The following is a 72,089-nucleotide window of genomic DNA, read 5'->3' on the forward strand; positions in this document are numbered from 1 at the left end:
AGTTTGAGACTAAAATTAATTAGGGTGTAATTAATTAGGAATAAATCTTGGGATTAAGCTATCCTAGGTGTAAGTTATGCATGGGTACGTGAGGATTTGGTGAAAATTCTAATTGTGATGATGTGGTAGGTTAGGTTTAAAGTCCTTACGTCTGGTACTGAAACAAAACCTTAAAGATTTCACTCATTGACCCTTTCAAGTACCTAATGAGTGTGTCAATTAAAGCCAACCAATACCTCATTTAGCTACCCTTATTTCTAGGATGATACCCAAGGGTTAGTCAAGCTTATATTCACCCTTATCTCTTAGATGGTGAAATTAGCAAACTAAACCCAATACTTATCTACTATTTCCTTTGTTCCCTCATACCTCTTTTAAGGATAATGAGGGTTCCTAAAGTTCACCCAAACCCCTTTTTTAAGGATGGTTTAGGCTTTCAAGAGCTTGGGGTTTTCATCCACAAACTAATTTTGCGTATTTAGAGCTTTCATCCATAAATGCCAATCAATTTTCTAAAGCAATAGTAGAACCCAACACCAAAACATTAGCATATACACAAATGAATCACAACCCACAATTAATTCACACTATTCTAACATAATCCCAAGAGGAAGAACTAGCCACTCATAATTATAATAAACCAAAATCTACCTTAAATTGATTCATCAAAAATAAAGAAAATGCAAACCACACTTTGAGTTTTAATGAATTCTCAATGGGTTTGCTAATTCTCCACTTAGAAGTCACTCTAATGCCTTCTTAGATCAATATTAGTACAAATTTAGCTCCAAGCTCTAAGAAATTACAAAAACCCTCAACTAAGGATGGGAGGTAGGGTTTTTATAATGATTATTCCCTAGAATGAATGGATATTAAGCCTTAAATGGAATTTGGGGTGCCCCAGGGTCTTTTTTCTCTCTCATACAATCATTGAGGCTTGATTATAATCGTACCTATTGTAATCATGAAGTATTGATAGCAATCGCCATTGGTTGACTAGCTTGACTCGTTGTAATCGCAGACCTCATCCCACGATTGCGGTAACTGATCGCTCCCTTTTTAAGCTTTTCTAGCTCATGCACTTCTATTCCTTTCTTGATCCTTTTTTAGCTTAAAGTTGCTTTTTTTCTTCTCAAAACATGTATACCCTCAAAATATAGGAATTAGTGCATTTAACCATATGTCTCACTTAGACATTCAAATGATAGTAATGTGTTGAATATATAGTGGAAATGAGTGATAAATTCACCACTCAACAGATGGTCGGTTTGGAAATAATCCTAAGTAATTTTTTATATTAATCAACATTTATTCTAAATGAACTTTGTTGAAACCATTGGGGGTTGCACCAAAAAGAGAGGGACCAGGTCCCTTAAAATCAAACACAAGCAAAGTACACAATAATTAACCAGAAAGTTAGAGACAGTGTAGGTAGAGTAAAAACACAAGGTTTTTATATGGAAACCCAGGAAGGGGAAAACTATGATTTTCCCTTACAAGTACCAAAGAAATCCACTATAATAAACCTCCTAATTAAAGTATATATTTTAGCCTACCTCTAGGGTTCTTTTACGTGTAGCCACTCTACTATAAGATCATCTTGGTAACTCTAATGAGGACACACTCGACTGATTAACTTTAGTCAGTCTTATACCTAGGTAACTCTACCAAAGCACCACTCTAAAAAAATCACTACTCTTATGCCATGAGTAGTTCATTTACAAATCAGCACTCAAGAACACTCACTCACTCATAAAGGATGCAACAAAGATAAGAAAATGAGTAGTGCTTAAGAAATCTTGAAATGGAGTTTTCCTTGCCTCTCTTCACTCTTTGATGTTTGCAAAAATATTTGATGAAGAGGTGCCACTTACTTTTTATAGAAAAGTGATGATTACGGCTGAAAGATCATTCGACCAGCTATCCATGTTAGTAGAAAATTGCACCTAAAAATTTGTTACACAAGCGGACAAAATTGTGTAGATATAGTATGCTAGTTATACTGTACTTTGCACATCCAGGGACCTGGTCCCTTGTACGTTAGCTGCTCGTCCTCAAAACTATATCTAGAAATTTTCCTTTTTTTTATGATGAAAAACAAAACCATACAATTTGAACATCAATGCATATTCATCACATTTAATCAGTTTGATTACCACCTGAAGATGAATGTTCCCCCTATAATAACGCTTTCTTCAGCACCATTATGCAACATAGGACCTGGTCCCTTGTTGTCGTTTTGTAGAAAAAATTCTTCTTCCCCTCCCCATTTTATTATACACCTTCATATGGTTCATTTGCCTACTTCCCCTATGGTTATACACCTTTATATGCATTTTAACACTTTTCTCTATCACTATGTTGCTATACTTCTAAACTATGTGAGCACACACATGCACTAGGTCATTACATATTAAGTTAGTATTCCCCCTTTTGGCATCATTAAAAAGTAAGAACTGTAAGCTAAGAGTAAATTAAGCACAAATTAGTTAACTCATGGTCATTGGAGCAACACTAACATGATGAATAACTTGGTAACTTAAAGAGAAAAAATGAAACATACAAAGAAAATATTCATTCATAAGTAGGATAGAATCATTGTAGTACGTAAATTAAATGTTCTTAAAGAAAAATCCATAGGAATTAAGAATGATTAACAAGTGAAGGACAGGGAAAAAGATTTTGGAAGAAAAGGGTCATGTTCTTGTTGAGGTGTCTATCTATGCATTTGACCTAAGGACATCATCATTTAAGATTGAATCCCTCTTATTTAGTTCATAATTCTCATCTCTAAGCATTTCTTTGCTATATGGGCTTTCATTTGAAAGATACAGAATGATCTCCTAAAGCTGTTGATTTCTTCATCCATGGTAGCTAGATTCAACTTCAGTTTCTTTATTTCCTTGCTGATCTCCCTTTGATAAATGCTACCTATTTTGATACATTTAGTCTTGACTAGTGTTTTTATATCATGCATTTGAACCACAGATCCTTGGGGTTCAGAATCATATACAATGCTATAATGATTAAGTACATTGTTCATCCAAAATCCTTATGGAAATCCATGCTTTCAATTCTTTCCAACAACCACTTTATGAATGTGTTCTATGATCAATGCATGTATATTAATGAATTCAAAGCTACTAAGGAATTCCATCACATATAAGATAGTGGCAGACACAATGTTTCTCTTTTGTGACTTGGGTAGGATTACCTTCTTCACAAAGTTAAATATCAATTGAAACTCACTCTTGAGTGAGTTCCTATTCACTGCAGCCACATATTTTCCTTTCACCTAGGATGAATTTGCTAAGAATTTTGCTGAAGGAAGCTGCTTGGACACAGCTCTCACCCTATATATAGGAACTTCCAAAATTATTTCCGGTGTTTCCTCATTAAGCTTTATTTCCTTACCTTGGACCTACGTAGTCAGAATTATCCCATCATCTAAGAATTACAAAGTGAAATAGAACTCCCTGATAATTTCATTAAAAATAGTATGAATAGGTCCTTTTATGAGATGCATCCACCCTTGATGCTTAACCAGTATAATAAGTTCCATCATTCTAGGTTCTGCTAGCACGTTTGAATTAAAAATTCTTCCAGTTAAAACATTTTTATTCTTTAAGTGTCTTTCTATCTTAGATACAACCTTATTTTTCTCTCCATTCTTTCTTCTAGTGTAAGTGATCACAGATTTTTTTCAACTACTTTTTTTCTTCTTAGGACCAGGTCCCTCAAGAGTTAGATCTTTCTCTATAAAACTTCTAGATAAGTTTCAAGAAATTTTTGGTATTTACTGATAGTTGTTTTCTTGTTATCAACTATGCTCTTTCATGGTCTTTTTCACAAAAAAATAAGACTTTTAGTAACCCAGGTTTCATCCACTACAACACTATTAGAACATGCTTGAAGATTTGAGAAAGATTCTTCATTAACAAGCTGATTGATGAAGGAGTTAAGATTTTGAATAGTAGGAGAAGGATATTTTTTAGGATGGTTTAAAGGATATGAAAATAGAAGAATTCCATCAATTAAAAAGTTCATTCTTTTAGAAGGGCTATTTGGAATTTTGGACTTTTTCTTTTTTGATATGAGAAGAAGTAGGTGCAGATATATTTAAGGAATAATAAGCATAAGTAAGGTGTTTCTGGGGGAACAATATATGATCAATATCAGATTTTAGGTGGCTCACCTTCCATTTTAGAATTAGACAACTTTATTTTGACATAAGGACTAAGAGGACACAGCTTTTTCTTAGCAGAACAAACAAAATTTGCACATAAAAGATACTAACCTAAGTATAGGTCTAGGTCTCTCTCTAGTTTGTGAGAATCTTCAACTTTGTGCCTGTCACATTTGTCCACCTCAAAAGTTGTCCTCATAGGTTTGTAATTGTAATGGTATGGTCTGATAGACCAACAAGTACTAATTTACCAAGGATGCATGCCTCTTGTACATTGCCAATTTTATAAGGAGACACTGATTTATTTAATAGTAGGTTAGGTTAGTCTAATCAATCCCAGCATCATCTTGATAGATTCATTACACCATATGATATCGCGACATGTTCTGGACTTAGGTCTAAGGATCTGGTCATAGAATTGGCATTCTTCAAATATCCAGTGTTCCTTTAACCTTGCTTTGAACATGCTAGCTTCTTTCACATATACGAGCTCATCCTTGGGATAGGAATACTAATCACATAATACACCTTTGCCTTAAAGTGTCTTAGGAAAGAGAATACAATCAGACCTTCCATTCATAGCCTTAAGCAATAACAAAAAGATTTTTCTGAATACAGACCCTTTATCCCTCTTGTACTTACAATCATTTTTTATAATTGGGGACCCATTTGAGTTTGAGTTCCTCATAAGAGAACAATGGTTTGATTAAATATTTCTTTGTCTAACTAGGTAGTGTGCAATTTTTTTTGACCATTTAAGAAACTTTCAATCCTTATAATGTTCATTTTTTTGGTGATTCTATTCAGTACTCTTAAATTTAGCCCTAATCCTGTACTAACATTTTTCCTTCAAATATCCATCTTTTCCAAAGTGAGTGCACAGAAGTTTGTGCCTTTTGCGTTTATCGTCATGAACAACCTTTCCTTTGGACTCACTAGGTTGGAATTTTCCTTGGTATCTTAGACCTCTACGATCATTAACACCTTGACTAGGCAAGTAAGATAGGATTAGTGAGTAAGTAGTCCACTTAAGAGACTTCTTCAATTCTTCTTTAATGCGGACCAAGTCCCTCTTTAATTCTTCATTCCTGTGAAGTGTTGACATATGGTGGTTTTGTGAAGATTTCAATTTATCCTAAATGTCAATCTCATAGCTTGAGGCTTCCTTCTTTGCCTTACCATCAACACTATTTACTTTTTTCAAATTATCCGTTAGACTCGAATTTTTAGAGTTTATCTTTGTTAACAACTCTTCAGTTTTAGAAATTTTAACAGTTAAAGTGAATGAAATCATGCTCTTTATTCTATAAATTATATTATATGGCATTCTTTCAAGTATTTAGTTCACATACAAAGTCAGTCAGCACACTTCCAAGCCTTTATATCTTCCTAGCATTGTAATTATATAGAATATCCTTAATGTTTAGAAGGCTTACCTCTTTTTATTTTTCATCTTCGATGTATGAGTTGAGGGCAAACAATGAATCATAGATAACTGAACCTCTTCCACTACTAGCATAGATATATCTCCCGTCTTCACATTATCACCTGAATCAGTGGATGAATTATCCCATGCTGTCAGAGCATGTTTTACTGCAGAATCAGCTGTAGCCTTCCTTCTTTAATTGTCAGGGACCTGGTCCCTGATCTTTCCTTTGTCACCAGTAGTCTTGAGATAATTTTGATAATCCATTTTTTACATGTCATAGTCCTTAGTGAAATTCTCAAGACTTCCATATTTGAGAAAAACTTCAACAATGCCTTCTCTTTTGATGTTTCTTCCTCTTCTTTGGAACTGGACTCTTCTTCATGGAACTAGCGATTCTTTTTGCCAAATAAGCAATCTCAGTGTCATCTTTAATTAGATTGTGTTTGGAAGTTTTCAATACTAGTTATTTCTCACTTTTTTCATCATTTTTCTCTATCCCTTTCTGCTTCTTGAGTTTATGGGTAAGTAAGTTTCAAATTAGTTCATCCATGATGAGGGTTTTTAGGTTTTTGGCTTTACTTATGGCATCCACCTTACTTTACCATAACTTGGGAAGAATACTAATAATTTTTCTCACTTTCTTGTTCAAGGGAATCGCTTCACCTAAGTAGTGAAGCTCATTCATGATAGAGGTAAACCTCGTATTCATTTCTTGAATTGTTTCTCCTTCCTTTGTGGTAAAGGTTTCATATTGAGTGGTCATCTTGTCTACTTTTGAATCTTTCACATCAGTGGTGCTTACATGAGCATTCTCAAGCAATCCCTGATCTCTTTGGCATATTCACAAGCTGAGATCCTATTATATTTATTAGACCCTATACCACAAACTAGCAAATTTTTGGCCTTGTAATTCTTCTTAATTTTCTTTGTATCTTCATCATCATAGTCTCTCCTACTTTTAATAACCATTCTAGTTACTTCTCATACTTTGACTTCTTTAAGAGGAACATGAGGTCCATAAAGGATTATGTCCATTAGTTCATTATCTTTAGCCATAATGAAGTAAATCTTGCTTTTCCACCACCCACTATATTGTCTATTAAATCTAGGTGGTCTAGTGGTAGATTACCCTTATTCCAGGTTTTGTGGAGTAGACATAATAACCAGAACACTCTAGGTGTGATCCTTTTAGAGTGACCTGGCTCTGATACCAATTATTGAAACCCTTAGGGGTTGTACCACACAGTTAGGGACCAGGTCCCTTAAAATAACCAGGAAGTAAGAGACAATGTAGGAAGAGTAAAAACACAAGGATTTTATGTGGAAACCCAGGAAGGTAAAAAACATGAATTGCACTCACAAGTACCAAGGAAATCCACTACAATTAACCTCCCAATTACAGTCTAGATTTTATCCTACCTCTAGGCTCCTTTCGCTTGTAGACATAGTTCTATAATCTAATCTTTGTAACTCTACCAAGGTCCTTATCTATTGAATAACTCTAATTAGTATTAGACTTAGGTAACTATACCTAAGCACCTCTCTCAACAAACAAAAGAACTACTCTTATGACATGAGTAGTTCATTTATAAATTAACACTCAAGAACACTCACTCATTCATTACGCATACTACAAAGATAAAACATAAGTAATGCTTGAGCAATCTTGAAATAGAGGTTTTGTTGCCTCTCTTCATACTTTGATTTTTGAAAAAACTATTTGATGAAGCAGTGTCTCTTCCCTTTTATAGTAGAGTGATGATTAGGGCTGAAAAATCATTGGACCAGCTATCCAAGTTAGAACAAAATAGTACATGCACGTTTGTTACACAAGAAGACAAAATTGTGTAGATATCATGTGCCAACTATAATGTACTTTAGAAATCCAGTGACCTAGTTCTTTGCTATTTAGTTTTTCATCATCACAATTACATATCACAACCTTCCATGTGTCAATAATTATTCCTTGATCTTGATTTTGAGCCTGTGTAGATTATTTTTCTTGTTACACATTTCACCTTCCCATTTGTGTTACAATAAACCTATTTTGATCTTGTTCATCCATGGAAATTAAGCACCTCAACTAAGGAAAATTGCCTAAGTGAAGGGTGACTATCATAGGGGTGCGTAATGTGAAGTGGGTATGAAGAAGGGTAAAATAAGAGAAAAAATAGTAGGGCCGGGTGTGATATAAAATAAAAAGGAAGGATAAAAACAAATAAAATAAAAAAAGTAAATAGAAAAAAAGAAACCACACCCAATGTGAATGTTCAATAGAAGAATAAAAAGGGAGCAATAAGAGTGGAATTAAAAGGAAATTGATTGATAAGTGGACCCTAAATTAAGTGTAGCTCCAAGGAGTCTTAATCAATATAATATATCCATATGTACCATACCATCCAAAAAGCCTACATTATAAGCCAAATAATGCCCTATAGTGATACTAACTTGATTGTATGAAAGCTAAGGTAAAGAAAATAAGGGCAACCATATGGTATATAAGGTGCATTGTTGGAACTTATCTTTTGAGTATGAGTGTCCCTTGACTATCCCTGCATTGATATGCTTTAGTTCATATGAGTGAGTGGGACTTCTTTGTTGTGAGGGCGCATGGGTTTTATTGCTTATTGCTTACTTGCTTGCTTAGTGTAACTTGTACATATCTATCGTTGTTTGTTTCTAATGTAATGTCATATCTTGATTCCCCTGTTTCACATTTTTTCTCTTCATATATACCTACAGTTGGTTTTGAAAGTTTTAAAATGGAAGGGATAATATTCTTGAGCTTAAAGTGTTGATTGACTTCTTTAGATAGGTTAAAGTTCTCCTAGTTAAGCGTCATTATTTATTTTGTGTTGTTGTGTTGCCTAAGGATATAAAAATGTTCTAAGTTAAGAATGTTGATGTAATATGAATGCATTGAACTTTAAGTGCTTAAAACGATGGAAGTACACAAGTAACTTAGGTTGTTTTGTAAGATATGATGCGTTTTGTGTTATGTTCTGTAGTAAATTAGGTTTTGGAAGTATTCTGGAAAATAAAGGAGTGAAAGTTAAAGTTTCAGACCACTGAAGTGGGCACCTACGACCCGTATGTACTACATACAGGCGTAGGTGCAAATGTATGTGACAAAAATGAGATCCAAAGACTCAGAAGTTCAAAAAAGAAGACCTTGTCGCATACAGAGGGCACCTACGGCCCGTAGGTGCTACCTATGATTTGTAGGTTCTACCATAGGTCTCAGAAAAGAAAAGTCCAAAAATTTTCAGGAGTTCTTGGGAGGTCAGGGCAACTACGTGGGACCTCGTATGATTCGTAAGTGCCACTTATGGCCCGTAGGTGTCCCACTATGTTGCCACTGACTTTGACTTTCCTTTTTTATTGGGAATATTTTCCTAGGTTTTTCTTATACTCTGTATATACCCTTTTGACATATTTTAGATAGTTTATGCACTTTTGATACTTAGAAACATATATTTATTTCCAAGATTCAATTTTTATCTTGGGATTGTTTTGTACTGGTTTTGGATAATTATTCAGTTGAAGACTTTGGGTTTTATTCATTAATTACTATGATACTATTTGAATGTTTTCAATTATGAAATTTGTTGATCGTATCACAACAATAAACAGGAAAAGTCCATACTTAGGGTTGTGGGAACCCTGGAGGATTGATAAAGTAGGGAAAGTGCTAGGTTGTCTTGAACCTTATTCTTTAAAGTATGTCGGTCATTTTAGGTTTAATAGATTTCTTAGTGGTTGCAAACATTAGTATCCCACCTAGTATATCACTACTTACTTCACAAGAGGAGTCGGGATTAGGAAAAGATAAGTACAACAATAATTTGAAAATAATTGTGGATCAAGGCTAATCAGCATTATCTACTTGACACAATTTTCTTTTATCTAATAGCTTGATACACGAATGGTAATAGTTAACTGGGATCTAGGATAAGGGTTAGTATTGTGAAATCTTGAGACTCAAGAAGTAAAGGATAAAATCTATCAGTGAGTCCACAAGACAGATGATGGTACATAACTTTTCAGATTCCATATCCAAGGTATCGTGTTTGTTCAACAAAGTAAAATAATCCTATTGAGTTGAGAATCTAGGGGGAACATAGTATTAGTACTCATTTTTGACTGATTACAAATGAATTTGAGTTTTGTTACTTGTTCAATATTGCAACTACAACCCCCCCCCAATTTACTTTCGGTACTTTTTGTTGATTCCAAAAAATGAGAGATATAATTCAACATATTCCCTTGGAATTTGGACCTAACCTGAGTTGGATTACTATATTTTCCTACTACCGTTTTAGTTTTCATTTGAGGCATAGCTTTGGGAAACATCAACTTCCTCCTACATTAATGAAACTCTAGGTATTCCATTAACAAATTACATTGCGTTAATTAGAATAGGATAAGTCTTAATTCCCTTTTTGGTTGCTCATTGTTTCTAGTTGTAGCCTTCATCAAATAAAAAAATAATATTATCGTTTACTACTTTATCATTACAATTCTCACTATTGCTTTCATATGCATATTTAGGTGAATTTTGGGTGAATTTTGATAGTATAGTAAGGGAAAATGTTACTGGGACACAATGGAGTAATTTTCTCTAGCCTTGTGGTTGCTGATCAATGGCCTCACTGGTTATAAAATTAGTTAACAGGCTAGGTTTAGGGTTTTCCAATGATTGTGGATAGAGAGCAGGCAATTGAGTATTATTTAGATCACTCTTCATTGAATCTATAATTGTTTCCCCTATAACTACACTCACTTGAAGATAATATAGTCTAGAATAAAGCTTACCCTTCATGAGTACAATGGAGCCTTTGCACACTTAAAGTATTCCATTCCAATAGTGAAACTTATAACCTTGATCATCCAAATTCAAAATAAAAATCAAATTCCTCTTCATTCAGTGAACTGCCAACACTCAATATTTATAATAATGTCATCAAACATTCTCAATTTTATGTTATTTATCTCCTCTACCGCTAATGAATTATCATCACCCAGGAAGACTATCCAACTCGAGTGTTTGTATGTTGCAAACCTATTCTTTAGTAGACACAGGTAGCACCAGAATCAAAAACCCAGGTATTGTGTCTATGATCAGAACACAAAATATAAACTTCCAATGCATTGTCACTATCATTATATTTACTACTAATGTCAATAATATTTTTTGTGAAATCAACTTTATTTCTTTTTTAGTGTAGGATAATTTCTTTTGTAGGGACCCTACTCCCTATGATCATAGAAGTTCTACATCCTTTATCAAGATTTCTATCTGGAGATAAGACTTTTTCTATTAAAGTCTTCATTTTGTGTTCTTCCCCTATTCACAAGTCCTTTACCCCTAAGTCTTCTATACTAAAACCTCTTTTATTAATCATTAGAATTTTGTGGATTTTGTCTTCAACAATTTATCGAAGAACTTTATCTACAATGCTCATGAAGATTGCAATCAAAACCATATCCTCTAGATCTGCTTTTTATGATTATTTTAAATATTTTGAAAAGTCCATTTCAATTGCCTTCCATAATCGATGTAAAACCAAGGAAGATCTCATTCTAATCTTCCACAGTTGAAGCAAAATCTTCCATCTAATTTCATTATTTCATACTTTATTATAGATAATAGAGACATTTTAACTCTTTATTATGTGTAGAAACCCTAATCTAGCTCTGATATTACTTATTGCTGAAATTTTATGGTTTCATTACAATGCAATCACAAATAAATAAAATAGATAAGAAAAATAATACAAATATTTCACAAGGTTGAAAAAAACTAATTTATCAAACTTTTTTTAAGTATTTTTACCATTTTTCATATACTCGAAGTTTTCATATGGGAATTATGAGGTATGAAGATGGTTGGCACGATCTCCAATGCATTGAGGAGTGATTTGAGAGAGTTTTATAATCATAGAGGCTTTAAAAGCCATTAGTTTGAACTTTGTCAATCTTTGTAGTTTGGGGACTTGGATGGTTATTTGGATAGTTCGATTAGATCCAAAATATAAATTTTAGGTTACTCGTGGGGTTGATTTGGGTTTTGTACCTTTATTTTACATCTTTACCTTCCATTTGAAAACTAGTGAAAATGCCTAAATAGGGACCTGGGCGCTAATTTATTGTAAACAACTTCTTTTAAAATACCTGACATTGCCATTGAGTCTTGGACATTAAAAGTAGCATAGTAGCATAGATGATTTATTTCTATGAGGTCCTAAACAAATCTTGAGGTTTCATCAAGAGTATTTGGAAACTTGTGATGCCCAATTATTGAACCAAGTCCACATTAACCCTCATAATTTTAAGGCTTAGGCTGCGATCGCGCAGTACTATTCACTGAATAATATAAATTATCTACTTCATAAAGTTTTTTTTATGATTTTTTAACTTTAATTCTTTGGTAAAGGTCGATTATAAGTGTTATCTTTATCGTTTATGCTTGGGAAAACTCCAAACTCCTATTTCTATTAAATTTCATCAATTTATTCATAAAAATAACTTCAAAACCTTGATTTTAAATTGATTTGGAGTATTTACCGGTAAATCATTAATTGATTTTTTCTTCAAATTAAGCCTTGGGTTTAACTCTTTTTCGCATGTATTTTCAACCATAGACTTCTACAATCTGGGAAAATGTTTATAAAATAAAATTCCTTTGTATCCTATTTTTTTTACTCGTTTTTCAAAAAATTTTGGGACCTATATAAAAAATAGCTAACATGGGTATCATTAGCTTCTTTCAACACGTTTTTGATATTTTTTATAGTTTTATCTTATGATAAGACCATTGAAGAATGATAGGGACCCTCCTAAATGATTCTATGCTTGGATTTTTACACTTCGAGGTAGGTTATGGCTTAACTTCCGACTGATTTGGTGTGGTAGTTAGTAATTTTATAAAGCATGCATGGGTTAGGGAATTAGACTTGGGGATTGTATTTTGAGATAATTATATTTTATTGCGTTGCCTGTATGCTCATGTGCATTTTATTATTAACTTGAGAAATGGTAAATGTTGTGATGCCCAAGTGGGGTCTTTATTTGATGATTTAGGCCTACCTATGAATCATTATTATTTTTGTACCACTTATTTGGGAGCTTGATTAGATATTATGAGATTATTTGCATTTAAATTCCTTTTCACCTAAATGAAGAATTTTAAATGATATTCATGATGTCTAAGTTGATTATTCATACAAGTGATACCCTATTAGGGCTTATAGCACGATTCATTGTCATATGGAGTAGCTTTTGATCTCATTCATATTTGTATTGAATAAATATTTATATTTATACTTATTGGTTGTGAGCGTTATATCATCATATAATTTATTAATGCTTATGATGACTTGATACCACAAGGACACTCTAATTTTGAAAGAAAAATGAGAATTCTCTTTATAAAACCCTTGGTTGAGGTCATTACTGGCAAGATAGATTGTATGATATTGGAAAACCTATGCGAAGGTTAGTTCCAAGAAAGGTTTGATGACATAATAAAATAATGTAGGTTTCTCACCCCTCATGGATCATGTCCAAAGCACTTAGACTTGGAAGGTATAGATGTAAGTTCTACCATACTACATCATTGCATTGCATTATATACAATTCATTTTTTTTATATTTCCTTCTTATACTTGTTAATGTGTACTTTATCTCCCATATATATACATATATACATATTTTTATGTGTGTTTAATGTTGCCCATTTTGATTCCTATGTCTTTGAACCTTTAGTAGAGACTCTATGACATGTCATTTAGGAACTTTTATAATTTTAGGTTACGTGATCATAGTATATTTTACTTGTATTATTTTTTACTTTTCTCATAGGCCTACAATATTTATTAAGTACAAGTGGTTCGTAGTCATCCCTATTATTCTCTTTTGGTACAAATCCTAGTTGGAGTATAACTCGTAGCAGTTGAGCTCCTTCTATCATAAGTAAATTGTAAGGTATCAATGAACTTCAGAGGTTGAGGATGACTTTCGGACTTCATCTTATCTTAGTTATCTTTATTTATCTTTCATAGATAAACTTATGTATTTCTATTATTATGTATTTGTTTCTCCTAACAGTGAGACATACATCTTGAAGAATTTATATGCATATTTGTTTAAAATTTTCATTTAGTATATGTTATAGCCTAACATCATTCAAGATGTCTCACACTCATGATTTATTTCCTTTCTATTTTCTATTCAAGATAGCGCTCCCCAGACTGGTGTTCCTTAGAGAGTATCAGGTATTTCTCAGTCTTCAAAAGGTATTATGCTACATGGATGGGTTCCCAGTTATGGTATTTTTACTATAAGGTACAACCATCTTTTGTGATTTTCCCACTTGTTGATTCACTACATACTAGGGTCATTGTTCTTCCTTTTCCTTTAGGCCTTATGAAGTCTCTGATGATTAGAAGAGTTTTGAGAGATTCATTTGCTTGGCTCTTCCAAAGTGTATAGTGCTATTGTAGAGGATGCCTAAGAGTTTTAGCATGACTATCAAGAGACCTTGCATAATTTTTTATCCTTTTAATTCTATGCAATTTTTTTACTACATATCAATTAATTGATATGGCTAGTCAATAATGAAGGCCAATTTCTTTTTGTAGACTACTGGGTTTTTTTTCTATGACATGGACTTAGTTTTCTCAAGCTTTTTTAGTGAACTTAGTTCCTTACTCTCTTAGATATGAGTTTGATAACAGGGAATAAGTCTTCTTGACAATTGTTTAGTATGAGGCATGTTTTCATGCATTTTAAATATATTTGGTAGCTAGTATATGCACCGAGTTTAAGAGGATTCAAAACTTTACTAAGGGTCTACAGGGTCAGTATTAGTTTGCTATAGACTAGATGTTAGTGTCTGGGGATTTTTCTCTAGTGTATTATGGAGTATGTCTAGTTGATTCAGTTTATTCATTTTGGTATTTAAAGTATTCACAATAATAAGATGATTCACCAATAGGGCGAGTTTAGTGAATATGCATCCCAAGGTAGGGATCTAACCAGTAGAGGTTCTCTTGATTATCATGGTAGACTAGTTCATCCAGGATTACATGGTTCAGATAGAAGATCTATAGTTTTTATAGCTCTGGGTGGCTAGGGTTTATGTCATGTAAGTGGGGCTCTAATTTTTGTTCTTCGAGGCATGGTCATTCTCGGTCTTCCACGCTTTCTTAATCTGATATGAGTTGAAAAATGTTTTTTATATGCTATGATATTTGAAGTTACGTAAGGAACATCCCTCATCGTGTATTGGGTCCTACCTAGTAATGTTCTCAGCTTCAGTTTTGAGTTACTCCTAATTTTGTTTTTATAGGTAGTTAATATAGTGGAAGTAATGGTACTAGAGGTGCTCCAGATAGAGATTAGAGAGATAATGGTGGACGTATGGTTTCTCAGTCAGGGATTAGGCATGGATATTTTTTTGCTATACTTCGGAGACTTAAGACGAAGGCCTCTGATGTAGTTATAACAACTATCTCCTTAATTTTTCATCATTCTACTTCTGTGTAACTTTACCCCTGGTCAATATTCTCTAATGTGTCTACCTACTTTGTTTCCTATTTAGATATTTTGTATGAAACCCTTGTTGTGCCTCATCATATTTCTACTCTAGTAAGGGAGTATTTTATAGTGGATCAGGTGTACTTATCTTGTGTAGTGACCTTCATAAGGTGTGAGACTTGGGTAGAGTTGATTGTCCAATATATGGTTAACTTTGATGTTATCTTGGGTATGGATTGTTTAGCTCCCTATAATGCTATTTATTATTATTTCCAAGACCTTGACCTTATCTCTACCATTTTCCTAAGGTTTTCATGGAAGGGTACTCTTAATTTAAGTAGGACGGAGTTATATTATTTTACATGCTCTTCATATGGTAGAAAAAAGGTATCTTTCTTATTTGACATATATTCATAATACTAATATTGCTTTATCACTTTTTTTAATTTTATCTGAGTTGTTAGAGAGTTTCAAGATGTATTCCTTACAAATTTGTCTGGTACACCATAAGATTGTTAGATTGACTATGCTATTGATGTTAATATAAGAAACAAGTCCATTTGCATTCTTCCTTATATGATGCCCAAATGAGCTAAAGGAATACCTATAGGACTTTTTGAGTAAAGGTTTCATTAAATCTAGTGTGTATCCTTGTTGTGCTCATCTTTTGTTTATGAAGATAAGGATGGTTCCATGTGTTTGTGAATTGACTATCACTATTTAAATAAGGTTATTTGTAAGAACTAGTATCCTCTTCATCACATTGATGATTTATTTCACCAACTACCGGGTGATTCAGTGTTTTCAATGAATGAATAGAGATACAGGTTCACCAGTTGATGATTAGAGTTTTGTATGTTTCAAAGATAGCTTTTCAGATGAGATGTGAGTTTTTAGTCATGTACTTTCTGTTATTCATGCCCCTGCAATGTTCATGTTGTTGATTAACTATGTATTTGGATCGTATTTCAAATCCTTTGTGATTCTATTTATATAATAAGGATAATCATGTAAGACACTTGAGACTATACTTCAGAGATTGTGTGATGAGAAGTTCTATGCTATGTTTTCCAAGTGTATGTTTTGTTTATATTATTTCTCCTTTTGGGGCATATAGTGACTAAGGATGGTATTATGGCCGATCCGGCCAAGATAGCGTGATTCATCACAGGGCTATAGCTACTTCTCCGATCGAGTTTCAAAGTTTCATTGGTTAGATTCTTGTGCGGAAAAATTTTAAAAGCTTAGGAATTATTGACTTCGTCACCTATCTGAACTTTTCCTATAGAGGGCATGGAATTTACGATTTTTTGTGATTCTTCTAGAATTTAATTTGATGTTACTTTGATGTAGGAGGGTAAGATGAATGATTACTTTAATCATCAATAGAAGACCGAATAAAAGAATTACCCTACCTATTATTTAGAGTTGGTAGCAGTTGTGTTTGTGATGAAATTATGGCAACATTACTTGTACGGAGTCCATTATGATAGTTTCTCTATTCATCATAGCCTTTAGTATTTCTTCACCTAGTGAGATATTAATATAAGGTAACAAAATTAGTTTGAGTTTATCAATGATTATGATATCAGTATTCTTTACTAATCGAGCAAGGCTAATATAGTTATGGATGCCTTGAGCTTAAAGGTGACAAGTATGGGAAGTATAGCTCATCTTCTGACCCATGAGCGACCTTTGGACTTGGAACCTCAGTCTTTAGATAACCTACTGGTTAGTCTTGATATTTTTATAGTTGAACATGTGTGAGCCTTTGTTGAGGCTAGATTTTCTTTTATGGGGTAAATTTATGCTCATTACTTTGATGATAGTAGATTGAGGGTGATTCATAATTAGGTGTTGAATGGAAAGGATAAGTCAACATCTCTTGATTCTAATGGTTTTTTAGGATTAGTGGCTGAATTTTTGTGTTGAGAGTTAGTAGATGGTTTAGAATGATTTTGGAGGATGCTCATTGTTCTTGATATTCCATTCAACAAGGGGAGGGAAAAATGTATCATGATCTGAAGAAACATAATTGTTAGGGTGGTATGAAGAAGGATATTGTAGATTTAATGGCTAGGTGTTTGAATTGAAAATACGTGAAACATGAGCATCATCGACTGGGTTGTACTATGTAGAGGATGCCTATTCCCTAATGGATGTGGGAATGGTATAACATAAATTTCATTTATGGACTTCCTCTAAATTCTGATAAGTTTTACTCTATTTGGGTAATTGGGGATCAAATAACTTAATCAACCTATTTGAAGCTTATGAAGGTGAATTATAATATGGAGAAGCCAGCCAAGATCTACATTAGAGAGATTGTTTGATTACATGGTGTCCATATATCTATTATATCTAATAGAGGTATGCGGTTTACCTTAGGTTTTTCAAGTACTATTAAGAGTGAGTTAGGTACTCAACTTAATTTGAGCATAAATTTTATCCTTTGATGGTTAGTCTGAGAGGACTATTCAAGTGCTATAATCATGATTCGAGCATGTGTCAAGGATTTTGGAGGTCATTAGTAGTAGTACTTGCCCCTGGTAGGTGTTCACTTACAACATATGGATGGCTCTTTCCAAGGCATTATATGGGTGGAAGTATAGACCCTCTATGGCATGGTTTGACTCATTTTAGGTGACACCTTGGGTTATAATTTATTAAAGGATTTGATAGATCATGTTCAACTGATTCAGCAAAGGATATTGGCTTCCCAAATTAGGGAGAAAAGTTATGCCGAAGTTGAGCCATTGATATATCATACATAATTGGAGATCAAGTTTTGTAGAAGGTCTCACCCATAAAGTTGTGATGAGATTCAAGAAGGAAGGAAAGTTAAGTCTAAAGTACAATTCCCTTTTGGAGATCATTAAGAAGTTTGGTGATATGTTGTATAGTCTAGTTTTTCCTCTAAAATCTATTGGTTGTTTATCTTGTTATTTATATCTCACCTTTTAGAAAAGGTACTGTATATATAATAATCATCTTATATGATTGGATTCCATTGTTTTGTACGATGATTTATCCTTTGAGGGGGAGCATATTGCTATCCTGGATAGTTAGAATAATAAATTGAGGTCTAAGTTTATCAATTTAGTGAATATCTAGTGGAGACATCATCCTAATAAGTAGGCAACATGGGAGGTCGAGTCTTATATAAGGAGTAGATAACTCAGCTTTTTAACATTTCAGGTACGTTATTTACTTTTTAGTTTGAGTATTGACTAGTGTTATTGTTGTGGCTAAAGTAACAAACGAATATATGATGCTTTCCTTTTAAATTTTTTTGACCACTTTTACCTTCTTCATAGTTATTACCTATGGATTAGGATGTATATGGGTGGTTGGCACAATTCCTGATACATTCCAGAGCAATTTGAGAGATTTTGAGGCTCTTAGAGGCTTTAAAAGCCATTAGTTTTACCTTGGAAAACATTTCTAGTTTTGGATGCCAGCTGGTGATTTGAGAGTTCCATCAAATCTAGAAAATCATTTTGGGTTAGTAGTTGAGTTGATTTGGGTTTCAAACCCTTATTTTGCATTTCCACCCTCCATCCAAAATTAAGTGAAAATGCCTAAATAGGGTTTTGGGGACTAATTCATTGTAAATGACTCATTTTTTAAAATCCAACACTACCATTGAGTTTGGATAATATCCTTGTAGCATATATTGGTTATTTTTGTGGGGTCTCAAACAAATCCCAAGGGTCTGCTCAAAGAATTTAGAAATATCAATTTTTTTCTGAGTTTATGTATCAGACACATAGCCAAAGCCTTCTTTGCATCACAAGACCCTGGTCGCTATTCTAATAAAGAAAAACACTTCTCATCACGAATATTATGGTGGGACTGCATTTGTAAACAATTATTTGTCAAAGTCGGATTTATTTCCCTTAGTTAGCAATATGACTGTATTGTCACAAAAATAACAGTACAGATTATCTGCCTTCACAGATGCAAGGCGCTGCCTGTGAATGCTATGTTTAATTATATGTCCAATTAAACATAGACCCTTGTGATTGTGAGGCTGGTGCTACGATCATAACGTATTGTTTACTAAACATTATACAAAGTCTATTTCTTGATTTTTCACTATTTTTAATCTTAAAGATATGGTAAAAGTCAATTTTAAGGATTTTCATCACCACTCGTGCTTGGATAAGCTCTAAAACTCTTACTCTCACTAATTTCCAATGATTTTATCTGGAAAATAGCTTCAAAACTTTTATTTCAAGATGAATTTTTTGGAAGTTTTTCCGGTAAAGCTTTTAATATTAATTTTTCTTTGATTTGAGGCTTGTCTTAAACTTATTTTCACCTGAATTTTTAATTATCGACCCCCATAATATTAGGGAACATGTTTCAAAAATAAAATTCCAATATTACCCCTTTCACTTTTGAATTCATTTTCAAACTAATTTTGGACCCATTTCAAAAATAACTAAGATGGGTACAATAGCTTTTTTTACGCATAGATGATGTTTTCGGTAGTTTTATCTTGTGTTGAGACCATTCGAGAGCGATACGGCTCCGCATTGAATGATTGTATTCTAGCATTTTGGCATTTAGAGGTAGGTTATTCTTAATTTCCTTCAAACTAGGTTTGGTAGTTAATAAAAGTTTAAGGCATGGTCTGTTTTATGGAATTAGACTTGGGGATCATATTCATAAATTATTATATTTTCTTATGTTGCCTTATGGGGACTTATGTGCATTTTATTGTTGACTTGTGATGTTGTAAATATTGTAATGCTTTTGCAGGGACATTATTATATGATACAGGCCTACTGATTCATTATTTGCCATATTATTCTATCACCCTAGTTGGTACTTGATTAGATAATATAGGCCTTATTTTTGTATTTAATTGTCTTTTTCACCTAATTATTACTTGAATAAGCGATTTTAAATGATATCCCCGATCTCTTACATGATTATTCATACCACTTGTACCCTATTATGGCTTATATCATGATTCATTATTAAATGGAGTAGATTCTAAGTTGATTCGTACCTGTATTGATTAATTTTTATCCTCTTACTTATTTTTTGGGAGAAATATATCCTCCTATAATTTATAAATGTTCATGACGACTTAATAGAACTGAGATGCTCCAATTTTAAAATTAAAAAAGGAATTCCCTTTATAAAACTCTTGGTCATGGTCATTGCCAGCAAGGTGATATGATATCAGAAAGCCTAGGTTGAGTTCATTTATTGGCAAGGTTTATTGAGATTTTTAATATATATGGGTTTCTAACCCCCCCCCCCCAATGGGTCCTATCTTCTGAATCTTGGAAGGTGTACACGTGAGTTCCACCATACTACATCATTGCATTGCATTTTCATCTTTTGGGTATCTTTTTTGTACATGTTGATGTGTAATTTATTTCATATATATATATATATATATATATATGTATATATATATATATGTATATATATATATATGTATGTGTATATATATGTATGTATGTATGTGTATATATATGTATGTATGTATATGTATATATATGTATATATATATATATATATGTATATATATATATATGTATGATGTATGTATGTTTATATATATAAAAATTATGTACAGTTGCCCTCTAAAGTAGTTTAGAACTATTAGTGGAGACGTAGTGAGTTACCTTTTAGGAACTTATCAATAGTGGGTGGCGTGATCATAGTGTATTTTACTTTTATTATTTTCTACTTTTAACAGTTGGACTATCTTACCTAATGAGTACAATTGGACCATATTTATCCCCACTATGCCCTTTCGTTTAGTATCCTAGATCGAGTACGACTCACGACAGTTCAGCTCATGCCATGCCATCAGCCAGGACATATAAGGGTACAAGTGAGCTTCAAAGTTTGAGACTGATTTTCGAACATGATCATATATTAGTTTTATTTATTGATCTTACGGAGAAAGACTTATGTATTCCTATTATTGTGAGTTGTATTAGATTCTCCTTAAATCTGTGACACTTAAATCTTGGGGATTTTATATATATATATATATATATATATATAAAAACACAAAATCCTCAAGATTTAAATGTCAACCATGTAAGAAGTATCTAATACAATTCACTATAATAGGAATACATAAATCTATCTTCGTAAGATAAATAAAAGAAAACTAATATAAGATGATGTTTGAAATCAGCCTCAAATTCATAACATGTACTACATGAAAATTGTGTGTGTGTTTGTGTGTGTGTTTATGTGTGTATATATATATATATATATATATATATATATGTTCAAATTTTCATCTAGTATATGTTATGGCTGGTCTTATTCTATAAGTCCACATTTGTGAGTTTATTTCCTTTTTATTGTGTTTCCTTACTTTAGTGGGATTTTGTCTTACCTACTAAAAAAAGTAGGTGGCATCATGACCTCAACATTATGGTCGTGATGGAGGTTTGGATAGGCCTAATCCTCCAAGTGAAAGTAGAGTCGGTTTTCGCTATAGAGGAATCGTATAATGATTTAGAATCTCCAACTTCATCCACTATTTATCGAATCCAAGTAGTCCCAAACCCATAAGGAAAAATTTCTCTTAATCATACAAGGACTATATTTCCTTTCCCAAATCTATTAGGACAATGGGTCTATCGGACCAATAGGGATTTTCATTTTCCTAATTATAGAAGGGAAAAATTCTAGACATAATTAACACAAACCCAATAGTTAAGTTCTACTTTTTTTCCTGTTCTTTCATCAAATTTACTTACAGTAGATATTCCCTCTTTTCACTTTACTTGTTACATTTAGACTAGGCATAGTTATTACGACAATAATTATTGACATGCCTATTTCACCATAGTACCCCTATTAATTAATGTTTACTATTGTATCTTCGAATTAGTTTGAAAAATACGCAATTAATTCTCATGGTAAAATTGAAAAAAAATTGTATTTTCTATATACGACAAAAATGAGAATAAAATTGAAATTCAATTAGAAAATAAGTGAGAATAAATTTTCAACAGATTGAGTAACATTTTAAAACAAGTAATTAAACTATAGATGTCTAGAAATTTAGAATGCAAGAGTATTGATGAAACTCAAGTCTAAAAAGAATATATCTATTATAAAGTATAAAACATAAGAGAGTGGTAATCCTTGGGTGATTTCTTGTTAGGTTAAATCTAATGTCATGTGATTTCACCATAAATTCACCATATTATTAGTTTTGAGTATAATCTGATATAATTAATTCCTCCCCTCGTTATAAAAGTCAGGATGCACCTGACCACAGAAATAGCAAGGTGGATATGATGGATTTGATTGAGCCCACTGGCTTAAGATTAGGCACCCTATGTCATAAATCTACTATTGCTCTGAAAATGGTGATCAGCGAAAGGCTTATGATATGGAACACTAGCCGTAGAATAGGAACCAGAATTCCCACACTTCTTCTTAGACCATTTCCTACTATCTCCACCACTATGATGTTGACCTCCACCCTGATCTGAATACAAAAACCTTTTACTCGATCTTTCACTTACCTCAACATGTTTCTTCTTTTCATCCACCATTTATTGAATATACACCATATTCCTAGAGATATCTAGGTTACTGTTTATTAAGGTGACCTTACAGTCCAAAACTAAGTCTTGTGAAAAACCTAAAGCAAATTTCCTCACCTTAGCCCTCATATTAAATACTAGCTCAGGAGAAAAATGGGACAACTGATGAAACTTCAATGCATACTACTTCACAGCTATCTTGCGTTACTTCAAATTTACAAACTTCTTTGCCTTCACCTTCCGCAACTCCCGAGGAAAAAATGGTCAAGAAAAGCACTAGAGAAATCCTCCCATAAAACCAACTCCGTATTATCTCCCCTAGACTGATCTCACTCCTCATACCACTGATGCGTCACATCTTTCAGCTGGTATGCAGTGAATTCCATCTCATCTACAAACTCTTGAGGATCTTCCTCAATCTTAGAACCAATAAAGGTCGGAGGATTCAACCGCATAAATTGTCCAACTCTAGTGGCTTTAGAAGAACTCACAACAGCACTAACAGAACTCTACTAGCGTGATTAAGATGTCACTAATTGGGTCAACAGATGAATAAAACAATAAAACTTAGAATTGGTAATATCTATTGGAGATAACCAAGTAGGAGTGTTGCTAGCGGAAGAAATATCAATGGGAACTGATGGAACTCTACTAGGGGAATCAGAAGCACTGACCCTAGATCGGGTCTGAACTCCTTAAGTAGGATGAGCCCCATCCACATTGTCCTTAAGCAGGACAAAGAGTTTCCACGAACATCAGATCTTCTGGGAGGCATAATCTGAAAAGTAAGGAAATGAGAATTAGAGGAGATTTGAAGACCTTAGACTCTACATCCCGATAGTAGATCACAAGAAAGGGAACATTCCTAAATGCCTCATGGACTCTTACTTATAAGTATAGCATTTTACATACCTATAAAAGATATTCTACTTGACACAAATTTTTACATACCTAATGACACCAAACATGGATCTAATACCAATTTTGTCTTAATCCGAACTAAGGTCAGGCTGTGACGGGTATCACAAGTCCAACAAGGAATAGAAACCACCCCTGGACCTAGCCTAACAGAGTACAATACCAACAACAGTGGAGGAATTCTAAACATATAACAAGATAACATAAGATAAACTCAAAGAATTTAAGACATATCTATAACCAATACCCAGTAACCAACCAAAAACAACCAACCAACATCACCCATGTCCACAGTAATATCCATAAAGACTTCTAGCAAAACCAAAATCAATAAACTATCGGGATATTGCCTAACTCTGACAATGAAGAGTACAATGATAATGTTAATATAAACTCTTTAATTCTAGTATATTAAAGGAAATTAATGAAATGACCAGGTCATTTGGAGAATGGAAACTCACTACTTCATTACCAATTATCGACAAACCAAGTCAATCCACCTAACACTACGTAGGAAAAGATGTATCTTCGATGCCTGCATCGCATGGGGATATAATATTTAAAAATGGTAAGTGGGTTGAGAACAAGCACATAACTCAGGGGTAGGGATAACATAATTCCATGAATCATATTTTAAAAATTGTTCAAGCCAATGCACATAATCATATATATATATATATATATATATATATATATATACATATATACATGTCATGTGGGGAAAGGGAACAAGGCTTAACATAAAGTAAAACTTTATCCTGGATATGTAGCTTAACCATTATAAACAGGAACCCATGCGCTATATATGTTCAGCTTCCCCTGCTGAAAGGGGCCCAGTTCATGTTAGCCGCGCAAATCGGAGGTATCAAGAAATACCATGGAATTCAGTTACCCCACGTCAATCCATGATAAAAATATATCAATAGTGTAAACTATGCACACACTCATCAAGACCAAACCATATATTGGTAAAAATGAGTTTCCAGTATAAGTCATCCAAGACCCACACCTTCACAGCTTTGCTACATAACCCCCCATTAAGCCCAATTTAAATCAATTTTTGCATAACCCATTTATTAATTAATGAACCAACCATTAATACACACCATGGGTATCATCATACCCTTACATTTGCAAGCTTATCTCTATGCCATAACAATCACATTAACTTAGGGAAATGCGTCGACACCCTTTGTTCATTAAATTAAATCTTATCCAACAAAGCTTTTAAAGTTTACATTCATTGTTTAATCATTAATAAAATGTAATATCATAGGTGGGTAAGTCAAATCAATTGGCAGTTTTATAATCCGAAGCCATTTACACAAGTAGGTTGAGGGAACATAATTATTAAAACCAATTTCAATTTCAAATTATCAATTTTGGGGAAAATCATGACCCTTTAGTTAATTCACCATTTCCATGCACCCCATAAGTTCAAAACCACCAATAATGCATTAACAGTGCATAATAAATCATGAGAAAATAATTTAAGAATCAACCATATCAAAACCCACAACCACATAAAAACACACATTCAAAACCATCCAATTAAACTATTTAAATATATGATTCTCATAAAGTAATAATTGGAGAAGAGTAACATGACTAAAATATCAAGAGTTATGGAGAGAATTTTTCCTTGAGAGCTCTAATTAATAAACTTCTTAGAAACCCTAAGTATCTTGCTTGAGAGAATTTAGAGAGTTTGATAGTATTTTTTTATTGTGTTATGAATGATAAATAACCCCTTAAAGTGATTTATGATCGAGGGATCTAAGTAAGGGAAAAGGGGGATTGACCAGAATGCCCTTAATGAGAAGACTGATAAATCACCACAAGTCTTTACGGGTGCCCTTACGACTCGTAGGTCCATCATACGACTCTTATCGTCTATTCGTAGGCTAGAAAATATATAGGATACCAACACTGACTTTTCTATGAGTTTTACTAGATGACTCGTACTTAGTAATTACGACTCACTTGGACCAGTCATTGTCAAAGCAGAAACAATTTGGGCATCACACTAGTTTGGTTATGGAAGATACCATACGACTTATTATGAGAACCTACGACAAGTAGGGTTTAAGTCATAGTCAGGAAAGAAACTCTAGGCCAATATACTAGCCAGGATACAATTGGGTCCATAAGACTCGTCAAGAATCCCTATGACTCGTAAAGGGAGCTGTAGTCTTAGCAGTGAGAATAAAATTTTAGAAATTCTCAACGACCAAGAATTCAGGGTATTACATTACTACAATTATGTTTCACCATAGTTACATTGTACATAAGCATGTTATGTATAAAAATATATTTTATACTATTACTGTTGTCATGTTTTCTTTATACGAGTCCTTTTTTCCATTTTAAAATTTTTTATGTCCCTTTATTTTATTAGCGTCTTTTTTCTTTGGTTCTAAAATTTTATAGGTAATTTATGTGGTAAATTTCCTTTTAGGAGTATAATTTTGAAAAAATTTACATAATTAAGGGATACATTAAAAAATACACATTAATAAGGTACTCTCTTGAATAATCATTAGATTGATTTCTTTCCTTAAATGTCGTTAAAACGGTTAACTCATATACATAGGTTATAATTTATAATAACATGGAAGAATGTATATGAACATTTATAATTCGTGAGGGAGAAATACAAAATAACAAATACAGGAAAGAATGTAATTAATTAGCAAAAATTTGGGATTTATGTTGTTTATTGATTTGAAGAGAAAAACTAAATAACAAATTCGAAAGGAAATGTAATTAACTAGCTAAAATATGGAATTTATGTTATTTATTATTTGAGATTTTTACAAATTTACATTTGATAGCGCAATTTATTTATCAAATTCAAACCAAAAAATCCCACCATTTCAAGATAAAACCCGATCAAAACATAACTCATATTAGCCATTGAATCCTTTTATTCCGAGGGAAATGGATTTTCAAGCTTTATATATACATACATACATATATATATATATATATATATATATATATATTGTCTATTTATTATCATTTTTTAATTTGGAACAATTCAAGTCGTCCAATGCCAACGCCAAGATTGCCAACGCTAAACATGTCTATCTCTCTCCCCCAAAATCAAAACACGTGTTTCTCTTCCCAAAGCCTCTTTTTTACTTCCCTTTCATATTCCCTAAAATAGTACCAGTGCAACAGCCAAAAAAATTCCTTCATCTTCTCTCATTTCTTCTTCCTCTCTCTCCATACAAATTGAAGCCTTAGTCAGTGCCATCTCTGGCCTAGCTGCGCGCGATTCTCCACTTTTATCTTTCCAATATGTGAATCCCTTCACAACAATGAAACAGGTCCCAAATCAGTGCAAGACTCAATTTTGATCTCAAAATCATATTAAAGGTCCAAGAATTGTCCAAAAATTGGAAGATATGTGTAGTCTCTTTCAGTTATTGAATTCAAAGCCCCTTCTTTTTTAGCCATGGCTTGCATGAAATTTTAGTTTGGAATTCGGACTTTGAAGTCCGGATTTGCCTATTAATACCACCAATTTCATCAGTCAAAAGACAAGTTATAGACATTAAAAAATACGAGTTTTAAATTCAAAATATGGTACAAATACTTCACATATTCAAAGTTCTTCAAAAATCTCTTCTTTTTTATTCAAATTCGAGTTCAAGTTGAGGAGATTGTGATCTCGCTGGAATTTGATATTTATCCCCTAGCTTGCCGCACAACAACCAATTATACTCCTTCCTCCTTTACTTTATTGCATGTAATTTTCTTTCACTAAGTTCTTCTTATTTGGTTTGGAATTAGCCTTAGTTCTGGTACAAAAATGTGTAATAGTTTCTGGTCATTTGGTTTGATTTACCTTGGATGATGTGCTCGTAAAGTGTTTGTAACTTGAGACTTAGCTTAAATAATTCCTTGAAGTTGAGGTTACTTTTAATATGGGCAACAATTTTGTTAAATTATTTGTGATTTTTAAACTTGATGCAAAAAGATTCCCATTTATTGTGATTGTGTTTATAATTGATGGTACATTTATCGGGAATTTATAATCTTAAATATCTATAGATGACCATTTGAAGGTTATTGTGCCGCTAGTTTTGAATGTTCTGAATATAGTAGTAGTTTCTTAGTTATATCTCTAGCCATTTAAGTGTGTACAATATGTTAGTATCCTTATTTATCATGAAATTCTCTAAGAGAATTACAACATAAATTTGTCAGTGACTAAGAAGTTCCATCTCATAAAAATGACTTCTTTGTGTAGAGACTTAAGGTGGTAAATTTGTGGTCATATACTTATGTGCTTCATTATTTTGTGCACGAATTCTTAATTTTCTCCTTGTTACATATTCTTTTCACCTAGAAATTGAGTTTGAATTTGGTTTCCTCCTAATTCATATTGAGACATTGCAATGCAAAATAAAGTGAAAATCACCCTATTTCCTGTGTTTTCTCTGCTTGAATATGTTTTTGTGTATATGTGTTGCTTATCTCGTTTTGGTATTATAGTTGACTACCCACGGATCAAATATGGGTTCATTTTAAGTTTTTGTGGTTTCAATGTATGTGAATCTAGACATGAGACCCCCCTCCCTCCGCTCCTTATTTTTATTTATTATTGAAATATGAGTTGGTGAAGATATAGAAGACTATGTCGCGCGTTATAATTCTGTTTTCCCTTAGGCACTTTGTTGGTGTGTATGCTTGTTATTTTTTGTTGATTAAGGAATATATGAACCACTTAGTTTTTTTTTGTTCGTGACTAAGGGGGTTGTCCATCTTTCAAGTTTCTTCTAAGTATGCTTTGCTATAGGTTGACCCAAAAAATGTTTAGGAGTTGATTTAGCCAAGTCACAGGAATTTCCTTTGGCTGATTATGTTTTAAGGGAATATCAACTATTATTGTTCAAATTTTAAATTTAGTACTTCATAGAACTTGTGCTTTATAAGTAAGAAAGTAGTAGTTTGTTTTGCAATAAAGATATCGTATAAAAAAGTTTAAATTCCTCCTTGTTTGATGCATTCTAAGGATTGCCCCCACTCTCTCTACTCTCTCTATATAATGCTCTGTATTTTTCCCAAAATGATGAATTTTAGGATCATTAATTAAGATTGGGTTACATAAGAGCACAAAACTCAAAGTTTGTTCTAAGCTCTTTTGGTTATACCTCGTCTTTGTAGATGATGTATTATTGGGATCGATGACATGTTTTTATTAATATATGCAATATATCTTGTCACCTTTTGAAAGATTTAGATAAATGGTGTCAAGTTATTTTTGGGTATTCGTTCTATCGGCTCAGGACCGAGAGTTTGTGACATTAGAATATCATCTCAACTCACTCATTAATTTAATTTTCATGTTTGATGTATTCTTGAATGTCATGTTTTCTCTTAATTTCTATGTTTCTATTATTTCGTCATCTTCAATTTTTCTAATTCTTATTTTCAATTTATTTCAAGTAAACTCAAGAGTTGGAGTCTCAATCAAAGAACAGGAGATGATAGTCTCTAATAGTTATAATGGAAATAAAATCTATGAATGGAACATATATGGTTATACTAAGAGAAAAATATCCATAATACATCGAATTTTGATGTACAATACAATTTGCAATGTTCAAAAAAATAGTGATAGAACTACTGCAGAAATGATTATTGCAAGATTTACTGATCAACTAAAAGATTGGTGGGATAACTATGTAACTTTATATCAGTGTTCTTGTCACAACTTGAACCACGACCTAGTCGTAATGGGTATCTCAAGTCCTATGTGGATCGGAGACCACCCCATACACTACCTAAATAAACACAACATTCTCAATGTCGGATGAATTACAAACATATAATAAGATATATTCAAGAACAATTAATACATCTATGATCAACAACCAACCACCAGCCAACACCACCCAAGTCTACAGTAATCCAACAAAGACACAAATCAAAACTGTATTTCAATAAAATGTTAGGACGTGCCCCCAACTATAGCAAAAAACAAATCTAAATAGTCAGTAGACATATGATTTTTAACCCTTTCAAATTTTAACTTATTTTTCAATATTAAATATTTATATTTTTCTAATATTTATTTTAGCACTTATTTTATTTTTAGTAGGTTTCATTAGAAAATAGTTCAAAATATAAAGTTACATTCTAGGATATGTTTATTTATTTATTTACTTATTTTTAAATAATAAAAAAATTAAAAATATATTTTTTGAATTTAGATTATAATAAATAAGCTAGTAATATTATTATTTTTCAATTTCTCATACCTCAAGTCGTGAATTCCTTTGTAACATAGATTCTGATCCAACCTTTTTTCTATGTCATGAAGCTTTTGCCGACATGCATCTAAATCGGCTTTCTCACTTTCAAGAGTGGTGCGTGTTAAAGGCAACTGTTGAGAGGGCGTGTGAGTAAGGCGAGAATGAAGAGATATAGTCCAAATAATTGTTTACATTAGATGAGAAGAAAGAAGGATGGTTTTTTTTTTGGCTTATTTAGTATATTTGTCATATTGTATATTTTCAATTGAGTCGATATTCAAATTCTTGACAAACTTTAAATAAAAAGAGCAAATTGAACAAAAAAAGAGTCACTATACCTAATAAGAAAAGAAAGAGTATGAAAATATGAGATACCTTATCAAAGAAGACTTTAGGTTGAATAGGTGGGTTAGAACTTAAGCTTGAGAAGTGAATTGATATCAAAAGATAAATATAGGCTCTAAGCAAAATCTAAATACTAAGTTCCTACTTAAAGCGATGGGGTGAACTAGTAATAATAATATAATATTGAAAAAATTAGGCGTAATGAAATTTTAATTTGAAAAAGCGGGAGGGTTGAAGTATATGAAACTTTTTTAAAAAAGTTGGAAGAGTTAGTTCAACTGAAACATTTAGTATGAAACAATTCAGAATTTAAAAGATTGCAAAAATTGATTTGAATAATTCAAACAATGTTTTAGTTTTCACCCTTTTTTAACACGAGGATATTTTATAAAAGGAGGAGAAAGGAAGAAGGTTGGTATGGAAGAAAAATGGATAGGTACTAAGAGAAGCAAAACCTACAAAAAAAAATACAAATTCAGACAAATAGAGGGAATGAGAAAAATGACATTGAGAGAAAAATAAATTAAGCAAGAAACTTATATGAGAAATAATTTATCAATAAGAAAAATTTGATAAGAAAAAAATAAAGAAAATAAGGAAAGGTATCATAAATCAAGTTTAAAGAAGTGATAGATTAGAAAAATTAATGTCTTATAAGGCACATAAGTTATGAAAGCGTTCTTTTCGGAATTATGAAATCCCTTAGAACTTAGGGCAAGACTTTTCTTAACAAGGCATCCTAGGCTTTGGGATGGATATTTCTTAGTAAAGGAATAAGTTGTCGAGATATATGAATAAGAGCGGTTTCTTGACAAAGTTCCCTCAAGCGGAAAATTGAGAGCAGAAAAGCTCATGACTGTCGATGTACCGTCGACCAACCGATTCACGAGACTTTTCATAAGTATATTTAAAAATTGAACGCCTGTGAAACCACGCAATCGTTCTTAAAAAAAAAAAAAAGAGGTTCTAAGTGGAGGTAGATATGAGCGGAATGTCAGTTATATAAAGCAGTAACACATAACACATTATGAAAAGTAGTAACACATTGAACTGTATAAAGAAAATAAATAAATGTGCAATTAAGAAGATATCGGAAAATAAGATACAACACATAGACAAATAAAAGAGAAAAGGAAAATAGATGACATGAGTTATTTAGTAAAACAAATAAAGAAAAAAGGAAGGGGATCAAAAAGTAGAAATGACAAATAAAAATGTCCAAAACAACCAATAAAGAAAAAAGGAATAGGGTAGTTACGAAAAAACACAAACATCAAAATAAAATTCTGACAAATAGAAAGAAAGAATAAAATCTCACATAACACAAAAATTCATAATGGTTAGAATTTAAGTGACCCCAACAGAGTCGTCATGCTGTCATGGTCCATTTTTCTCGCGAAAAGAGAAATTCAACGTGACAACTCTCTTAAGAATGATTTAAAAGAGAATATTTGCCACCTAACAAATTAAGGTGCATTAGGACACCATTCTAGACTAATTGAAATTTATTTTGCCTATGCATCAGAAATTGAATAAGGATTCAGGGTACCTAGAAAGAAAGATGTCAAGAATTTTTTGAGGTCCACAAATGTGGGTCCTTGTCAAATTCATATATTACGTGGGAGTCTTATATGATAAGAAAAGGTCAATTATTTTATAAATTACTTAAGTGATAAGAGATTAAGGAAAATAGTATATATAAAAAAAATTGAAATAAAATATTAGATAAGTGAGAAGATAGAAGGGACACAATTTATATAGCAAGATTCACTTAAAGAATAAACCTAAACTATTCGAAATAATTAAAACACTCCAAATAAAGAAGAGAAAATTTGATTCAGAAGATTTGGATAAGGGGTTAATTTTATCGTATTCGGATCAGTACCCGACTTATTAATGAGCGACAATATCGTATGTCACATTGTCGAATTCTACTCGATTCAATATTCATCATTTTCGACTTTCTACCCACCTAGTTTTGTTATTATGTTGTTACGCCTAGAAGCGCAATAAAGATATTGATAAAACTAACATTTCCCAAAATGTCTACCCATCTCAACTTAATGTCTAAAATGCATTGGGCGATTTATTTTGGATAAGGGTCTAGACATAAAAGAAACTTAGGCTACCTAATTAGACGCGGGATTAGCGTCAACCAAAATAAAAGAAACTTGACAAATAGCACATATCGGTTTCATGAACGCCTCTGAATTAATTCAAGTTGATATAAATGATTAGCATGCTAAAAATAATTATTCATTTTTATATAACTTAAACCTGTAGGCATGGTATTTAGATGACGCACAATTGATTAAAATGCTGAAAATCAATTAAATAAGTTCTATAGACATGATATCTAGTGTTGTAGGTTAGTTAACATATTAAAATTTATTAATTTTATAGACATAAATTCTAGGCGAAGAATATTAGTCGATGTTGAAAATTAAATTAAAGCGTTAAAATTAAATTAATTATGCTGAAAATTAAATTTAAATGTTCAGAAAATTATTTAGAGTGTGCAGAAATTATTTAATGTGTGAAATTTATTCAAATATGCAAAATTAACTAAAGGGTGCAGAAAATTATTTAAACAGTTCAAAACGCTCATCAAATTCCGTAGAAGATCAATTAAACTGTGAAAAAATTATTTAGACCGTGAAAAAAATCAATGAACTTTACAAAAAATTACTTACACCGTGCAGAAAATTAATCAACTGTGAAAAAAATTATTTAATTGTGCAAAAAAAAAATTAACTATGCAAAAAATTAATTTACTTTTCAAAAAAACTAATTAAATGTGAAAATATTATTCAAAATTGCAAAAAATTATTTTAAACGTGCATAAAATTATTAGAAGTGCAAAAGAATATAAAAAATGTGCAGAGAAATTGTTTAAAGGGTGGAAAGTAAATTGGAAATGCTGAAACATAAATTTAAATGTTGAAACATAAATTTAGATATGTTGGAAAATAATTTATTAAATTGAAAAAATAATAAATAATGCAGAAGATTAAAGGAACATACTAAAAAATAAAATTTATGCTTAAATTAGTTATAAAATGCCGAAAAATTGGTTAAACATGCTAAAAATGCTTAAACATGTTATAAATTCAATTAATATGTTCAAAATTATTTAATAAATATAATATTATATAATAACAATACTAACAAAATTAACCAACTCTACAAATCATTATTCTCACATAATATATCATTAAAAAGAGACGATAATAATAATTTGAAATAAATTAGGCGTCCATAAATTAGGGATACAAATTTTAAGAAATGTTGTAATAATAATAATAATAATAATAATAATAATAATAATAATAAAAAAAAAAAAAAAAAAAAAAAAAAAAAAAATAACAACAACAACAATGATGATGATGATGATGATTTGTTTAGAAACATCATATTTACAATCTTTATTAAATATGGATTTTGTTGTTTGACAATCAGTTTTGATTAAAAACTTTTGTTTACATAAATCTCCTTGAAATTTTAAAACACCTTTTACTATTGAAGGAATTTTATTTGCTATAGTTGCATAATTCTTTTGGCTATCATTTCATTTTTTGAATAAAATTGAATAATATATGCTTGTCGATCTTGAGGAGAATAATGTTTTAAAATTCCTCCATATCCAATATCAGAAGCATTTGTTTCTACTACTTTTTCCCAATTACGATTGGTCAATATAAGACACGGTAGGTTATTAATCTTTACTTTAGTATTTTTAACTGCTTGAGTATGATCTGCAGTCCAAGCATTTGGTTTCTTTTTCAGTCTATCATATAAAATAAATGCATCCTTAACAAGGTCCTTTATAAAAGGAGAAATGTAACTTAAACTTCTAAAAATCTTTGAAGTTGTGCCATATCCGTACTAACATCCGAAAGTATTGAAGCAAATTCAATGCTTCTATTTATGAGAATTATTTTCACATTGTCAATACTATTACCTAAAAATCTTACTTTTATTTGGAAAAGAGACATCTTGATTTAGATATTACTAACCCATTTTGTATAATAATTTTCTTGAATAAATCTAGATGTTTGAAGTGTATTTCCATAATTTTTGAAAAAAATAATATATCATCAATATAAACTATTATAAAATTGTTGTAAGATATGAAAATATCAATCATAATATTTTGAAATTTAGAGGGAGCATTTTTTAGTTCAAACGGCATCACATTCCATTAAAATTGAACTATAGAAACATTGAAAATAATTTTGTATTTATTCGCTTCAACAATTTGAATTTGCCAATATCCTGATTTTAAGTCAAATTTTGAAAATATTATAGCATTGTACAATATGTCTATTAAATCCTTTTTATTAGGTACTAGTGGAATCGGCCGCGCTTCGCGCGGTGATAAACTATTTTATTAAATAAAAATATAATTTTTACTATTATTCAAGTGCAATGAATACGTTAAGGTTTCTTTTATTTTTCAAATTCAAAAAATGAAAGTTAATACTTTAAATTCATAACATTATTGATAATTAGTTGTGTAGTTTATTTAAAGTTTTCACTTTTTGAAAATTTATTAGCTTTTAGGGATACTTGATTTTATCTATCTCTATGCAAATGATATAAATTTATATTTTTAATAAAATTTTTATTTAACATATACAAATAATATATCAAAACACAATAAATATAAGAATTGTAATTAAAATTTCAAATATTAAAAATAGTATTTTGATTTTGTATATGTGTGTATATAATGTTTAAATATAATGCTAAAGCAATAAAATTTTAAAAATAATTTTAAAAGACACTACAAAATAAATTATCAGGATTCTTAGATATTATTAGGATTCATATTCTCTGAATTTCAAAAAATATATTAAACTTATATTTGGAAACTCAAACTTTCAATTCTCACCATCAATACATATATGAAGCTAGGCATTAGAAAAGTGATGTGACATCTCTATTTGGCCAATAAATTATTTTATTTTTCTTCTTTTTTTTTTGGATAATTCCTTCAAATTTAATTTACTTATTATTATTATTTAAAAAAATAAATATGTCAATTACCGTTTCCTCTAGTCATTTGCATTTCTCAGCAATTATACTAAAATTACAAGAATTGCATTATTTTTCATGAATAAGAAACTGTCATAATTGATATGTGAAAATGTGGCAGCATTAATTTCTAATTAATTTCAAGATTGAAAAATAATTAAAAATTAAAAATTAAAAAATTCACCAATTAACTAATAATGAAATTTAAGAAGTACAAAAATAGGTGCTTGCACTAATACTTTATCATAAAGAATTTGAAGGGGTACACCACATGATTATAATATACATCAACTTAATTGTAAGTACATCTTTTTAATGTTGAGTTGTAACTACCAATAATTATAATGAGAAATATGAAAAGGATAGTAAATTACTAATTTTAATAATTAAGGAATCAATTTTTACATTAATTACTTAGAAAATAAAAAAATCCAAAAATTAGCGGAAAAATAAATTATGTATTTGATTAAAATATAAAAATAATTAATTATTATCTGAACTAAAAGAGATGTTTTTTATATAACTTTAAAGAGGTTATATAATTACATAAATATAAATTTATGACCTCATATGCTATTTGTCTTCTTCTTCTTTTTTCAAAACAAAAAATTGTGAATAATATTTTAATTTCTTTTATTTTTTTTCTCAAATACCCTATTTTATTGTCAATTTTTTTAATTTAATGCTTGACAAAGAGGGCGTTGGATTTTTTTTTTCATTTTTTTAAAATATCCAATAAACTAAGTGCTAAAGTTATAAGTTGGACATATTCATTTTTTTTTACTTTGAGCTTATTTTTATACTTTTCTGACCTGAAAATAAATGTTTAAAAATAATTTTTTTCTTCAAACACCAAAAAAATAAAAGCAAAAAAGGAGCGTAAAAATCTAAAATAACGTAAAATAAATTAATTCAAACTCTCGAAGTTCTTGAAGTTATTAAATTTTCGTTCTTCAAAATTCTTCTAACGATAGTTTTTAACCTCAATATCGAATTTAGAAATTAGGAATGCACTCACATGTAAAAAACAATAACATCAAGCACATAATGTTCATTTTAGAATGTTGCAAGAAATATCACAATAAAAATTTACAAAATCTAATCACAACTTAACATAATGAAATACGTGTGTACAACTATAGTCATATGAAAGAAAGTAAAAAATAAAAGGAGGTCATTTCTGTGTTTCAGCATTATATTTTGTCTTATCTATCATCCTATTCTTGTCGTCATTATGTTTTTAAAATACAATTTTAAGAAATAAGAAGAAAAAGTATCACAATAAAAATTGACAAAGTCTAATTATAACTTAACATAATGATATATGTGTGTACAATTATAGTCTTATGAATGAGAAAAAAATAAAAGATCATTTCTCTTTTTTTGTTACTATTCTAGTCATTCATTATAATTATTTATTCTTTATTACCTTCGCTTTTTTTCATTGATGTTAATTTTACAGTTAAAACTACATAGTACATAAAAAGAAATTAATTATCATTACGATTATGTTGTATAATTTCTCTTATGTGAATTGTCTTAAGCAAATGGTGAATTGGGTTCTATTGCAAAAGATATATTTTAAGGATAGTTTTGATTTATTTTATGAAATTTTTAATAATTTATTTATTTAGTAGATTATATAAAAAAAATTTGAAAATTATGGTGTCATGTCATCTTGTCTATATTTCTTCGTTATATCTATTTTTAGTATAACGACAAATAAAAGTGAACAAATTATGTAGTAAGTTAAACTATTTAGAGAAAGCAAAAAAGAATATATATAATTTTTTTTAAAAAAAGATATTCATCTCAAGTGATTCTTATGTCCTCCTCAAATCTTCACATAGTCATCATTTCATCTTTACTTCATCCGTTCACTATATGATCTTCTTCTTATTCCTGTAAAAAATAATACATCACAAAAATTAATATATTATGAAAAAATTATAAGAAAATAGATTTAAATTATACATGTTCTTGCTTAAAAGTTACAAACAATATAAGATAATATTAACAACAAATTTAATGTAATCTCATGTATGAGTTTAGTAAATCAATTAAAATGTTAAAGGAACAATACATGTACAAGAAGAAAAAACAATAGCATACCCAAAAGAAAACAATAAGAAGGACATTTTAGAAGGTATACAAATGATATTTTTTAAAGAATATATAAAAGTTCAAAAAAATATATAGTGAATGAAATATCCTTAGTTTTGATAATGGAGGAAAAAAGACTTATAATACATCTATTTATAAGGCAACAATATGGAATATCAAAGATATCATGAACATGACTATCAATATAATTTAGGAGTTATGGTCATTAAAGGTCATGAGAATAATGATAAAGAAATATTAAATTTCTATATTAAAGAATAAAAATAAATGAAGGGGTAGTAATTGATTCATTTATTTTGATTATTAAAAAAATTTATTGATTAATGAAAAAAAAAGAAAAAAAAATTTCAAAAAAACCCCAAAAAAGATAAATAGCATTAAAGGCTTCTAAGATATGCCACATAGGATTGACAATACTTTTCCTTTATATATATATATATATATATATATATTGATTATTTTATCTTAAAGAAAAGGACTGCATTCAATACAATGCAAGACATTCTTGGACTACAGTTACAGTAAAATTGAACGTTACTTTTGACAGAATATTTGAATGAAGTAGAAGTTGGAACCAGGATACACGATCATAACCTTTGGTGGCCTCCTCAATGTATATGTCATTCTTTTCAAAGACAGAACAAAAGCATCTTCATGGCAAGCGTGAGATCTCCTCTTTCCTTCGCATCCAGCATATGAAGTTTCATATCCAGGCTTATCAAAGAAAGGGTTTGCATTCAAAATTAGAGCTTGTATCGAAACCAAAACTTGCAACATGGTCGATGTCTTGGGCAACCACTTCTCATTACCTTTACCACTCCAAGTGTTAAGAAGCCCGAGACAAACTTTCTCATAATTATACAAGTTAGGATTTAGTCTCAAACCGCCAAAATAATAGTAAACCATCTAATGAAAAGGGAAAATAAGTAAATAAATATATTTGTATTTCAATATTACAAAGTAAAGAAAAAAAACAAGAACGCCCCAATACTTACTGTTGGCACACCAGGATAATTTTGCGGGAACAGGACATCAAAGACAAAGAGACCATCATGGTATGGAGTGCCTTGTGATTCAATGATGACAGCCCTAAGGAGATCCTTCTTTGCTTCGCAGACCCTTCCATATATTATATATGAAAGTAAGAGAGAGTATGACTTCAACATTAATCTAAAAACAGATCAGATAATGATTTAGAGAAATCTAGCAATGAGAGGATATCCCATAAAGTTAATTGACATAATTTTTCAATAATTCTAGATAAAACAGATGGTGCAACATGCCAGAAAGAGGATACAATCCTAAATTTATTAGCTGATAAGAGAGTTGAGGTTTGTGGGGTGAGTTTTGGGGCAGGGAGGGATCTGGGAGAGCAAGGATATCAATTCTACCATTTATTTATGACAAATCGATGTGTCAAAAATACTTGCAATGGATTTCACCTGAAACCACACATATTTTTTAAGGAACCACAGATATCACATGAGCCAATTGCTGCATTTACCATTACAACCAGCAAGTGGAGGTTAGACAGAGAGAATAAACCAGCTTCACAAGACTTCTACATCAGGAAACCAACATTGATACATTTACCAAGACAAGATAAGAAACATGAAACCAACAGAAAAATAAATAATGAGTGACTAGCAGCATCGGACTCACCAGGTAAATCATTTTCCAATATTTTTCACTAATCTTGAACCTTCTTACTCCAGGCCTTAGGTGGCTGTTCAAAAAGTAACAACAGAGGTTAGTAAAGTCACATTTGTGATTTAACAAACAGCTAAAATAGCAGAAAATAATCTGCCCGGTACAAGAAATTCCCTTACATACAGGTTGTCCCTGGAAGCCCAAGTTAGTGTAATGATGATTTGAAAAGTCTTCTACCACATCGAAATGCTTAAAACTTTGATACTTTTTCATGAGTTCATCTTCAGTTGCCTCTTTCTTTCCATAGAATTTGACCATCCAGACACCAGAGTACTTCTTGAAGAAGAGACCTGAGGAAAGTTACTACTTACATGCTCAAAATTTATAGGATTTGACGTCTGACCACTTGCTAGATGACTTGAAAAGCTAACTTAGGAAGACACTTTTGAACTGGAAGCAGTTTCATTTAACCAAGACACCATTGCCTCAACACCAGCAGACAAATCAACATTATCAAATTATGCCTGCATACTCAAGTAATCACATTCATCATTATCATCATTTTCGTAAAACAAATAGTTATCATCATCATCATAGTTTGACACATCATCACAATTATTTATCCCTCATCTGCGTTATTTTGATCTTCATGAAATATGAGGTCTGAATTGGAACTGTTGTTATTGCCAGAGTTTGGGCATCTGGATGTAGTCCCAGCTACTATATGTGGATTATCCTTAGTTATAGCCTCCTGTAATTCAAACAAACTTAATAGATAAGGCAAAGGGAAATCACTGATTCAATTTGAATCATAAACTAATTTAGGCATGCTAGAAATTACAGTACTGTATGCTACCCTAGTACAGTAAATTTCTAAAGCAGAGTAATCAACAGATGCATGCACAATTTCAAAATCCCTTTTTGAAATCCTAAACTACCCCAACCACCTCTTTCCCAATTTCAACAGCTGCATGCACAATTTCAGAATCCCTTTGTTAGAGCCCTCCTACTCAGGTCATCACCGACCCACCCACCCCCTTTCTCGCCTATTTTGCTCCATTCTAGCCCCAAATTCTCAACCTGTTGATCTCGTGTATTGCTCTTACCATTTAGAAAACTCTCTTATGCACTACAACATACCATGTGTAGTCCCATAATATGGAGTCTGGGATGCGGAGGGTAGAGCATGCCAAAACCTTACCTCTTAAAGACTCTTATAGAGAACAAATAAAAGAAAAGGGGCTTTTGATATGCACAGGGACTACAAGGGTTTATTGTATGCTGACTCTAATGGACAAAATTTTCAAAATTCTTTTCTATATTATTCAATTTATTCAATAATTTCTTTTCTCATTACAAAGGTCAATTCAACAGACTCATAATTACAATTCTTCGATGATGGATCATACTTATTGATGGATCATGCTCAAATACTCACACAACAACCTATCTAACCACATTATACGAGTAATTCTTCGATTGATAATACTCTAATAATCACATAACAACATATCTAATCACATAATGCAAGCAACCCTAGATCGAAAACTCTACCAATGCAATGCAGGTAGAAGTTCGTAAGAAAGTGGGTTAGACTACATAAGCAACATATATAAGCCACATGTTTGGAAAGATAAAACATACTTTAAAAAATGGTAGTGACAATTATTAACGTATTCAATTAAAATAACAGAATGGAAGTCAAAGAGGTAAAGTTGAGAAAATTTACCATGGGTAGATTACTTGGTGAGGACCTAAACCGTATAGACCATACAAGGTAGCCATCCAAAGAGGGTCAGCAAAACACAGATCCAGAGCTCCACCTATTTTGTTTTTCCAACACAAATACATACATGTACACGTACTCAATAACACTTACAAGGAAAGAAAGTGAAAAATTTTCAGAAACCACAAGAATTTCATACCTAAAGACACCATATTTCTTGTCACAACCTTAGCAAACCATGCTTGAAAAATTAAAATTTTTGTGGGATGATGTTGATGTCTTTCAAATCGATAATTAAAGGAATCTAATTTTGATTTTAATCCTAAGCAAAGAAAACTAAAATTTAGCCGTAATTGAATTGAATGAAAAAGGGAAGGAAATGGAAGAATCTCTCCATTAACTATCGAAAAATCCATTGAAGGCTATCGCCGACGACTCTCGCTGAAAAACTCAATTAACACCACCCAGCAACACTTTACCCTCCATTTTCCCAAGCAGCAATAGTAATTAGAGACCCAACTGTGTCTGAGCTCGCGCCAGCGACTCTTGCTGAAAAACTCCATTAACACCACCCAGCAACACTTTACCCTCCATTTTCCCAATCAGCAATAGTAATCGGAGGCCCAACTGAATCTAAAATCACGCTTAAGGCTTCACTGGCTGCGAGAGCCCATCGGTGCTCCGAAAGTTACCACAGGCTAGCCCCCTCTGAACACACCGCCATACCCCCGGCAAAGAAAAACCAACCCTCCACCATCATCTCTCTATTGACGATCAAAATTCACAAAAGAGTTATCTCTTTCCCTTATTTTTAAATAATTGGATTCCCAGCTGTTAGTGCGCATTTAATTGCATTAAACACTAATTTATTGATTTAATATATTAAAATAAGAGAAGAAAGTCAAAAATCTGACAAAATAGATAAATAGGTTTTTTGATTATTGAGGCATGCCACATAAGCAACCTCCAATGATCCTTTTGTATATATATACACATTAGATATCAAATCCATTTTAAACTTTGTTGAGAGATTTATAGTTCATAACTAATCTTTGAATCGTTCTCTCCTATTATGCCTATTTATTAACATAAAAAGCAGTACATTGACCACAATAATTTGAAAGGTTTTATAAGTCCTTTATTCAATAGGGAATCAATTTCTTTTTCACAAAGTTCTACATATTCTGCATTCATTTGGCATGGCTTTGCCTTAGTGGGAATATTATCCTATTTAAAGTTTTCTACATATGGATGGCTAACCACATGTTTTTTTCTTTGTGAAAAGACATTAGGGTGATCCCCACAAATTTCTAATGAAAACTGATTTTTTCAAAAGTTTATTTTATTCATTTAACTTAGGATTTTTTAAAGTCTCTTTAATTGTTAAACTATAAATTTTATTTTTAAAAATCAACTTGTCTACTTTTTGAAAATATGTTTTCTTGTATTAGATTTTAAAATCTTGAATAGGGTGGTGAACACCATTCGAATTTTGTTTTCTTGTTATTAAATGTGCCGGTGACACCATGTTCATCCCATCATGTGATAGGATATAGATGAACAATCCATGGCACTCTTAAAATGATTTTGTCGCTAATATATTTTATCGAAACAAAGGTTCCTGGCATACATGATTTTCCTTGGAAGTTTTATATTCAACTTCCATTATATGGCTACTAGTGTTTCTTAGAACATGACTTGTTTTATAAAAATATCTCGAAGGTATTAAATCTTTTTATTTGCAATTACAGCCTACCCCACTATCAATGAGACCTGTAAATTATTTTTTAAACTTATAATCAATTAATAATGTAATTTTTGCGTAAAATTGTTGGTGTATTATAACTTCTATTGTTTGAAGAAATCCTTCTTGTGGATGACTTGAAATATTTTCACCAGTAACAAAACTTTGATCTTCTAAATTAGAAATCCTTTTGTATAATACCATATGATTACTTTGGAGAATAACAATTTTCTTTTTGAGATAATCAAACACTATCTTTAGATCATGGATTTCCACAGGAGTATTGGTTAACATTAAAGTGATCTGATTCTTATTATGGCGTCAAAGCCATGGGATATTGGTAGTGATTTTTGTTATACGTTCAACACAATTTTGATCATGAATATCATGAAAAAATAGACTACTGTTAAAAATAGTAGAAAAGAAGAACATAACATGCCACAATATTTAGACCTTCTGAATAAATGGACAATTTCTAAAATATAACCCAAACATATATACCAAATGGAAACTTTTGAAACATTGGGTCTTAAACAGGTTGTAAAAACAGCTGAAGCTATTACAATTGATGATGACCATGATACTGTTAGATTATTATCTAAAAATAATTTGGTTTCTTATAAGAAACTCATACATTCATGCATATTTGATTAATACAAGTTGTATATAAACCTCTTACTTTAAGAGGTTTGCCTAAAAGCTTTATAGTGGTTTTAAGAAATGGTAGAACCTAAAATTGGTAAAAGTCTTTTATAGGGATTGTTTAAATAAGCATAGCTTATGTCCCTGTATATTTTAATGCTTATTCTAATTTGCAAATATCTTTGAATGATGAAAATTCTCTAAATACTTTTGTATTAATTATTAAATTACATAGTTATAATTATATGTCAGGAACTGAAGTTATATGTATATGTCATAGGATTTATTATAAACCTTTATAAACTTTAAATCCTATATGTAAAATTATGGATTTTAAAAATAAAACTATTTTGATAGAAACTAATTTTTATAGGTCAAAATTTATACCAGAAGACTTATTAGTGGGATGAACTTGATTTTCCCAAAGAATGGAGTTTTAGGAAGCTCCCCCCTCAAAATAATATGAAAAGTGAAATTATGGAGGTTGAACAAACCGCAGATGGTACTGTTAAAATTAATTTTCTGATTCCTCACCTCTAATAAATGTTGCTTATAATCTTAGTATTACAGCTAGATTAACTAGGTCAACTTCTTCTTATATCTCTCCAATCAATTATATTGTGAATTCTCCATCTAGAGCCTCCACTTCTCAAATTAGAGAAAATAATAGAGTTAGTAATATTAGACTAGACAGGGATAATATAGCTAATGCTATCCCGATATGGATCCAACTGGATCCGAAATGGATTTTCTTACAGGTTTGAAATGAATCAAAACAAAATTCATTTTAGTCCAGGATCACTATAAAAAGGAATCTCAAATGAGTTCTTTAAACCCAGGTGGAACCTTTCTAGAAATTGATTTTTTTACAAATTTTAATTAAAATGAAAAAAATTATTTCAAGAAGAATTTTATAAAGATCTTTCTTCTCATGATAAAATAATTTCTTTTGTTCAATGGTTCATGGAAAGATATGTTGATAGTTATATTTCTAGGTTAGAAAAAGATCATAAATTTAGTAATGGACAAATCACCAAGTTAGGTTTTCTTCCCTAACAATACTTTCGAATTGAAAAGGATGATAAAATAGTTTATTTTACTACATTTGCAAAATTACTTGAAAATGGACATTATTACTGCTATTATTACTACTCAGCATGTTAATACTATGATTAAACAACATAATTATGCTAATATTTACAAGAACATATTGGGTGAATAAATTATTTCTATATATGATGGAATTGATAAAATATGGTCTGAATTGAAGTCTCTATTACTACTACTAGTATCCAACCTCCACCTGATATCAAAGACTTTAGATTAAAATACAAAAAGAATTTAGAAGATTTAGAGAAGTTATTAGAAGAAAAATTTAATGGATTAAAAATTAGCCCTTCAAGAAGTCATGATACTTTTGAATTTAATAATAAGGTCCTTAGTGAGATTCATAAAATCTTAGAAAGACATGCTAGAAAACAGATCCAAAGGATGTATACTATCCTAGTCTCACTCCCCAAGATGTATTATTGGAAGAACAAGAGATAATCATCTCTAATAGTTGTAATAGAATTGAAATCTATGAATTGAACATAGATGGTTATACTAAGAAACCAATTTCAACTGTTGTACATTGAATGTTTATGTACAATACAATTTGCAAAGTTCATATAAAAAATGATATAACAATAAAAGAAATAATTATTGCATGATTTACTAGTCAGCTAAAAGTTTGGTGGGATAACTATCTAACTTTAGATCAGTGTTTTAGAATATTATAATCTATTAAGACAGAAAATGGTCAACCAGTTCAAAATGCAGTTTATACTTTAGTCCTTAATACTATGAAATACTTTTCAGAAAGATGGTCTGATAATAGTGAGACTATTAGAGCCTTGCTTCAAATAATAGTGAGACTGTTAGAACCATGCTTCAAAACATAAGATGAAAGACTCTCACATCTTTTAGATGATACAAAGATGTATTTCTATCAAGAGTCATGGAATTACCATAGAGTAATAATTCTCACTGAAAGTCTAAATTTATAGATGGTTTATCAATACTATTTGCTGAATGAGTTAGAAAAGCTCTTAGAGGATCCGCAACTAGTGTAAATTATTATGAGTATACATATAGGAAATTGATTAATATTTGTACTCAAGAAAGGTTATTCTTATGTAGTGAGATTAGATCAAATAAATATATCAAAAGATATCGTCTTAATTAAATACAACAATTGAGTGAATTTTGTGAAAAATTCCCCATTGACATTCTTAAGAGTTCTAAAGAGTCTTATAGGCTCAAAAGGGAAAATATTTTAATAATAAGAAAAATAAGAGAGCAGAGAAAAAGTTTAGAAGGAAGAAAATATTAAACCAAGAAAATATTAAAAATCCAACAAGTCTAATGTTTGTCACAAATGTGGTAGGATAGGTCATTATATCAGAGATAGCAAAGTGAAGGATAAAATTAAAAACCTTAACGTAGATAATGAGATGAAACAATCCTTCGGCAAAATTCAATTAAATTATTTCCCAAGAAATTCAAGTCAGGGTTAAAGTGATAATGAGGATTCATCTACTGCTGAAGACTTGAGAGTTCTTCAGAATGAAGATTATATGACCTCTGAAAATGAGTGTATACCCTATTATATAGGACAATCTTGTGATAACAAGAGTGAAGATGATTTTTTTAAATTTTACTCTAATTCCAGGATTTAGAAGTTAATGTCCTTGAAAATGATAAGATAACAAAATTCATTGAAATGATCAAAGATCAAATATTGAGATCCCAAATAATAGATCAGATGGAAAAACCTTTTACTAGTTTTCCAACAAAAGAATGGGAAATTTCTTCCTAGAAGTGGCCCTATACTATAACAGAAGTTCAAAGACTTCTTAAAGAAAAGGAGAGAGTAACAAATACTCCTGTGATAATATCACAACCCAAGACTACCCCCTATCCGCGACAATAGTGCTTATGGTCACAAGTGACAACAAGCTAACCCATGAGCTGATACCTGTTGTGAGCACTAAATAAAATGGCAGTGATATAACATATGAGGAACCTAAGCTGATAAACAACTGAAAAATTGAAAATACTAAAATACATAATATTGCAGTGTTTGAGATAACTGATAAAATCTTAAAGTAACTGGCTTATTGCCTAACTATTTATCTAAAGAGCCTCTAGCTAACTTAGTAGTTGATGGGACATGCCTCTAACTAACTCTAACTAACTGAATTAAAGAATTACTGAAATAACAGGAATAAGCAATCATGTTCTCGATGGATGAGGACTCACCACTACTGTTGTTGGGTATGTTGAGTTGTCTAGGAGCGGTCAGGAAACTAGGCCTCTGAACCTATGTTATAAGACAACATAACGTAAAGAAGAGTATGCGGTCAGTGCTTTAAATATACTAGTATATGAGATGAGGTCTATCTAAAATACATGGGGTACTGTGCACATGAGATAAGGACTAACTGAACAACATAAAATAACTAAGCATGAATGCAAGACAACTGTCATATCTGAGGATACAAGACCAAGTATATACATATTTTTGAAATATACTATAACTAAAAGACTGAAATTTGTATAACTAAATAACTGTAAATTTGTATGCTTTGGTCAAGCAAACCTAAACTAAATATACATTGAATACTGTACTAAGACTGTGGGAGGTATCATATAATCGAGATGCCCCAATTTAAGCTAATTGGGGTCCAACCTGTAACCCAGTTTGAATGGTGTCAGTACCGTTCTACGGGTACTAACACTGGCTGTATGGATCCATTAAACTGGTATCTCGAAGGACTGATGAGTCATCCTCAAACGTAAGGTGCTCTACTGAGATATGTTTCACCCTTAACTGGTAGGTAAATACCTTTTGAACCATAAACTAGATGGTAGGTATCTCGAACCTACGTTAGCTATGTAGTTCTATAACTCAGGGATTATTATTAAGGGTCACACCCTTAAGTATCAGGTGATCCCTCATCCCTAAGTTCTCTTGGTGATAAATCCCATTCCCAACTGTACTAACACTAGAACTGAACTGAACTAAGCTTGACTGAACATGATTTCATAACTTATAGTGCTCATCATGATTACATTAACTTAGTATATAATAGAATTCGTGGTTTAACTGAATCATTAATAAAATGATCTTAATTCAAGTAAAAATACTTAGGTACCAGTATTCCTAACCCGCCAGGATTGAATAATTAACGAATGCAATAACAAGCTGAAAATTTGTAGTGAAGAATCATGGTTCAAAACCCATAAGAATATACATTCCATCAAACATGTAGGGATCATGAATTTAAATATGTGAATGCTTTAAATAGGGGAAAACAATGTGATTACATGACTGAAATCATTAAGTTGGGGATTTAACATGGAAATTTACTTGAATAACAAATGGAGACTCAAATTCATAGCATGAGGAAATTCAAAATCTTACATGGAATCATATATGGGCTGAATTGTATTAAAATTTCTATGAAAACATGATTTAAATCCATCTTAAGCAATATAAAATACCATAATAATAGAAAAATCCATTCTTCAACTGAAAAGAGGGTTTTTGGGATCCATGGGTGAAAAGAACCCATGAATGAACACCCCACATACCTTAACCTTTTAACTTAAAAGGAAAAATACTATTCTTGATGCTTTCTTGAAGGTTCTTGAACTTGGGAAACTTGAATTGTTGATTTCTTGGGGTGAAAAGAATTGAATTCTTATTCCTAGGGGAAAGATATGGTTTTCTTGAGAGGAAAATTAGAGAAGAAGGGAAAAATTACACCTTAACTGATGCCCAAGTCATTTTATGAATGATTGGGTTAAGGGGGAAAAGACCCAATTGCCCCTCATCCATTTAAATTAAAAACTGGATGTAACAACATCATCGCAATACAGTAAACATGAGTTTGGGACTAATGTCGCATCGCGGGCTTATCGCGGTAACCCACTAGTTTCGTGATCCAAACAAACCCCAAACCTTGTCCAAAAGATCTGAAAATTCTCTGAGGCATAATTTTTACATCCTTGAACATGAATTAACTCAAAAACCAACAACTCGAGATCAGAAAAAATAAAAATAAAATCCTCAAAGTTTAGGGGTCTTAAAATGACTAAGTCCCTAACACTTAATGAAATTTGTAGGTCTTAAGCCCTTTATGCATGCAACTGAAAGCTGAATAGTGCTAAGAATAGTATGGGGTATTACGATATCTCCCCCATGGGAACATTCATCCTCGAATGAGACTGGTTAGACTAAAAGTACTGAACTAAGGCAACTGATATCACATACTAAACATACATTTCTGGGAATATTATTACATAATTGAGTCTAAAACATGATACATGAACTGAACTGATTTTGTGAATACATAAAATGACATGAGAAGGATTATATAAATAGAACTGGGAATGGGAAAGAGTAAATCTTGGAAAAATTGTTAGCTTAAACTGAGTCTGAGTTTGCGAAGAAAATATTAGGATACTTGGTACGTATATATGCTTCTTTTTCCTTAGTAGCTCCCTCAATAGACTGACTCTGCCATAGAACTTTAACCAAGGGAAATTATTTATTCCTTAGCCTACGAATCTAATGGTCTAGGATCTCAATTGGAACTTTTTCAAAAGAAAAGCTATCCTGAACACCTATACTTTCTAATGGAATAACAATATCTGAATCGGCAATACATTTCTTTAACAAAAAAATATAGAATACCGGATGCAATAATGCCAAATCTATAAGAAACTCTAGCTTATAAGCTACCTTCCCAAAATGGTTTAAGATTCTATAAGGACCAATATATCAGGTACTGAGTTTACCCTTCTTTCCAAATCACTTTACTCACTTCATGGGCGAGATTTTCAAATAGACTAAATTACCAACAACAAACTCAAGGTCTCTCCTCCTCATAATTTCATAAGATTTCTTATGGCGTTGGGCTATCTTCAGCCTATCTTGAATCAATTGAACTTTCTTCATCGCATCAAACACTGAATTTGTCCCTATCAAAGTAGCCCCACAAGCTGTAAACCAACCAGCACGAGACCTACATCTCTTTCCATAGAGATCCTTAAATGGAGCCATCTGAATACTAGAGTGATAACTGTTATTATAAGTAAACTTAATCAAAGGTAAATGGTCATCCCAACTACCTTTAAAATCTATAACACATGCTCTCAACATGTCTTCTAAGGTCTGAAGAGTCCTCTCTCCTGACCATTTGTTTGAGGATGAAAAGTTGTACTGAGATTAACTTGGGTACCAAGACCCCTATAAAAATCCTTCCAAAAGTGAGAGGTAAATTAAGTACCTCTATCTGATATGATAGACAACGGAATCCTATACAACTTAACCAACTCTCTAATATAAAGCCTAGCATAATCCCCAGTTGAGTAGGAAGTATGAACTAGAAAAAAATAAGTTGATTTGGTCATTCTATCAATAATGACCCATATCAAATCATGATGATGACGTCTATGAGGTAATCCTATAAAAATATCAAGGTTCACCACTTCTCACTTCTAAGTAGGGTGCTAAACTCTTGAAATGCACTATTAGGCCTCTGGTGTTCAAATTTAACCTACTGACAATTGAATACTTAGCCACAAACGCTGCGGTATCCTTCATCATACCATTCTACCATAGGCTATGACCTTACCTATCTGCATCAATACACAACCAAGACCAACTCTGGAAGTATCATCGTAAACTACAAACCCATCTGAACCATCTGGCAAAGTCAATACTGGGGCTGATGTGAGTCGAGTCTTAAACTCCTGAAAACTCTTCTCACATGAATTTGACCACTAAAATTTGACATTCTTCTAAGTCAATAGAGACATGGGAGATGTAATAGAAGAGAGCCCTTCAACAAATCATCTCTAATAGCAAGCCAAACCCAAGAAACTCTTAATATCTGACAGAGAAATGGGTCTAGACCATTTTCTCACTACTTCAGTCTTTTGAGGGTGAACTCAAATTCCATTACCGGAGATAATATGGCTAAGGAAATCTACAGATCTTAGCCAAAACTCAAACTTACTAAACTTGGTGAGCAACTAATGAGTTCTAAGGGTCTGTAGTAAAATTGTCAAATGGTCTGCATGATCTTTTCACTACGAGAATAGACAATAATATCATCAATGAAGACAATGAAAAACATGTCTAAGTACTACTTGAAAAATCTATTCATCAAGTCCATGAAAAATGTAGGAGCATTCGTTAGTCCAAAAGACATAACTAGGAATTTAAAGTGACCATATTGAGCTTTAAAAGTAATCTTTGGAATGTCACATTCTCTGACTCTGTGTTGATGATAGTCGGATCTGAGGTCTATCTTAGAAAAGTAACTGACACCCTGAAGTTGTTCGAATAAGTCATTAATCATGAGGATTGGATACTTATTCTTGATTGTGACTTTGTTCAACTAATGGTAATCAATGCATATTTTAAAAGAACCGTCTTTTTTATGCACGAACAAAAGTGGAGTGCCCCATGCGGAAATACTAGGCCTGATGAATCCTTTATCTAAGAGATCCTTCAACTGTTCTTTCAATTTCCTAAGCTTAGCTGGAGTCATTCTGTAGGGAGGAATAGATATAGGCAGGTTATCTGGAAGGACATATATTCTGAAGTCAATTTCCCTTTCGAAAGGAACTCTAGGAAGATCTTCAGGGAACACATATAGAAATTCCCTTACTACTAAAACTGACTTAAGACTTGGAGTCTTAGAAATAGAGTCCTTGACTCGAACAAAATGGTAAACACACCCTTTAGATATCATTGTTCTTGCCTTAAGGTAAGAGACGATATAACCCCTAAACACTGAGGCACTACCCCTCTATTCAACGACTGCTCATTGGGAAACTAAAATTGAACGACTATTTCTACAATCAACTGAGGCATAACATGAGTGGAGCTAATCCATTTTGAGAATGACATCAAAATCAGCCATCTATAACTCCACAAGATCAACTGAGGTAACTTTATGAGATAGTGTGATCGGGTAATTTATGTATCCAGTCTAGAAATAATAGATTTACCACTGGGGTAGACACTGAAAAAAGTTCTACTAAAGATTTTGGACTGACACCAAAATTGAATACTAACTAGGGGATTACAAAGGAAAGTGAAACTCAGGGGCCTAATAAATTATAAACATGGAGATGAAAGATCTGCAATGTACCTATAACTACATAGGAGAATTTTCCAAATCCAGCTGGATTTGAAGGGCATACAACCTATTCTGACGCTGCCCACTGGTTATGCTGGAAATAGCTCCCTACTAATTTAAGAGATCGGTTGAAACTGGAGGACAGTTTGACTGACCCTGCTGACCAGCCTTTGGGCAATCACTGAATCTATGGCCTAGCTTGCCACATCCAAAACACACATCTCTGCCATCTCTACACCTACCCTGATGATGCCTGCTAAATTTCCCACAGAGCGGATTAGTACGACCACTGTTCCCACTACCCAGGGACTTAGAGCCTGGCTTCCTATCCCGACTATCTTTCTTGAACTTAGGCATTACCACACTATATGAAGATGGAGCTAGGGCTTAAAACTTTTGTCAAAACTGAGAACAGTTACCACCTTTCGATCTTGGCTAAGAAAAGTTAAAACTATCGGTTCTGGCCCTCTTATTCTCACTTTTTTCTCCTTAAGCTTCTTTTCCTCAATCTGCTGAGCAAATACCAGAAGTCTAGATAAGTCTATATCCTTTATCAACATGGAAATCCTACACTTTTTACCCACACTATCAGCTACACTTGATATGAACATACTCATTATAGACCTATTTTCTGCAACCATATTAGGAGCATACCTCACAAACTAAGTAAACTTAAGCGAGTACTCCTTCACAGACTCATGCTGACCTGCTTCAAATTAATAAATTCTTGAATTTTAGCCTCTCTCAACTCTAATGGAAAGAACTTGTCTAGAAAAGATGTGGAAAATTCCTCCCACTCAACAGTCCCTAAATCAACACCACGGTCCTTCTTTTACTACTTAAACTAGGTGTGAGATACATAGTGCAACTAATATGCAACCGACTATGCACTCTTACTCGTAGTGATTCTCATAATATCTGTAATCTTTTAAACCATATCAAGAATTTCCTGCGGATCTTCTTTAGACTTAGATCTTAAAAACAAAGAGGGATTCATTCGGGTGAAATCTCAAATACTAGTTGAAGTTGTATTTGCCACTGGATTTGCTAGGGCAATAGCTCGTTGATTGTGTTGACCAGTTATTGAATGAGCTAAGGTAGTAAAAATAGCTCTGAACTCAGCGTGAGAGACATGTTCATTCAGGGATCAACCTGAATAGGTGGAGGTACAGGCTGGTCCCCATTCCTTCTTTCATTATTTATTCTAAGAGGCATGGTCTATAAACAGAATGAAGGATGAGTTATAAAGAGAGTTTAACTAGATCCCATGCTCATTCGCATGACATGAATACTGAATAAAGGGAAACATTATCCTAAAATGTCTCCTAGCCTCTTGTCCATAAGTCTAGCGCACTTCAATGCACAAGACTACTCAACGCGACTTTCAGACACCCTAGGACACTGTAAAACCTTAGTCTCTGATACAAAGTTTTATCATGACTCAAAGCTAACCTTTAGCCATGAAAACTATTCTTACAATTATAAGTAACCACAAGCTAGCCTATGAGCTGGTACCTACCATGGGCACTGAATAATAATATAACATATGCAGAAGATGAGCTGATAAATAATGAAAAAACTAAAAATATTGATTATGTAGTACTGCCGTGCCTGAGATAACTAATAAAATTTGAAAGTAACTGACTGACTGTCTAACTGTTTTTCTAAAAAGCCTCTAATTTACTGAGAAGTTGATGGGATGAGCCCCCAACTAACTCCGACTGACTGAATACAAAGAACTACTGGAATAATTGGTATAAGAAATCATATCCTCGATGGATGAGGACCCACCACTACTGTTACTGGGTACGCTGAGTTGTCTAGGAGCGGTCGGGAAACTGAGCCTCTAAACCTATGTTATAAGACAACATATAACAAAGAAGAGTATACAGTCAGTACTTTGAATGTACTGGTATATGAGATAAGGTCTAGTTGAAATGCATGGGGCACTATGCACATGAGATAAGGACTAGATGAACAACTTTAAATAATTGAGCATGAATGCATGAAAACTATAATATATGAGAATGCAAGACTAAGCATATACATATTTATATATTAATATGTAAACTAAAATATTGAAATCTGTATAACTGAATAACTGTAAATCTGTATATTTTGGTCCACCAAACCTGAACAAAATATACAATAAATACTATTCTGAGACTGTGGAGGAATCATATAATTGATATGCCCTAATCTGAGTTAATCGGGGTCTAACCTGTAACCCCAGTTAGAAGGGTGTCAGTATTCCATGGGTACTAACACTGGCTATATGGATCAACTGGCAGGTAAACACCTTGTCAACTCTTAACTGGTAGGTAGATATATCTAACCTACACTGGCTATGTAGTTCTGTAACTCAGGGATTTTTACTGAGGGTGACACCCTCTACTATTAGGTGAGCCCTCATCCCTGAGTTTGCTCGGTGCTAAACCCTACTCCCAACTGAACTGACACTGGAATTGAATTAAACTAAGCTTGACTGAACATGATTTTATAACTTATAGTGCGCATCATGATTACATCAACTGAGTAAATAATAGAATTCATAGTTTAACTGAATTATTACTCAAATAATCTGAATTTATTTAAAAATACTTAGGTATCAGGTATTCATAACCTACCAGCATTGAATGATCAGTGAATGCAATAACTAGCTGAAAAAATGTAGTGAAGGATCCTGTTTCAAAACCCATAAGCATAGACATTCCATCAAACATGTAGTGTCATGATCGAATTTTTAAGTCACGATGAAACCTACAACATCCCACCGGTAGGTAAGCCGATACTGTAACCCAGAGCTAATGTAATGGGTTACCTTGGTAAGAACGTACAACATGGACCCTATATAAGGATAAAATATATTAATAACAACATTTCACTACAAAAGACAAATGATATTAAAACACAAATCCCATGACTTATGGTATTAATACAAGAACTTCTAAACTTGACAATAGGAATTTACAATCTCAAAGTTTACAATCTCAAAGTCTAAACTATCTTAGATAGTCTCATACATTTTTCTAGAAAGTAAAATACAAATAAAGATAAAGGGGAAAGAGGGAAACTCAAACTCCAAGAGCTCACCCTATCTCTAAATAGTAAAAAGGGTATGAACTAGCTCAACAACGAACACTAGAACATGGGTCTGCACCAAAAAGGTATAGAAGTGTATTATAAGTATCAAAACATGAGTAATCAGTAGGTATCATAGGCTGACTGAGCTTTATTGTAATATAAAGATGATATAAAGTAAGACAATAACTTAAAATCAAGGTATGCGATCAAACTTGAATCTTCACTAATATTACTGTACCAATATCTATACTACTAAGGGAATAACACGATGTACTATATCAATAGACTTCATAATCATCATACCAAATAAGTATCATTTTTAGAAGCGTAAAGTCACATACCTAATATCAATCATGTCATTTAATATTCAACACATACATATCACTAAAGTATAAAACACAAGACTTACCACAATGTCCCATACTGCCGGGAAGTACATGCGAAAGAACACAACCAAGAACTTGTCATAGCGTCCCATACCACTGGAGAGTACACCAAAAGAATATAAGACAAAGAACTTATCACGGTGTCCCATACCACCAGAGAGTACTCTAAAAGATCACTAATAATATACTAAGGCACAACTATTCCACACTTGCCGAAGCCGTGGGTAGCACAACCCCTCCATGGCTTATTATCGAGAACTGCATCCAATATCCATAAAGTAAATTAATCACAACAAAACCAATATTGTTACAGCATAATCATTTAATTACTTATCCACCAATTTTCCACTAAACAACTTGTGAGGTCTAAACTAGTAAACCTCTATTTCTAATAGCCACTAGGTTAAAAGTCTTATAGTTACTAGCTATCAAATAGAGAAAAGCTACAAGTTACCACTACTATTAATTATTCGCCTATCACAAGGCCATTTTCTAGTTAGCACTCTCATTATTAAAGTCATCAACTAAGCCACCATAGTATTACATATTAGAAGTCAATCTAGTTATCCATCATGTAACACTAAGCCTATTATCATTAGGCATAATATAACCTTAAGGACTAGTTCCCATATTTTAAGTAAGTAAGGTCCACCAACTAGTTCACTAGACTTCTAGTATTCAAGTCGTAGTCATTTATTAGAAATAACTAGTTATTGCAAGTTCCACTTAACTAGGAAAAATTACATAACATAACCATTATTTCAAGTTAAATAGATTTGCTAGGTAAGCCTTTGGTTCTGCACAAGGTTTTATATACCAATTAGCCTTAACTCATTAATAGCCATAAGTTACTTCTATTTACCAATTAGGGTCAACAAGGGTCACACCTCCCATTTAGTGAATAAGGAAAAGGAATGAATAACCATTTATCGAAGGAGACATCATGTCCCACATACATAAGTAGTTTGGCCACACACGACCCAACCTTATAAATATTAATGATTTATGTAAATTTGTCCCACACGACATCATAACATCTTTACCTGTTCCATATTCATGGAGTATCAACATAATATCAACTTATCCTCCAGATTCACCGACTATTAATCATAACATCAACATTCCTCCAAATTAACCAGGTATCAGCGTAATATCAACATATCCTCCGGATTCACCGGGTATCATTATAACATTATCACCTCTTTTAGATTTACCGGGGATCAACATGACATCTACATATCCTCTAGATTAACCAAGCAACATCACATCAACACATCTTTCGGATTCACCTAGAATCATCATGTCATTTCACATTTCTCAAGAAAACAACATACATACGCGTACATAGTCAAATCCATAAGAAAATAAAAATTTACACTAATAGAGTAATTAAGGATGTAAGAGAACATGTATCATCCTACTTTGATATTAAGCATTACCACATAACATGAGCATGAGTATCCATATGATATATACAATCATCACATTCCCAAGGCTATTGATGTCATGACCACTGGATAATCTATTAAGTATACATATTAACCAACCATTATCCAAATATAAAACCCAACAATCAGGTTTAACCATTAATAATCTCAACAACGTAATTTAGACACTCATATAGTATCTAGGTCTCTAGGGGATTTCATAGTTCAATCTTAAGGTGGGTCAAGTCCCACTTCTAAATTCAAAGAATGCCAAAGTCCGCCATCACATGTCTAACATCTACCCGATTTAGGCTAATTCATCTAAATCATAACCTAAGGGCTTATTAATCCTTACAAAGTTTATCGAGGAAATCTTCTTCAAGTATTCCTCCTAAGTCAACCCAACACTAAGGTCATTTCCTAACTAAGCTTTAGTAAGGTCAACATACTACTAAGGTTAGGGAGCAACTTAATTCTCATCTATTTGCGCAACTAGAGTATTATCAAACTATTCATGAGAATACAAGTAAACTCTCCAAGGTTCTAGGATAAAAGTCAAGCATCGAACCTTGAAATTTCAATAACCTATAAGAACCAACTAATCCCAATTATCACCATTCGACCATTTATCATTTAAACCCCGCCAATTGTCATAAGATATCAACAATTATACTACAATCAATCTCAATCTAACTACAAGTAAGCCTGACCTACCTTGATTCCAAGCAACTTCCGAGCCAACAAGTTTTTCCTTTCCTTTTGTTGAAGCCTCAAGCTATCAATAATACAATATAAGTATTAGAACAACAATGTCAATGCCCATTATGGATCCATTGTACCATGGGTTCAAAAGGACACCAAACTCCTAAGTGGGTTTCACCTTTAGAAATGAGTTTCCAAGACCAACCCATTGTTCAAATATCTTTAGGGAGTTATAACCCTCAAGGAATTTAAGTCCATCAATCAAATTTGGGCTACACTTATGTCTTAATGATTTAGGGGTTTTGAGTCAAGAAATTATGAAATCAATACCAAACTAAAAGAGATTTTACCTTATATTGTAGAAGGATTCAGTTTCACAAGTTGGTTGAGCTCTAATTCAACCCACAAGACATACTTAGAAGATTTCAAACTCCATTAAGGTTTGTAGATTAAGAGGGAGGCACAAAATAACCTAATTTTTAGTGGAAACAATCTTTAAAATATCTTGCCCAGCCCTTAGGTCTTGCAGTTACGCCACCCACTTAGCCGTGGTTGTAGCACCGCAGTCGCGACATCTCAGACTATTAAGGCATGGTTAAAGCTTGGAACTTGGTTTTGACCTTCGACCAATGCCTCGAGATGTATTCCGGGTATGTTTCGAACAGATAAGATATGTAACCCCATAGTTTTTGATGTTTCAGATGCGTTGGCGAAGTCATATTTCATACACAAGGTTGTTTACCAAGGTTTTAGCTTAGTGGTCAATTGGACCAAAGAAGACTTTAAATTGAAAAAGAGGCTCAAGGAACCAAACAAACTGCCAGGTAACCGATCTATCAACCCCAATAAGTGACTAATGACTTGGGGCGGCTATGAAGAAGATCTTTTGGCAAAAATATGCAAGAACACGAAAAATGACCTGATGGGGGATTAGAACATCCACTACAAAGGAACTTTCATCCACAAAAGTTAAAGACAAGCATGTACCAAAAGTCTAAAATAAGTGACGATACTGGGCCCACATCTCACTCTCAACCTCCCAAGTAGCCTCCTCTACTAGGTGATGCCTCCACTAAACCTTGACCACCAGAATCTCCCTAGTATGCAGCCCCTCACATCACTTGCCAAAACAAGCATGGGCTCCTCTACAAAGGTTAACTGATCGTCTAACTGGACTGAGTCCTACCTAAGCACATGAGAAGGATCAAAAATATACTTCTGTAACATAGAAACTTGGAAAACTAGATGAACAATGATGAAGTATGGTGATAAATCCAACTCATAGGACACCTCATCAATTACTTGGAGAATCTTAAAAGGACCAATATAGCGAGGGCTAAGCTTGACCTTCTAATAATACTTAACTTACATGTCAATTTAACCAATGTAGGCATTTGAGGCTTTCACCCACAAATCATAACCTATTCAATCAAGAAACAATAGAACCCATCATCAACAAACTATATTCCACACAAATAGATCACAACCCATGCATAATTTCTTACTATTGAAACATAATCCTAAGAGGTAGATCAAGCAAATTATAATAGTAATAAACACAAATAAACCAAGATGTGTATTAAAGTTATTCATAGGAAAAATAAAGAGAAGGAAAACAACCCTTTAAGCTTAAATACATCTTCAATGGAAGATGCCAAATATACATTTGGAAGTTACTTTAATGTCTTCTTACCTCAAATTAGTACAAATTTATCTCCAAGAAAATTACAAAAAACCTTACACTAAGGATGGGAGGTAGGGTTGTAGAATGATTACTTTCGAATAAAGGGGTTTTGAGCCTTAAATGGGATTTAGGGTCGGCTGTTTAGAATGACATTTTTACCCTTGAGCCATTTTTTACCCTCACGCAATCACAGGCTAACACCCGCGATCGCGATGAATCAAGGCTAGTTCCTGATCATGCTTCAGCTTGTCCAACTCTGGCACTTTAATTCCCTTTTTGATCCTTTTCAGCTTGAGTTTGCTTCTTTTCTTTTCAGCACTTGTACACCTACAAAATATGGGAATTAGTACATTTAACCCCATATGTGTCTCACTTTACATTCAAATCATAGTAGTGTGTACGAATGTTTACTGTAACTGAGTAATAAATTCACCACTCATCACCTTCCTCCTAAATCTCACCACACCTCTCATAGGTAAAATACGAAGAAATGCATGATCACCAACTTTGAATCTCAAAATCACAGAGTCTACAATCGACATAGGCCTTCTGCCTACTCTGGGCCGCTCTGAGCTTTTCCTGAATTACCCTGACCATATCCAACGAGTTTTAAAAAAAATCTATACCATAGGGTCTAACCTCAGAAGTCTTAAACCATCCATTAGGGAAACAACACCGCCTACCATATAAAGCCTCATAAGGCTCTATCTCAATAATCAAATGATAAATGTTACTGTAGGCAAACTCTGTTAATGCTATAAACTGATCCCACTGACCTCCAAATTTTGTAACACAAGCTCGAAGCATGTCCTCAAGCACCTAAATAGTCCACTCAGATTGACTATCCATCTGCAGATGAAAGTTGTACTCAAATCCACTTGAGTACCCTACTCCTCCTGAAATCACAATCTGATCTGATAGACACAGGGACTCCATGCAAATGAACTATCTCCCAAAGATAAATCTAGCTTAATCTCTCAGCATTGAAGGTCATGTGAATAAGAATAAAATAAGCCGACTTGGTCAAATAATCCACAATAACCCAAATAACATTATGACCACGAGAAGTAAGAGGCAAGCTACTAATGAAATACATGGTAATTCTTTCCTATTTCCAGTTGGGAACAGGAAATCTCTGAGTCAATTTGCCTAGATGCTGATGCACGGCCTTAACTTGCTGATAACATAGGCAATGAGCTACAAAGTCTACTACATCCTTTTCATACCATCCCACCAGTACAACTTCCTCAAATTTCTATACATCTTGCCAGTACTGGGATGAATAGAGTATCTATAACTATGAGGCTCATGCAGAATTGACTGCTTCAAGTCATCAGGTCGGGGTACAAAAATATGACCTTAAAATCTTAAGATACCCTCTGAATCCATAGTGCATCTCCCTAGCTCACTATTCACCACCCAATTATGGAGAATTCACAGCTTACTATCCTTGAATTGACAGTCACAAATCTACTCAAAAGGGGAGGACCTTACCTCTACATAAGCAAAAATCCTCACAGGATTCGAAATATTAAGTTGAACCATCTAATTGACTAAGGACTTGATGTCTCATGCCAAGGGCCTTTGAGAAAATAAAATACAAGCCAAACTACCATACTCAATGCCTTTCAACTAAAGGATCTGCCACAATATTTGCCTTACTCAAATGATACAAGATAGACATATCGTAGTCCTTTAGCAACTCCATCTACCTACGCTGGCGGTTATTAAGCTCTGGTTGGGTCATAAGATATTGAAGCCTATGATGATCGGCTAAAATCTCACAATACACACCATACAAGTAATGCCTCCAAATCTTGAGCACAAAAACTATCGCTGCCAACTCCAAATTATGAGTGGGATAATTGCGCTCATGCAGCTTAAGTTGTCTAAAAGCATAATCAATGACACAACCTTTCTACATAAAAAGACAACTAAGACCAACTCTAGAAGCATTACAAAACATAGTAAATCCATTTCCCTCAACTAGAAGAGCTAATACCGGGGCTAAAGGGAGACAATCCTTGATGTTTTCAAAGTTCAACTCACACTCCACGGACTATCGAAAGGGAACTTCCTTCTGGATCATTCTAATCATAGGGGCTGATAGGGTAGCAAAGATCTCAAAAAATCACCTACAATAACCAGCCAAACTAATTAAACTGCGAACCTAAGTTGGAGGCGTAGGCCTAGCCTAATCACAAAATGCTAAAATCTTAGTCGGGTCTACTATCATATCCGCCTTAGATGCCTTTTGTTTGAGAAAAGATACTGACTCAAGCCAAAACTCGCACTTAGAGATCTTGGCAAAAAGCCCATGCTCCCTTAAAACCTGGAGCACAATCCTCAAATGTTATACATGCTTCTCACTACTTCTCAAATACACAAGGATATCATTAATGAACACAATAACAAAAGAGTCTAGATAAGGTTTGAACACACGGTTTATCAAGTCCATAAATGTGGCTAGGGCATTAGTCATCCCAAAAGATATCTCTAAAAACTCATAGTGACCATAACAGGTCCTAAAGACTGTTTTTGGGATGTCCTCAGCCAGAATCCCAACTGATGATAACTGGACCTCAAATCTTTCTTAGAGAATATAAATGTGCCCTAAAGCTGATTGAACAAATCATCAATGCGAGACATAGGATAAAAGTTCTACACCATCACTTTATTAAGTTGTCTATAGTCAATACACATCCGTATCAAAACATTTTTATTCTGTACAAAAGAAATAGGGGCTCCCCTACAGGGAGACACTCGGTCTAATGAACCCTTTGCCAATATGATCCAAGATTTGAGAGTTCAACTCCTTAAGATTTGAAGGAGCTATACGTAAGGTTCCATAGAAATAGGTCGAGTACCAGGCTCAAGGTCAATAGCAAACTCAATCTCACGGTCAAGAGGGATACCAGACAGATCGTCAGGAAACACATAATGAAACTCACACATAATAGGAACAAAGTCAAGCTTCAGACTCTGTACACGAGTATCACATACATAGGCGAGATAAGACTCACAACCCCTCGACATAATTTTTCTAGCACAAACATAATAAATAATCCCCATCATCTCACGGCTAATCGCTCCCTGCTATATGAATGGGGTACACCGGGTATGGCTAAGTTAACAATCTTGGCAAAATCATCCATGACCACCTGATAGTGGGATAACCAGTCCATGCCCAGAATCACATAAAAATAAAACATATTTAGAATAATAAGATCAGCATAAGTATCAACATCACTAACTATCACGACACATGATCTGAATACCCGATCCACTACTAAAGAATCATCAACAGGAGTAGATACATATAATGGAATAGATAATAAATCACTAGACATAACCAATCATGGTGAATAATAAGAAGATACATAAGAATAAGTGGATCCAGGATTAAAAAAATAAGGGCAAACTTGCGACATACCAAAATCGCACCTATGACTACTACATCTACAGTGTCAGCCTTGGGTCTAGCAGCTACTGCATACAACTGATATTGCGTTCAACCTCGCTGGGTACTTGGATGACCACCTACCCTACCTACCTGAGTACCATCTCGATCACCCTAGTAACCACCTCTATGACCTCGCGCAACACCCTACCTAAGAGATAAATTTCCCTAATTGGAGTAGCTCCCAAGGCAGAATCAACCATGACCCCTCGACTAGGGTACTCTCTAGAGAAATGACCAGGAAGTCCACAAGTAAAAAAAGAATCACAAGACAAATAAAAACTTACAAATCCAATTGATCCTGCAAAGCTACAATGCCTAGTATGGCCCACAGATTGATCACCGCCCCTACTAGGAAGCCTACTAGAAATAAATTGATCCTCATTCAGCTGCTTGAAAAGTTGACAATACTGGTCAACTATTCTGACCTTGAGGATAAAATGATGGACGCAGAGGATGTCCAGCATAAGGAAATACCACCTCTAAATCAAGAACTACTATGGCTGCCACCAAATCTTCCCTGATACTTTGGCCTCTTATCACGACCCTTATGTTGCATGTCCTCTATTACTCCAGCATGATCAACACCTCAAAAAAGGTCCCACCAGCAGCAACCAAACTCTAAGTAGCCATCCAAATAAAAAGTCTCAATTCTCTTAAAAAGCAGCAAACTCTCTCATACTCAGTATCTAATATAGAAGTCGCATACCTAGCCAACTCATAGAATCGAGCCTCATACTCAAAAACCGTCATAGAACCCTGCTCCAACCTAGAGAACTAATCTCTCAAATGATCTCTGAGGCTACATGGTACATGGCATAAACTTCTCTAAGAATATCTTAGCAAACTGAGCCCAAGAGAAAGGAGAAGATCTAACTGGTCTAGAACTTATAAAATCCTTCCACCTGTGTCTAGTAGACAAGTCCAACTAAAATGTGGTGTAGTCTGCACCACGTATCTCAACAATGCCTATTCCATGAAGCCTATCCTCACAACCAGTCATAGACTCGAATGCATCCTCTCTAGGAGCACTAGAAAATCTAGGTGAAGCCAACCTCAAGAACCTACCCAACATCTTTTGCTCCTCAGTAGACATAGCAGGCTAGGTAACAACTGGCTAAACAGTTGTTGGACTAGGAGAAACCTCAACTCTAGAAGCTGCAGTTGCAGGCTGTACTTCTGCTCCAGCAGATTATAAACTATTAATAATACCCAACAGCTGAACTAAAGTATCCCTAAGCAAAGAAGAGGGGATAAATCCCGGTGGAGCCTGGGCTGGTCCCTATCCCACTGCTGGTTGAGTTAAAGGAGTCTCTGGCTTAGGTGCAGAAATATGATCCTAGAGAGGTACACCCTTATCCCTAACTAGGGATAAATCACGAGCCTGGATTTTAGGACCCTGCTCACGTATCACTAAAGCATGATTCCTGGGCATCTGCAAAAGAGTAAAGTCAATAGAATATCCTATGAACTAACTGAGACTCTAAGCACGATATGTGTGAAATAAGTAAGGAACTCCTAAAAATATTTTATAGCCTTCCAAATATAGAAAATAGATGTCAATGTTTTGATTTGTAGGACTTTATCATACACTTTCTCATGTACCAATAATACCGGTAAAACCTAGGCTCTAACACCAATTTATAACAACCCAATTTCTAAGTCATGATGGAACCTACCATATTCCACTGGTAGGTAAGCCGATACCGTAATCGGAGCTAATGTGATGGGTTACCAATGTAAGAATATCCAACATGGACCCTATTTAAGGGTACAATATATAAACAACACTGTTTCATAACTAAAGACAACTGATATTCAAACACAAATCCCATGACCTGATAGTATTAATACAAGAGCTTCTGAACTTGATAACAGGAATTTACAATCTCAAAGTCTAAACTGTCTTAGATACTCTCATAAGTTTGTCTCAAAAGAAAAGACAAATAAAGATAAAGGGGAAAGAGGGAAACTCAAACTCCAAGAGCTCACCCTGTCTCCAAATATTCAATGCGGCATGAACTAGCTCAACAATGACAATTATAACCTAGGTCTACACAAAAAAGGTACAAAAATGTAGTATGAGTACCAAAGCACGGTATTCAATAGGCATCATCGGTCGATTGAGCTAAATTATAATATAAATTAAGACAATAACTTAAATTCAAGGTATAGGATCGAACCTGAATCTTCTCCAATATTACTGTAACAATATTTATACTACTAAGGCAATAGCATGATATACTACATCAATAGACTTCATAATCATCATATCAAAAAAGTATCATTTTGGAAGCATAAAGTCAAATTCCCAATATCAATAATTTTATTTCATATTCAACACATACACATCACTAAAGTATAAAACACAAGACTTACCATGACATCCTATACCACTGAGAAGTATATGGAAAAGAACACAACCAAGAACTCATCACTGTTCCATACCACTGGAGAGTACACCAAGAAAATATAACACAAAGAACTCATCACGGCATCCCATACCACCGAAGAGTACACCAAAAAATCAACCAATAATATAATAAAACACAACTACTCCATACTTGTCGAATCCGCGAGTAGCACAACCCCGTCATGGTTTATTACCGAGAACCACATCCAATATCTATATCGTAATTTAATCATAATAGAACCAATATTGTTATAGCATAATCATCTAATTTCTTATCCTCCAATTTGTCACTAAACACCATGTGACGTCTAAACTAATTAACCTCTATTTCTACAAGCCACTAGGTTATAAGTCTTATAGTTACTAGTAACCAAATAGAGAAAAGCTATAAGTTACCACTACTATCAATTATTCGCCTATCACAAGGCTATTTTCTTGTGAGCACTCTTATTATAGAAGTCATCAACTAAGCCACCACGACATTACATATTAGAAGTCAGCCTATTTATTCATCATGCAATAAAAGACTATTATCATTAGGCATGTCATAACCTTAAGGACTAGTTCCCATATTTTAAGCATGTAAGGTCCACCAACCTGTTCACTAGTTTTCTAGTATTCAAGTCATAGTCATTTATTAGAAATAACTAGTTATGGCATGATCCACTTAACTTGGAAAAATTCAAAAACATAACCATTATTCCAAGTGAAATAGATTTGCTAGGTAAGCCTTTGGTTCTACATAAGGTCTCATTTACCAATTAGCCTTAATCCATTAATAGCCATAAGTTACTTCTAGTTATCAAATTTAGATCAAAAAGTGTCACATCTCTCATTTAGTGAGTAAGAAAAAGGAATGAATAACCATTTACCAAAGGAGAAATCATGTCCCACGTACATAAGCAGTTTTTCCCCACATAGCCCAACCTCACAATTATCAATGCATTTATATAAATTTACCCCATATGGCATCATAACATCTTTACCTCTTCCAGATTCACCGAGATTAATATAACATTAACATATCCTCTGGATTCATCGGGTATCAATCATAATATCAACATATCCTCTGGATTCACCGGGTATTAACATAATATCAACATATCCTCTGGATTCACCGAGTATCATTATAACATCATTATTTTTTTTGGATTTATCGGGTATCAGCATCACATCAACATATCCTCTAGATTCACCGGGCAATATCATAACATCAATATATCCTTCGAATTCACTGGGCAACTCCATACATCATTATCTCTTCTGGATACACCGAGTATTATCATCATATCAACACATTTTTCAAATCACCGGGCATCATAATTCCATTTCATGTTTCTCAAGAAAACAACACACATACACGTACATAGCCAAATCAATAAACAAATACAAGCTCACAATAATAAAGTAATAAGGATGTAAGAGAACCATATCATCCTACTTTGATATTATGCATTACCATATAACACGAGCATAAACATGAGCATGAGTATCCATATGATAAATATAATCATCATTTTCCCAAGGGTATCCATACCATGACCACTAGATAATCCATCAAGTATACATATTAACCAATTATTATCCACATATATAACCCAACAACCGGGGTTTAACCATTAATAATCTCAACAACATAATTTAGATATTCATATAGTATCTAGGTCTCTAAGGGATTTCATAGTTCAAGCTTAAAGTGGGTTAAGTCCCACTTCTAAATTCCAAGAATACCAAAGTCCACAATCATAATTCTAATATCTACCTGAATTAGGCTAAGTCATCTAAATCAAAATATAAGGGCTTATCAATCCTTACTAAGCCTATCGGAGAAATCTTTTTCAAGTATTCCTCCTAAGTCATCCCAACACCAAGGTCATTTCCTAACTAAGCACTACAAAGGTTAATATACTCCTAAGGTTAGGGAGCAACTTTATTCATATCTATTAGAGCTACTATTGTATTATCATACTATTCATGAGACTATAGGTAGACTATCCAAGGTTCTAGGCTAAGGGTCAAGCAACACATCTTGTAAGTTCAATAACCTATAAGAACCAACTAACCTCAATTATCACCATTCGATCATTTATGATCTAAGCCCTATCCAATCTCATAAGATATCAAAAATTACACTATAATCAAGCTTAATCTAACTACAAGTAAGCCTAACCTACCCTGAGTCCAAGAAACTCACAATCCAATATAATTTTTCTTTTATTTTGTTGAGCCTTTTTTTCTATGTGAAAAGCTTTAAAAAAAATACAATCTAAGCATTACAACAAGAATGACAATACCTATTATGACACTATTGTGCCATGGGTTCAAAAGAACACCAAACCCCCAAGTGGGTTTCCCCTTTGGAAATGAGTTTCCAAGACCAACCCATTGTTTAATTACCTTTAAGGAGCAATAACCCTTAAGAAATTTGAGTCAATTAATCAAATTTGGGGCTATAATTAAGCCCCAATGATTTAGGGATTTTGAGTCAAGAAATCATGAAATCAATACCAAACTAGAAGATATTTTACTTTAGATTATAGCAAGCTTCAATTTCACAAGTTAGTTAAGCTCCAATTCAACTCACAATACTTAGAATATTTCAACTCCATTAGGGTTTGTAGGTTAAGAGGGAGGCACAAAATGGCCTAATTTTTAGTGGAAATAACCTTTAAATAGGCTTACCCAGCCCTTTGGTCTCTCGATCGTGCCACCCACTTACCTGCGGTTGCAATACTATGGTTGCATCCTATCCTTTATAGTTAAGGCATCTCAGTCTTTGCAAGTAATGGCTGAAGCTTGGAACTTAGTTTTGACATTTGTCCAATGCCTCAAGATGCATCTGAGGTCCATTTCAAACAAATAAGATATGTAACCACATAGTTTTTGACATTGCGGACGCATTGACAAAGTTGGAGTTCACACACGAGGCTATTTTATCAAGGTTTTTACTTAGTGGTCAATTAGGACCAACAAAGACTTTAAATTAAGGAAGTAGTTCAAGGAACCAAATGAACCGCCAGGTTACCGATCTATCAGTCCCAGCAAGTCACTAATGACTTGGAGCAGATATGGAGAAGCTCTATCGATTAAAATAAGTAAGAATGTAAAAAATAACCTGAAGGGTCATTACATGTAGGGATCATGAATTTAAACATGAGAATTCTTTAAATAGAGAAAAAAAACATGATTACATGACTGAAATTATAAAGTTGTGAGTTTAACATAGAAATTCACTTGAATAAAGCATGGGAGACTCAAGTTCATATCATGACGAAATTCAAAATCTTGCATGGAATCTTACATGGGCTTAATTGAATTAAAATCACCATGAAAATATGATTTAAATCTATGCTAAGAAATATAAAATACAACAATAATAGGAAAATATATTATTTAATTGAAAAAAGGTTTTTTGGGCTCCATCGGTGAAACCATGAATGAACACCCCACATACCTTAAGCTTTTAACTTGAAATAAAAATGTTATTCTTGATGCTTTCTTAAAGGTTCTTGAACTTGGGAAACCTAAATTATTGATTTCTTAGGGAGAAATGAATTTCATTCTTATTCTTGGTGGAAGGATAGGGTTTTCTTGAGAGGAAAATTGGAGAAGAAGGGCAAGATTATTCCCTAACTGATGCCCAAATCGTGTTATGAATGATTGGGTTGAGGGGAAAACATCCAATTGCCCCTCAATAATTTAAATCAAAAACTAGATGTAACAACGTCATCGCGACGTGGTCTAACTGCAGTCATAGAATTCCCTCACCACGATGTGGTAAACATAAGTTAGGGACTAATGCCGCATCGTGGGCTTATCGCGGTAACCCACTAATTTTTTGATCCAAACATGCCCCAAACCTTTTCTACAAATTACAAAACTTCTTCAAAATATACTTCTTACATCCCTGAATATAAATCAAATCAAAAACCAAGATCTCAGGGTTGGAAAAAACAAAAATAAAATTCTCAAAGTTTAGGGGTCTTGAAAATGACTAAGTCCTCAATACCTAGTGAAATTTTCAGGCCTTAAGCCCATTATGTATGCAACTTAAATCTGAACAGAGCTAAGAATAGTATGGGGCATTACAAATAACCCATGATCTAGATATAGAGAATGATAATCTCAAAAAGGAAATTGCTATTCTCAAAAGTAATCATATGGTATTATGAAAAAGGATTTCTAATTTAGATGATCAAAGTCTTGTTGCTGGTGAAAATATTCAAAGATAGTCAGAAGAAAGATTTTTTCAAATAGTAGAAGTTATAAGACGCTAAAAATTTTATGCAAAAATTACATTATTAATTAATTATATCTTTAAAAAAGAATTTTCAACTCTCATTGATAGTGGAGCAGACTGTAATTCCATTTAATAAGGTTTAATACCTTATAATATTTTTATAAAACCACACATGTTTTAAGAAATGCTAGTGGTCACTGAATGAGAGTTGAATACAAAATTTCCTAGGCATATATTAGCCAAGGCAAATCATGTATGCTATTAACCTTTGTTTTAATAAAAGATATTAGTGATGAAATAATTTTAGGAATGCCACGAATTGTTCATTTATATCCTATCACATTGTGGGATGAAACTGGTGTCACTGGCACATTTAAGAACAAGGAAATCAAATTCGTATGGTGTTCATCACTCTAATCAGAATTTGTAAATCTAATACAAGAAAAAATATTTTCAAAAAATGGACAAGTTGATTTAAAAAAAAATGAAATTTATAGTTTAACAATTGAAGAGACTTCAAAAAATCCTAAGCTAAAAAAAATGGATTTTTTGAAAAATCAGTCTTCATTAGAAATTTGTGAGGATCTCCCTAATGACTTTTTACAAAAAAAAAATGTGATTAGCCTTCCATATGAATAAAACTTTAAAAAGGATAATATTCCCACTAAGGCAAGGATATGCAGAATGAATTCAGAATATGTAGAACTTTGTAAAACAAGAAAGAGATTCCCTACTGAATAATGGCCTTATAAGACCTTCCAATTAACATAGTCATGCATTGCTTTTTATGTTAATAAATTGATAGAACATAAGAGAGGGGTTCCAAGATTAGTTATCAATTATAAACCTTTAAAAAAGTTTTAAAATGGATTCGATATCCAATACCAAATTCAAAAAAGGATTTACTAGATAGATTATACAATGCTATAATATTTTTAAAATTTGATATAAAATCTGGATATTGGCAAATTCAAACTGCTGAAGCAGATAAATACAAAACTACTTTTAATGTTCGTATGGGTCAATTTGAATGAAACGTGATGCCTTTTTTTAATTAAAAATGCTCTCTCTGAATTTTAAAATATTATGAATGACATTTTCGTGCCTTACAATAATTTTATAATAGTTTATATTGATGATACATTGTTTTTGTCAAAAACAAGAAATATACTTCAAACATCTAGATTTATTCAGGAAAATTATCATACAAAATGAGTTAGTAATGTCTAGACTCGAGATATCTCTTTTCCAAATAAAATTAAGATTTTTAGGTCATAATATTGACAATGGAAAAATAATAACCATATATAGAAGCATTGAATTTGCTTCAAAATTTCCAAATGTTATTATATGTAAGACATAACTTCCAAGATTTTTGAGAAGTTTAAATTATATTTGTCCTTTTATAAAGAACCTTGCTAAGGATACATCTATTTTTTTTTTTTTATCATAGATTGAAAAAAGAATTCAAAAGCTTAGATTGCAAATAATACTCAAGCAGTCAAAAATATTGAAGCAAAGGTTAATAACCTGTCATGCCTTACATTGGCCAATCTTAATTTGAAAAAATAGTAGAAAAATAAATTCTTCTAATATTGGATATGTAGGAATTTTAAAACAATATTCTCCACATGATCAACAAGCATATATTATTAAATTTTATTCAAAAAATATGAAATGCTAGCCAAAAGAATTATGCAACTATTACAAAAGAAATTCTTGCAATAGCAAAATGTGTTTTAAAATTTCAAGGAGATTTATATAACCAAAAGATTTTAATAAAAATCGATTGTGAAGCAGAAAATTTATATTTAATAAAAAAAGGTAAACATGATGTTTCTAAGCAAATGTTTGCAAGATAGCAAGCCTTATTATCTCCATTTGATTTTGAAATACAATATCTAAAAGGATCTGATAATATTCTTCTTGTCTTTATCATCAGAGAATATTTAAATTAATATCTTTTATTTTATACAACATAAGTTCATAGTTTTCAACCTCCTCTAATAGAGGGAGAGGAAGATCAGGAATTGGCCGAGGCAATGTCCTAGTCTAGATATAAAGCCAAAAATTTATATCTGCAAATATTTCAAGCACCTCAGATTTAAAGAAATATTAGCAAATGTATCAATATTTATTTTATTAAATAAAAAAAGGAAAAATTAAATCCCTTCATATTCGAGTGCTCTAACAGATAATAATAACAAAAACATTGAATTATATGAACAAAATGAAATAGATGAGGTAATACTAATTATGTATCAAAATTATTTAAAATGGAAAGATGATCCATGACAATTAATGTAGAGATACTTAGATACTACGTCATATGTTACTACTGCATATAAATATCGAATGCATTTTGAAACAATACTTTCTCGTACAGGGCCGCTTGAAATTAAAGATTTTTATCAAACTAATAATATTAGAAAGGTTTATAGATTTTTTAAAATTATAATCAAAAAGATTTTTACTCCAGAAGAATGGGGTATTAGTACTCTCAAAGAAAACGATTATTTACATCTTGAACTAAAAATTTCAGTCAAATTTAATTATTGGGATTATGTTAAAAGCTTTAATAAATCTCTTCTATATGAAAACCATAATAGGAAACACTCATGTTTTATAAAAAATTGCGGAAATGTTGTAAATCAAAATATTCCTAATTGGTTTGGACAATGGTAGATTTACTATGGGACATCTTTAAAGATTTTTTCCGAAACCTTCAAAAGTTTATAAACTGAAAGGGTAGAAGTATCCCAAACATTAATAAAATTTCAGAAAGAGAAAATCTATTTTAAAGGAATTTCTACTATATATTTCTCTATTGAATTCTCTATTCTCTCGATAATTAAATATGATACCTCATACTATTCTTAGCTCTGTTCAGCTTTTAGTAGCATGCATAAGGGGATTAAGGCCTGAAAATTTTACTAAGTGTTAGGGAATTAGTCATTTTCAAGACCCCTAAACTTTAAGGATTTTATTTTTGGTCTTCCCGACCCCGAGATATGACATGACCCAATCTCGGGCCTTATCGTAATAGGCATCCCAATTCCAACCAAGATCTGAGATCAGCCCATGTTACCAACTCATCCATCTTTATCCATCCTTTGATGGGATGAATTTCAAACATATAAGAAGATAGCATAAATGTTATCATCAAGACTCTGGTATACGGATACAACCATGACCAACCCAACCTAGTCCAACCGTATCACACCAACTTCCCAACCACTCCAAACCAAACCATAGGCCATAAACCAGGCCATTACCAAAAGTATACCAAAACATAATATAATTGACCCCAAAATGTAATATGATAGAACAACCCATAATAT

The 72,089-nt window shown here is 32.6% G+C and overlaps 1 pseudogene; it reads right to left on the bottom strand.

Moving 5' to 3' along the window:
* Positions 1-23,028: 23,028 nt before the first annotated feature.
* On the bottom strand, positions 23,029-41,359 carry LOC107874202 (annotated as a pseudogene).
* Positions 41,360-72,089: the final 30,730 nt, after the last annotated feature.

Source organism: Capsicum annuum, chromosome 6 (genome assembly GCF_002878395.1).
Source record: "Capsicum annuum cultivar UCD-10X-F1 chromosome 6, UCD10Xv1.1, whole genome shotgun sequence".
Lineage (NCBI taxonomy): Eukaryota > Viridiplantae > Streptophyta > Magnoliopsida > Solanales > Solanaceae > Capsicum > Capsicum annuum.